Raw genomic sequence first — 72,089 nt, 5'->3', positions numbered from 1 at the left:
ATGTAATTCTAGACATGTATCATATATGGGGGTTGCAATTGGTATCAGAGCAGGTCGAATCCTCGACCTAGTCATGAAATATTATGAGTTATCTTTCTAGCTCGTATGTGTGTTGTCATCATTGTTCTTGATGTTATATTCTTAGTATTGAGCCTGATCAACTTAATTCTATTTGAATTTACGTTTATGATAATGGCTGAAAAGACACAGAGGTCGTGGTAAGCCTAGAACTCATAATTCAGATTCAGAATCACCAAGTGGCAGTGAAGGTGTTCAATGACCTTAGTTTGTGCAAGATATGTAGCAGCAACAAAACCAATTCATGCAGCAGATGATGCAACAGTTGAATGGTGATCTTCACCCTTAACTAGTTCGACAAGAAGCCGCGGGTGGTAATTTTAGGGATTTCTTTCGCATGAATCCTCCTGAATTTCATGGAGGATTAGATCCTATGAACGCTCGTGAGTGAGTGACTAGCATATAAAGGATTTTTCAGATAATGCATTATGGTGAGGAGAATAAGGTTGTGTTTTCTTCTCACATGATAAGGGGTTCTGTTGTGAGATGGTGGGAAAATGCTTTGACTCTTATGACTAATCAAGGAGTATCCAGGAACTGGGAGAATTTTAAGACTACTTTTAGGGATAAATATTTACCTAGCTCCTTGAGAACTCAAAAAGAGTTTGAGTTTCAGTAGCTTAGGTAGGGTGCTATGTCAATAGCTATGTATGCTGAAAAGTTTGAAGATGTGGCTGCTTACTCTAGGCAAGTTGCTTATGTACCAGATGAGAAGCGGAAGATTGATGAGTTTTTGTTTGGCTTAAGGGGTGAAATCTCTCACAATATGTCTCAGAGGAAATTCACCACTTATGCTGAATTACTAAGGTATTGATATGTGGATGAGAATAGTTTGAAGAAAGTTCAGGAAGAAAGGGAGCAATATAGGGTTGGTCAGAAGGACCAGGGAAGAACAAGTCATCAATTTAGGCCTAGACCTCAACCTTTTAAAGGGAAGCAAGTCCAGAATGTGAAAACTATCCCTCCACATATTTGTCGTGGGTGTAATAAGACTTACTTTAGAAGATGTAACCTAGGAGGATTTAGATGTTATCAGTGCCAGGGAGAAGGTCATATGGCTAAGGATTGTCCTCAGAATAAGACCCGGATGCAAGGAAAGAGTACCAGTCAGGTTTATACTTTAGATGCGAAGAAGGCTAGGGGTAACAATGCTTTGATTGCTGGTACGTGTTACATAATTGGTCATCCTTGTTTTGTATTATTTGATTGTGTAGCAACACACTCTTTTATGTCGATTCAATGTATGAAGCGTCTTGGTTTAAATGAAATTCCTTTGTTTTCTCCTATGGGGGTTACTACCGCCATGGATGACGTTGTAGAGACACCGTTGATTTGTGAAAATTGTTTCTGTTAGTGAATGGCAGAATTTTCCAGATTCAACTTATTTATTTACCATTTAAGAAAGTTGATGTAGTCTTGGGGATGGATTGAATTTCTTCCAATTCAGTGTTTATTGTGTGTGAAGAGAATTTAATCAGCATTCCATCTAGTGAAGCTACTCCAAAGGATGTATTAACTACTATTTTGGAAGGTACGATTGGCATGGTTAATTTCTTGTTCGAGAAGGAAAAAATTATTCTCTTGGTTCTCACCAAGGAATCAAGCGACGATATGAAACTTACACAAATTCCTATCGTTTGTGAATTTCCAGAAGTTTTTCCCGAGGATGTCACTTCTCTTCCACCTAAAAGGGAAATGGAAATTTATATTGACCTGATACCTGGGATGACCCCAATATCTGTCTCTCCGTATCGGATGGCACCACTCGAACTGAAAGAGCTGAAAAATCAATTAGAAGAGTTGTTAGCCAAGCATTTCGTTCGACCTAGTGTCTCACCATGGGGAGCTCCAATGTTACTAGTAAAGAGGAAGTATGGTGGTATGTGTATGTGTATTGACTATCGCCATATGAATAAAGTCACCATTATGAACAAGTATCCCATACCTAGGATAGACGATTTATTAGGGATTATCATGGGCATAAGTTACCCCATACAGGTTTAGGGATAGTGATAGATATAAGAATACCTTATTTATGAGGGCTCCCTATGATAGGTTTGTTCTAAGTCTTTACTACCCAATACCCTCATATGTATGCTCTAGGGTTTCATTTGGCTATTTTTAGAATAAACACATGGTCATGCACCCTAGGAGATATTTCATCATAATAGAGAATAACCCTACCATGATAAAATTTCAATAGGGTATCCCTTAGGGAGCCTTCGTATAAACAAAGTCTCGCGTTCGAGTTCTAGAAGAGGTCCCTAGAGTCATGGATCAAGCTCAAAGTTTCATCATAAAGAATGCTGGACAACTCATGATAAACTCTTTGAACTGATCTACTATAGGCGGAGTCATCATTAAAGACCTCATGGGATAAAAATACACATCAGAAAAACAAGATGGACCCTTACTTAACTTATGTTTCTCTTCGAGCTCGGGTATAGAGCTCTCTCTCAAACAAAAATTAAAACCCATGAATTTTAATGACAAAAAATATAAATAATAATAAGGAAAATATAAACAAATAAATAAAATAAGGAAAGATAATGATTAAATAATAATAAGTAAAAAAAACGAATAAACAAACAACCCTATAACTAAAGGGTAGGCTAGACTCACTTTAGGGACATTTTCCCAGCAGATTAGCCAGCTGTCGCGGCAGGGAAAATCACAGAGTCACCACCATATTTTATTCATTCTTAAGGAATATGGGAAATAATGATAAAACCCTAAAGGAAAGGAAAAGACAATCATCTCAACCGAATATGGTTCAGGAGTCAGTTGTGAGGGGAAGGTGTTAGACACCCCTCACCTCCGTTGTACTCAACGGGAACCTTCTCTAATTCCAGGGTTGATTATTTGCTAAAGGGTACATTTGTTTGCCTAATTTTTTTATTTCTTGCTTTTATTTACTTAAAAAGGTTCAAAAGGGTAAAATGGGAAAGAAGTTAGTTTTAGGTTAGGGGACTCGCCTTAGTTTTGCAACCTTGTGCCTAAGTATTTCTCATCGAGTAGTGAGAAAAATCAGAGTCAACGTAGTTCGTAGTTTTATTGGTTGGTTGATTTTAGTTTATGAAAATGATTTGTCTTGGTTTAAATTAAATGCACATGGGAAAAAATGTTGATTCGTCACACGGGGGCGAAAAGATTAATTTGATGAGTTGAGTTGATTTTATGGTGTTTTGATCTTATGTAATCGATTGATGCGACGAGCACTAATCAATTAATCACTTAAAAGTATAGTGGATTTGTACCCACTTTATTTTCAAAAAAAAAATGAGAGTTAATTTAATTTACAAAAGAATTTGATTTTTGTACATGATATGGAAAGTTATTTATACAAAAAAAAAAAGATTTATTTGTTAAAATTTTGGATTTAAAGAAAAGATAAACATAAAAATTTAAGTAGTCTAATTTTTTTTTGGGAATTTTGTTATATGAAATTAAGTATAAATGGATAGTTTTTATGTTTTTTCATTGCTTTTATGTATTTTTTATAATTGAACTATAAAATTGATAAGTTAGCTAAATTGATTAAATTAAATATTATGCTAGCAACTAAATTTAAGACCAAGTTAAAAAGATGATTGATATTAACTAAATAATCAAATCAATGAATAAAATTAAATCATAATTAAAACTAGGAGTATATTATCTAATATTCATTTATTAAAACAAAAAGTGTTCAAAATTCTTCTCTAAAAAAATTCAATGAAACAACTATTGTTGACCAAGATGGTTATCCCAAATATAGAAGAAGGTCAAACACCCACACCATTGTAAAAAGTGGGATTACTCTTGACAACAGGCATGTCGTGCCTTACAATACAAGGTTGTTGTTGAAGTTTCATGATCATATCAATATCGAATGGTGCAACCAAATTACTTTCATTAAATACTTATTCAAATACATACACAAGGTCTATGACATAATTACTACTTCAATTGTCCTATCCAATAGAGGAAACTCATCATCGACTTCAGCTATAGATGAAATTCAATATTATCTAGATTTTTGTTATGTATCACCGAGTGAGGCATGTTGGAGGATGTTTTATTTTAAGATTCATGCTCGAAAACTTTATGTGCAACGTATATTTTATCATCTCATTGGAGAAAATCCTGTATATTTTACCGATCATGAAACAATGGAAAATATTCTTGAAAAGGCCAGTGTTACCGAATCCATGTTTATAGCATGGTTGCTTGCAAATGAAAAGTATGAAGAGGAGAGATCTCTAACATAGAGATAGTTTGTAACAAAGTTTTTTATGAGAAGAAAAGTAGATCATGGAAACTAAGGAATAAATGTTTTACCATCGGGCGATTAATATGGGTTCCACCGATAACTAGTGAATTGCTCTATTTGAGAATGATATCAATTGTAGTGAAAGGTCCAACAACTTATGAGGACATTCGTAAAGTTGGTTAAACACATTACTTTAGCTTTAGAGATGCATGTTTTGCAATGGGCTTTCTTGAGGATGAAAAATCATTTATTTTGGCCATTAAAGAAGCAAGTTCATGGGGTTCAGGTCATTTTTTAAGGAAACCTTTTGTCATTATGTTGTTGTCCGATACAATAAATAGACAAGGTCATGTGTGGGAAGATACTTGGAAATGGCTATCGGATGGTATATTTTTTTCACAAATTATTGTCAAATAATTCAGGTACATACTACAACCATACAAAACTTATTATTTTTCAGGTTCCTTCCTATAAATTATCTGTTAATTTATATAACAACTTCACAAGATAATATGAATTTATTTTGCGTTTCGTAGATCTTATATTGAGTGATGAAGATATACAAAATATGACTTTAATGGAGATCGAAGAGATTTTGAAACCCAATAGACGTACTTTGAAGGATTTCCGTAGCATACCATATCCAGATGACTATGTTTTGGTACAACTTGGTTTTCGGTTGATCTACGAATAAAGAAGTTATGATGTTGAGGCACTTAAAAAAACCAACTCTTTTTACATCACCGACAGGTCGTTCCTTCATCTAATATTCAGAAACATTTGCTCGGTTGTAATGTTACGCATCTCTTTAATTCTATACATCCAACTGTCTAAATTTTTTTCATTACTATTTTGTAGATGAACAAAAAAGTATCTATACAAAAATCATAAATTCTCTTACCAAACAAAAAGGTGGTGTTTTCTTCCTACATGGCCATGACGAAATCAGAAAAACATTCATGTGGAAAACCCTTTCATGTTATTTGAGATCAAAGTATCAAATTGTTTTTACATTTACATCCAATGTAACTACATCTCTATTTCTCCCAGGTGGCATAACAATGCACTCTAAGTTCAAAATACATGTCCCTACTTTGGGTAACTCTCTCTGCAACATTGAACCTAAAGATGACCTTGCAGATTTGTTAATAGAAATGCAGTTGATAATTTAGGATGAGGCACCTATGATTCACAAGTATTATTTTGAGGCTCTTGATAGAACACTAAGAGACATTCTGAGTAATCAACTCAAATCCGATAACATCTTTGGTGGAAAATTTATTGTATTTGGCGGTGATTTTAGACAAATCTTTTGAGTTATATCCCTAGAGGAACCCATTCAAATATTGTACACAACTCATTAAATGTTTCTTATATTTGGAATTATTATGAAGTCCTAACATTGGAAAAGAACACGCGATTTCAACGTGGTTCAAACCAAAATGAATGTGTTGAAATTGAACAATTATCTAAATGGTTCTTGAAAATTGGGGGGGGGGGGGGGGGGGGGGAGGTAACCTATCAGAACCTAATGATGGATATGCCGAATTTGATATTCCTTATGATATTTTAATCACAACATTTTATGACCCAATTGAGGCCATTGTCCAAAGTACTTATTCAATTTTCTTTGAAAATTACCATTCATATGACTACTTAAGAAGTCGAGCTATTCTCGGTTCCACGATAGAAAGATTTGAGCAAATAAATGAACATGTTCTTGCAACAATGTCAGGTTATGATTAATATCCTCCATCTTCTTGACAATTTGACAATAGTCTCATTCAAAATTTTAACTAATTTTTGTTTCTTTTGGTGAGTCAAGAGACTACTATAACTCAAACTCGGCAGATAAATCTAAAATACATGACATAGACGTTATATAACTTCTAAGCCCATAATTTCTCATCTCTTTACGAAATTTAGGACTACCCGGACATCACATTATATTGAAGATTGGGACACCTGTGATGCTCATGAGGAACCTTGGTCATCCAGAGGGTTTATGTAACGGAACACATATAATTGTTACTAAGATGGAAAATCATGTACTAGAGGCACAAATCATGGGTGGTAAAGGACATGGAATATCATTTACATACCAGGTATGGATTTGTCTCCTTCCCAATCTTCATGACCCTTATGACCATCAACAAATCACAAGGTCAATATATTGATTAGGTTGGCCTATATTTTCCACGAGATGTTTTTAGTCATGGCTATATCTATGTTTCAATTCCAAGGGTTAAATCAAAGAGAGGGATCAAGATTTTGATACATGATGAAAAAAATAATGTCAAAGTTGTCACAACAACTTTTGTTTAAAAAGAGGTATTTGATAACCCTAAATTTGTGAGTTATTACAAACCTTAGTTTTTCTTTATTGCTAGTTTATTGCAACTTAGGTTGTTATTTTAGTTCATTTTGGTTATTTTATAGTATTTATCCCAGAGCATAATAGGTTCTCCCTTTTATTAGTTTACTGTGTTTCTTGTTTCTTGATGAAAGATTAACTCTGTCGAGCTAAGGCAAAACTGCAGTGGTCAGCAGCTAGGGGCGCAAGTTGAAACAAAAAGGTAAGCTCAACCAAAGAGGGAAAATGAAGAAAGCAGTTAAGTTCCTATGGAAAGCGTAGAAGGAATGATGTATTGGAGGGAATATATGCTCTGTATTGAAGAGAACTCATTGGAATCAAGTGGATAAGATCGAGGGGTGCTAGAAGACAAAATATGGTACAATAGTATAACCACTAATTTATGCGCTCTTCTAGAAAGGACAACACCTCCTGCACCCTGTTGTGGCAGTATGTCTCAAGACGCCTTGTCTCCCAAATTGTTCCTTTGTACCTGATTTCTTGCTTGCTAAGCAGATGGAATGTTGTTAAGGCGCAAATTCATGTAATGGGCTTATTTGATTTCCTATTTTTGGCCCATGATCCAAAACATCTCAAGAAACCCTAGTGAAAGCTTATTAATAGACCCTGCTGAAGATTGAAAAAGGAGTTCAGCATTATTTAACAATCCAATACAAAAGATAACAGTGTGAGGTTAATGGAGAGGAAAGAGAGAGTTTCTTCTTCTCACCATTTCCAGTACCAGTTGTTGAGCCCTGGCGTGAATGGATTCATCTCTTGCTGATTATCCCTCTCAAGAAGTGTTCAAGTTACTCTTAGATTTATATTTCTTCTTCAGTATTTGTTTAAGAATGTATATTTTGAGAACCATGCTTGTAGTTTGTACTCAGGTCATCATGAGCTAAACCTTTTGTATGTTGAGCAATGCGAAGTTAATGTTATGATCTTTTTATGTTAAGGGATGTGTTATTTAGTGCCTTTTTTTTATTATGTGGTAACTTGTTTATAAATCGGATTCTTTGAGTGATCAACTTAGAAAAAGATAATAGGTTGTTGTTGTGAGGATCCAACAACAAGTGGATTTCATAATAAAAGTAGTTGAAAAGAGTGGGATAGAGATATGCACTTGACTAGTTCACTAAACGATAAGGAACTACAACTATAGGGGATTACAGAATACAAACAGGCGTATTTTAGGGTTATAAGTGTGACTTAGAGATTCGTTCTCTTTCCTTAAAAATGAATGCTTTGATGTTGTAAAAATACACTTTCAGATTACTCTGACCTTTCTTGGCACGACACTGCACATCATGAACACATAATTACTTCTTTAACATTAATGGATCTTAGATCAACATATACTCTCTTGATATCTTTTCATTCTCACTTTGTACAAATTAGATCTAATTTAAAGAAGAAAAGCTGAACTTGTGACATTCATATATTATTTTTATCCTTACTTATGCTTAAGTTAAAAAGATAGTTTATTAAGTTAAAAAGATAATTTATTACAAAATAAATCTTAGTAACATTCACTCTTTGTGGATACAATATCCTTATTTTTTATCACCGGCTACTTTTAAACATGTATACTTGCCTGTGATAGTATTCCACAACATGTAACAAGTACTTCAAAGTTGTTATTGGGTAAATACATGCAGCTTCTATTATTATACACTAAATTAAATTTTCTCACTTTCATGTAATGAATGTTTAACATCACTGTTTTTTCATTTCAGATATGCAGTTTATGGAATGTTTGTTCCATTTTTCAACTTTGACTTCATAAATCTGCTGGATTGTTAATGATACATTGGTGAAACTATGACAACTACTTTTTTTTTTGTATTTAGACTTCCTACACCAATGTTATTTTGATTATGCCAACCACCTCAATATAATAACTACTCACATAATTTATGTAGAAAATACAGTTCCATCACTTAAGTTCTTTTGATTTTGACTCCTTTCATCTTCTATTAACTTCCATGAGACATAATACATTTGGATTGTTAACGATAAAGTTGAGTTAGGGTTTGGATCTTTACCAATTTTGTGGAAGCTGAAATTCGACCACTGATCATGAAGAATTCAATATACTCTAACAGGGTTTACATTGATTTGTCATCTTCCATAGATACCGGGTATTTTTACAGATTCTTCTTTTTCTCGAATTTTACAGTTTAATTTCTATTACTCAAACTGCAAGTTTTACAATCAACTTTTATCATTTGAAACATGTTTCGTTTACTATAAAATCTCTACTTTTTTTACCATCTTCATTCTTTTAAACTTAATGTGTTTGGAAACATTGCATGCAATCTCTAGATCTGTGTGGTTGTAGATATAATATAATGTTATGTTTATGTTTTATTTTCTCTTAACAACAAATCAATGTAACTGTAATGTTAATGATTTAAAGGGTTTATCTTTTTACAATTCATCTTATGATGATGTCGTAGCTGGCAAGGAGACGATGAAGATTTCATATGATGCTGATGTCGTAGCTGGAAAAAAGACAATGAAGAATTCATCTGATGCTAATATCATAGATGCCAAGGAGATGATGAAGATTTCATCTGATGCTGATGTAGTTGCTGCAAAGGAGACGATGAAGAGCTTTGCCATAAGGTGTGAAAAATGTTATTAGAGATATGAAGGAATGTTTACAAACCCAGGAAAGAAACAGAAAAAGATATGTTATCCTTATCTAACTTATTAGTGAACTATTCGTTTTGTTTTTTTTCTAACCTTGGACAACTTATCAATTATGTTATGGTTTATGTGGTTTACTATAAATCAATATCCTGTGTAAATTACGTATTACATATATTTGTTTTTTTATGGTATTTCAATTTTCCTATTTAACAAATAAAGGAATATGAAAAATAACCATGTATGGAGATAACCTAAATATATTGCTGGAACAATAATTTCCAGTTATTTGAATCTGAATAAAAATGCAAATTGCATCGGCATATTCCCTCGTATAGTCACTCCCTTGTGCGTACGCACGAGTTTCTTACTAATTTGATATAAAAAATTTGAAACTTAAATAAGTATTTATTTTATTTAAAAAAAAATCTCTAAAGTGGATTGCAAGAGGCGTAAAATTATTTGGGTTTAAGGTTTGTGTTCTTAAATAATCATATAATTGAATATTTATTTTATTTATCTAAATATTTTTATTTTATTTTATATCAAAAATAAATTAATGCAAAAGTCATAGAGAATATATTACATCCAACATTTGATATTTCTTAAGATTCAATGAAACAATGATCAATCATTTGTTCTTCCCCAAGATATCCAACATTTGTTCTTCACCAACAACGATGACGATGAATATGATTCAAAATTGGTTATATATTTTTACTTTAATATTCTGTGTAAACAATGTAATCTTATGTGTAGACAATGTATTTTGTAAAAAAAAAAATTATTAATATTCTGTGTAAACAATGTAATTAGTATTTTAAGAAAAACACGAATTTATCTTTCCCCTCGGTTTTGGTCATAAACCGAGAGATATGTGACACTAGTTTTGAAAATATAAAAAAAACTATTATTGGGGATCGAACCAATGACCATTTCAAATATCCCCAAGTTATTCTAAAACGGAGGTGTATAATTGAGATTTTTCATGACGTCCTTCGTTACCTTACATTTGTAACCGAGGTTAAATCAACTTCGCGTTCGAGATTAAATGTGCTTTTTTTTGTAGTAGGGAAAATCATTTCCTTAATACGGGGTAGTTAATTTATTTGGACTTCCTCAACTAAGTCTCATTAGGAAGACTCAACTAAACTTCTCCTAAGGTACTCAACTAAGTCTCACCAGGAAGACTCAACTATGTCTCTCCTAAGGGACTCAACTAACCTTATATATAAGGTTCATCTAAAGCTTCTAGAATTAAAGGTAGGAATAAAGCTTCGAATAGGCTAATGCGGAACCTAAGATGAGTAAGGGGTCAAAACAACTCAACATTTACAAATTCTCGTGCTTGAGGGACCTTTGAGGTGGGGTGTAGCCCATTGTTCTTCCCGAGTCGTCCTTTTATTGGTTTGAGCGCCACTTTTTTCGGGTAAGGTCGTCGAGACCTTGGTGTTTTCGTTCATAATGCGCTATCATGCATAAAACATTTATTAGGTCCGCAAAAGTTACATATGGATTGTGAAATTTAAATGCGCTCCCTGGATTTTAGGGAAACAACCACTAAATCCCAGAGTGATAGCAATATTCTAGAAAGACTGGGATTGAGGCCCTAAAAATTATAAATATCTCAATATCGTGATAGAATGAGAGAGAACACCCTTGAGAATACATATATAGAATAACTTTTCACTTCACGTGAGCTAGCTCTCAATACCACAACAATCTTAATGCCTCTGATATCCCTTATTCAATGTAAGTTATTATGTATTTGTAAGTTTATCAGTATAATATTTAAAAAACATTTAAATTATTTATCATTAATTTATTATTAATTATATAGAAGTAAAACAAATATTCATAATTAATATTTAAAAAACTTTTAAAATGATTATAGTAACAAAATAAAAAAATAAAAAATTACAATCTATGAAACAAATATTTATTTTTCATAATATAAAAAAAACATGAAACAATCTACTAGACAGATATCTATTAGAATTTAATTGATATACACCGAAAGTGTAAAGATTTTTTACACTATCAGTTAATCATAATGTTTGACTTTTATTTTAATCACTTAAAAAATAATACAAACGGATGATTGTGATGTATTGATAGTGTAAAACTTTTTACACTGAAGTACATAACAATTAATCTCTATTTATTATTAATAAATATAAAAAATCAATTATATAATATAACATAGAATACCCCTTGCTTCTTATATTATAAATAAATTTTATCTTTTTAAATTAATTGAACAATTAATTAATGTATATGATTTATATATAGGTTAAATACTAATTAATTAATAAATCTAAAATAAAATGTTTGCATGGAGTAAATGACGTATTTTTATTATGACATTAAGTAATACTTTTGACTAAATTTTTTTTAGATAGCTTTCGACCATATTTTTCTATAAAACTAATTGTTAGATTTATTAAATATTATATTTGTCATATTATATATTATATATATTTAAAGAAACTTTATTTATTTGGTCAAACAAATTATATTATATATTATATATATATATATAACCAGTCACTCCACCAAGTGTAACTCACCATCTTGATTTCTCTAGCTTGAAAAGATATACCAAACAAACATCATGAAATTTCAATCCATTGTTCTCCTCGTTATTTTGTTGGCTTCAGCTACCATGAATCAAGCTATAGCTGGCAGTTGGGAACCCATAGAGAACATTGGTGATATACGCTATATTCGAATGGCCCGTTTCGCAGTCACCATGTACGACAGGCAAGAAGGAGCAACATTGGAGTTTGAGAGAATTATCAAAGGTGAATACCAGGTTGTTGTTGAAAGGCAGTACTTCCGCCTCATTCTTTCTGCCAAAAACGGTTCATCTTCTGACAATTATGAAGCTGTTGTGTGGGTACCGTTATTGAGCTTGTTACTACACCTCGATTCCTTTAAACGTGTTTGAATTATTAAATATTGTTTATTTTGTTTTCTTATAGCATCGTTTATTATGCATGCCTTATTATCTTATCAATAAAAGTTTATCATAATAGATTTTTGATCTAGTTCTATGATACCATCGTTTAATTATCTCATTGCAAACTTTCTTGTTATGATTTTATGAAAAATTTCTTGAATAAATCACTTATTCACAATGTGTTAGGTAGTGTTAGTTTGAAGCAAATCAGTTGAGTCCCAACCCTTTCTTTAAACTCATTTGTTATTTAATGGAAAAGTTTCCTCATTTTACAATTAATAGTTAACTAGATGAATAATATTCGTCTAGAATAATAATATTCATAGAGACATATATTCTTAGAGACATTTGTCGTACTTAGTACAATTATAATGGCTAAATGACATTTATATACAATACAAATATTCAAAATACCGTACATGAACAAATTTCATATGTTAATTAAAAAATTAAGACAAAATATCCAAATATTGAATAGAGCAAATGCAGCGGAAAAAAAAGGCAACAAAGTCTTCAGAGTCTTTAAGACACATTTTCTTTACCTTTTCCTTGGTCCGAGTTACCTGAAAATAATCAATTTGAACATGGTGACATCTCGGTGGGATTTTAAGCTTCACCATAAATCCACTCGAAGGGTTATCTAGAACTAATATGACACTATAGTCCTAATTCTTCCGGGATAAAATCAAAGAAAGGATTCGATGTATTTTAACCTCAAACTATGCGAGAAAGTTAATGTAATTACCCTTACGTCCAATGTTAAACAATGAGAGATAATGACTTACGGAAAGAACATCTACCAACGAAGGCATACTATGTCAAGCCAACTTATGGGTTAGATGTTCTCTCTCTCTCTCTCTCTCTCTCTCTCTCTCTCTCTCTCTCTCTCTCTCTCTCTCTCTCTCTCTCTCTCTCTCTCTCTCTCTCTCTCTCTCTCTCTCTCTCTCTCTCTCTCTCTCTCTCTCTCTCTCTCTCTCTGGCTTACATTTACGGACTAGGAATACTACTGACCAATTTTTATGCGCATAACACATATCATCTCATTCGCATTATAGCCCATAAATAAGGGAGAATGGATGCATACTCAAATTATAAGATTAAATTTCCATTCCTAACATGCATGGCCTAATTGGTAGTACCCAAATTCAATCCTCTTAATTTAAAACCTGAATTTTGAAAGGATGAAGGTGATATAATGATCTCTTGATATTACAATCTTTTATTGGCTTGCATTCACTTCTAAGGACTCCTCGATTTGAGTGTGCAATAGGATTAGCTCCTGATCAAGATTTCATTCCATCTTCTTTTTCAATCTCTCTCTCTCTTCTCTCTCTCTCTCTCTCTCTCTCTCTCTCTCTCTCTCTCTCTCTCGCTCTCTCTCTCTCTCTCTCTCTCTCTCTCTCTCCTCTCTCTCTCTCTTCTCTCTCTCTCTCTCTCTCTCTCTCTATATATATATAATATATATATATAATAATATATATATATATTATATATATATATATATATATTATATATATATATATATATATATAATATATAATCATTTTGTCACCTTCTTCAATTTTTGGTTTGTAGAGAGAAGAAAAGTTGAGAAAATGAGCTCTTCAATTTTTGGTTTGTAGAGAGAAGAAAAGTTGAGAAAATGAGCTTTCCTTCCTAAAAAATTTCTTAAACACTTGGTCTTGAGTTTTACCTTATTGCCCTTGCTACTTAACCATATCTACTAATCATGTCACTCTTACTACTGATAGAACATAAGATTTACTAATCCAAGATACTTTAATGATAATCCACTTATTGAGAACTAGAAACATGATTAAGTAATAAGGGCATTAGATCTTTCCCCCTTAAATTGAAAATTGTCCTCAAATTTTAGGAATTTACATGAATAATTAAGGATAAGTTTCTTGGATCTCGGGCTCTAGCTCCTAAGTGGCTTCATCGAGATGCAATTCTTCCAATGGTATCTTCACAAGGGGTATCTCTTTACTCCTTTGTGTCTTGATTTTATAATATACAATACGGCTAGGTTGAGGTTGAAAGAAGAGATTAGTTGCGACTTCAACCATTTCTAGGAGGATATGTGTGAGTAAAACTTCTCGTTAGATATATTTTGTATGATATCAAAACTAGGATACTTTAGTGTTTATGTATATTGGACAATATCCTCTGAGTCTTAATGTGCATATTAGCATTAGGAAGCATAAAAACATTTTGGAAATGATTTAGAAAATGTTAGAAATGATTCTACATGGAAAAAATTTGTTTTTGTGCAAGACACATGCTTTTGTGTCGACACATACGTTGTATGAGTCGACACATGTTGTTAAGTTTTTAAGCCAGTAGGTTCTGTTTATGCATGTGTCGACACATTCGAGATATGATTCGACACATGTTGATGAGTTTTAAGGCATGTAGCGTCTATTTGATGTGCCTACTGTGGATGGGTTTCAGGTCGACATATAGAAGACATTTTTCTTCTATGAGTCGACACATGACCTATACAGGTTGACACATGCTCCGAATCTTTTACATTCCTTTTGCCTCAAACTTGCATACATATATATACCTCATACATGCATCATTTGAAAGACACGAAACTAGGAATATACAAAGAGTCATCTTCATCTTCAACCTATGTTCTATGCATTCACACAAACAAACTACACATAATCATTTTTTGCTTGGGTATCATCTGGAATCAGAGTTGATAACATCCAATTTAGGTTGTTGAATTGTAAATTGGGTTATGAATCTTGGAGGGTTTCAAATAAGAAAAACAAGATGGGGTTTTCCTTTAAGATCAATTTGTGATTTGAAGGTTTTGGACAAGATTACTCAAGTTGGATTCAGCCGAGTGAAATCTTCAAAGAACGGTGGGTTGGGTCGAAGGAGTAACGGTATCCCGAGGATCATCTTGGTAGATCTTGGGTGACAAAAATTCACAATTTGGATTCGATCGAGTGAAAGCTTTGAAGAACAGGGTTTCTTTCAAAGGAGTAGCGTGAGACGGTGGATCAAATTGGTATTGTTGGGTGACTTGATCAAGCTCAAATTAAAGGAAGATAACAAGTTAGGATCAACATCAAACATAGGGTTTGTAGGGTTGGATTCCTACTTTTCTCTTGTAAACAATCTTTTGCAAAATAAGATTGATATATCAATTCTATTTGGAATTGGAGGCAGACGTTACCATAGTGAGGACGATTAGTGAACTACCTAAACAAATCCTTGTGTAATCTCTCTCTCTCTCTCTCTCTGTGTGTGTGTGTCTCTCTCTCCTTGTGTAATCTATCAATAGAGCACCCATCTTTACCGGTGAAAACTATCGCTATTGGAAAGCTTGCATGTGTATCCATATCAACTCGGTTGATAAGGGTGTATATGAAGTCAACATCAATGGTCCTAGTCAAATTATAATGACCAATGGTGAATATATCGTTGGATCAAAACCTGTAGCACACTGGAATGAAAATGATAGGAAATTATGGTCACATGATTGGAAGGCCCAAAATATTCTCATACCCGCACTTGGTGTTGATGAACATTATCGTGTTTCCCATTGTGAAATCACTAAAGCTATCTTGGATGTATTAGAAGTTACCCATGAGGGAACTAATGAAGTCAAACAATCTAGGATCAATACCTTAACTTAAGAGTTTGAACTATTTTGCATGAAGCATGGTGAAACAATTGCCGACATGAAAAAGAGATTCACACATCTTATAAATCGTTTTAATGCTCTAAGTAAGCCTATTTCCAACTATATTGCTACTAATAAAGTTTTGAGGTGTCTTAATAGGGAATGGAAATCTAAGGTCACTGCAATCAAAGAAGGGAATCTAGAACACTTGATCTCATAACTTTATTAGGCAAGCTAGAAGAACATGAGTAGCAACTCACTTACTTGGAAAAACATGAGAAAAAGCATGAGAAGAAGGTAACGAAGGAGAAAGACAAGGACAAGGAGGTAGAAAATAAGTCTATTTATCTAAAGGTTTCAATTTCAAAGTCCTCAACCAATGAGTAAAGTTATTGTGAAATAAGTGATGACGAGAATTCCGATGATGAAGAAATGGGGTTGTTCATCAAAAGGTACCATAGGTACATAAGGAAAAATGGAGTCAAGCACTCCGACAAGAACCTAATCAACTTTAGAAGGCTATCAAAATCCTCAAAGGAAGATGATAATAAGAAGGTTAAACATAGAGGTTCGGTTGAGACAGTTTTTAAGTGTCGGGTTTTTGTTATCGTATCCACAGAGATTGTAAGATATCACCGCCGTTCAATGGTTGAATTAATTTTAACTTAATGTAACAATAGGGTTTTGGTTTTAATCAAGTTATCTTGCATACAAAGTAATTAATTGCGGAAAAAGTTATGTTTTGATTAATATGAGAAATATTGTCAAAGTTAGGTTTCAATGATTACATTTGCTTTGCATGTATTTGCTCGGTCAACAATCTTATAAACTCCTTTAGATGATAAATAATTTCACAAAGTCCTCTCAATGCGTTTCTCTCGAACACCCATTGTGAGTTTTGTCATTTTGATCCATTGTTTCTCTCGAACACAATCTATCAAAAAGACAACGTTTTGGTTCAACCTTATGGTGAACAAAATCATTCGTTACTATCTCTAGCTAACAAACAAGTTTGGATGAAAACCTAGGTCAAGAATCGGTAAACATCTCTCGATCAAATACCAACACAAAGAGTTTTAAATAGAAACAAAGTTTTCATCATATATTTACCGTTAAAGAGTTTACATATGAGGATCCTTACATTTACACACAAAGCTAGCAATCACCTACATCTATCCTTGACAAATGGAAGACTTAGCTACTCATTTTCATGGTAGCTTGGTTGGCAAGTAAGGAAAGAGGGTTGATCAACATCCAAGTCGAATAATCGAAGTTGGATGGGAATCCACCTTCTTTTTGTGGAAGATGGTTGTTAGATGAAGAGAAATGAAATTAGGGCATAAAATCTCCCACAAAGCAATGCTGTAAAATATCTAGGAGAAAGTGCAAAAAATGGAAAAGTTGGTAAAAATGAGGTATGGTGCCCAAAAGTGGCACCTGCTACTTATAGACAAGTGCAGAACTGTCATGTTCGCTAGGCGAGCAGAATGGCTCGCCTAGCGAAGGTCCAAAATGAGCACAGAAGGCTCCTGCGCCCAGAGAAAACAGGGCGTTGGTGAACTGTGATGTTCGCCTAGCGAACATACCTTCGCCTAGCGAAGGAAACGCCTCAAGCTCGCCCCAGCGAGGTTGAGAGGTTTTGCTACTGGAATGCTCGCTGGGGACTCGCTAGAGCCTCGCCTAGCGAGTGAGTGCTGGCTGCACTTTTTCACCAAAACAGAATGAATTCGCTGCAGACTTCGCCATGAGCTCGCCTAGCGAATTAATTAGCCAATTTACTGGAGCTGTTCGCCAGGAGCTCGCCTAGCGAACCCATTCTTCGCCACAGCCTCGCCTAGCGAGCAGGCAGATGAAATGCTCCTTTGCTTTGGTTCCCTTGCCAATTCTCTTGTGTCTTTATTATCAATTAATTCATGCCTTTCCTGCACAATAACAAACACATCAAAGGCACCAAGCTTGTTTATCAATGTAATGCATTCCATGTAAAACAAATGTGATTTTTACAATTTTAGCAAGGCAAAAGAGTGAAAGATGCCCACATATGATAGCTCAAATAAGCACTTTTGGGCATCTAACAACTCTCCCCAACTAGATTCTTGCTTGTCCTCAAGCAAAGTATGCCTCTTGAAAGATAAGAGGATTTGCATAAAGAAACGGTTTCTCCGAAGTTGGATAAACGGCTCAAACACAAGCGAAATTCGCATATACAAGTTCCCAACGGTTTGAATAAATTAATACCTAGGAACTTAAACTTAAATAGCAATGCAAAATATTTATCTATCTACAACAATACTATTCTGAATGAATCATCCTATCTCTCCTCTTCGAATAAGGAATGAAGATTTTGCGCGTTTGCAACCGCGGGACTAATCTCACTCTCTAACAAATAATGAAGAAATCAAACAGATTCATACAATGTCTAATCAATTAAAAATGGTACTGTGGAAGCATAAAGATCACTAAGGGCTTTTCGGTTGAAGCTTGGTTAGGTTAACAAACAAGGGTCATTTCTAAGGCCATTGAAACGAAAGTGCCGATGCAAAAGAGCCATTCACAGTATTATTCACACTACTCGACTTGTTTCATCTGTTTCTTATTTGTAACCTTCACAACACATATTCCACAACTCAACTCTTATTTTTCACTATTTTTCTTCCAAGCAAGCATTCATTTTCATTCTTTATATTTTTGTTCTTTTCTTTCACATCAAATGTACAAAACAGATGTTTCTTTTCTATATTTTCTATACATATATTTTTCTATGCTTGCTCGGTTTTTCTTTTCTTTTTCAAGAGTTGTGGTGCTTACCAATTCTTTTTCGTTCTCCCCAACTTATTTCTTCCACACCCTAAGTGAATGCTCTTACCTTTTTACGGCGCAATTGACTGGTATTAAGATTCCAATTCTCGCTTTGGGTTTAAAAAGATTTTTGAGATCTCGCTTTATTTCAAGCCGAGATTCAACTGTTTAGGCTCAAAGGGGTTAACAAATACTCTCTCTGCTCACAGGTAAGTTGTTTTTGGATGTAGTTGTGCTCGAAAGAAAACAAGTGCCTTGATCATTTCTAATTGCTTCCACAATTTCACAATAATAACAGACAAATAATGAATCACATGAATCAACAAAACTTATTAGAATCCAGCATTTAAGTGAACAATGGAGGTTTCCTCACACTTTGTGGTTTTAGGTTCTAGATGAAACATTCATTCAATTATGTTGCACAAAGACAATATTCAATTTACCAAAAAGAGTAAAGTTCCTAATGCATTCTAAAATTCTAGCCGACGGTAACCATGTACCTTAGCTTCATTCACTTGTTATTCTTATCATTACCATCCAAGCTCGGATGCACCTTCATTGGGTACTTCTTGAGGAGCAACCAATCTAGAAGGGTTTGCCACTCATTCAACCAAAAATTTATTAAACACACAAAATTAACAACAAACATAAATAACATTAACTGAAAAATAAAATTTTGTTCGTGGGGGACAAAACACCCCAATAGTACAACCCATGGTCAAAATACAAAATTCGAAAGTACAAATAAAAATGACATAATAAAAACTGAAATACAAATACTCAAAAACTTAACCCATAAAGGGCTCATGACTCCTCTTCGCTACCGGCCTCAGAACCGGTAGCCTCATCATCAACATCATCATCATCATCAGCTTCAGCTCCCTCCCCCTCACCATAGACTGGCCTGTCCACAGGCCAATTAGCGTTGAGCATAAACTGCTCACGCGCTAACAATGCTCGAGCACCGGAGGGGTCATTACCTTGCAGCTCCAACCTCTGCATACTGTTGTGCATGTCAATCATAGCTCTTTGGGATGCTGCCATCCACTCAAAACTGTAATCACAAACAGCCCTCAGGTACGGATCAAGTCCGGGAGAAGAAGCACTAGGACCATCAGCAGCCCGAGTACTTCCCGAGGCCGCACTGCCAGCGGTAGTCTTAGCTCTACAATACTTAGCTACATACCGATCATCAATTGGAGCCGGGATCCTAACCTGTCCACGAGACGGAAGTCTCACCCTAGCCTGCATACATAAGCTCATAATCAAACACGGGAAGGCCAGTGGGCAATTCACACGAGCCCCCGATTTCAGCCCACTCTCAACCACAGTCTTCAGCTCATTGGCGATTATCCTCGCCACATCAATCTCAACATTAGTGAGGATGGAATGGACTAAATGTGCCACTGGGATCGGCACAGTAGAGGTGTGTGATTTGGGTTGGATGTTGGTTAAAACCAGAAGTAGAATCAGCTGAGCCATGGGAGTCATGTCCTCCCGGTGATATCTCACAGGAACCCCAGATGGGTTCGGCTCAACCGATCTCCCAGCCAAAAGCAGGTCGGTGGTAATGGCAGCGACGTCTCGATGAAGTCTGAGGTCGGTGTGGTACTTGTCTCTCTGATCAGCTCCCAGCTGGAGCGGTTCCCCTAGGATCCGGTTGATAGCATCCCTACCAAAAGGAATTTCACGCCCGGCAACTCTAGAAACCCAAGTGAAGGGCTCGTCGTCGTCGGGCAGTGCTTTAGCGTAGAACTCCCGCACCGTACCAATGTCATAATGTTCCAAGGGACTTATCAACCTATCCCACTTCTTGGCGTCTATCAACCCGGCGAAAGTTCGGTAAGTGCCCTGCGGGTTGATAAGAAAACGCCTCTCAGGAAGGATTTTTCGCTTCTCCAAAGCGATGTAACGTGCCGCTTGTTTCGGACCTACAAACTTGTCGTGGTCGAATTGAATCGGCACGGTCCTGGAAGTAGTTGCTGCTCCCTTTCTTTTCTTACCAGCTCCAGATCTAGACTCCATTCTGCAAAATATACAAAGAAACAATACACACCAACAAACAGATTAGCCATTAAAACAAAATTCAAAATACTGTCATGTTCGCTGCTGCTTCGCCTAGCGAAGTTGCAGCGAACGTTCGCCCCAGGTCGCCTAGCGAGCTGCTAGCGAACCTTACGGGTTTTGGGATTTTCTGCATTTTCAAAGATGTTTCTCCCAATACCCGTACTCCATGGTTCCTACACAGAACCTAATGATTTCTAATGACAATGAGTCGTTCTATGCTATTGGGGATTGGCTAATTGCATGCAAAACCTAAAATAGATGAAATCCCCAATTTGAAAACCTAAACGACCTAACATTGCAAACTCCACAATATCTCATGCAACCTCCATGTTTCCCATACCAAATTTATCCTATTTGCTATGCATATTTGGAATTTAAGAGTAAACAAAAAGAAAAAGAAGTGGGGCAAACCTTTGGTAAACGGATTTGGAAAAGAGAAGTGGGGAGAGTTTGCAATTGGCGAAAGAAGCACGTGTCGGTGATAAAGATGCAACAGAGGGAGTTTGAGAAGCCACGCACGAAATCCTCAGCAGAGCCGTTCAGACAAATTTTTGAAGGTAGGGCAAAATGGCTCTGCTGAAGTGTTTAAATAGAAAACAGTACTGCAGCGCTCGCTGCTGCCTCGCCTAGCGAGCAGCTAGCGAGCATGCTCGCTTCTGCCTCGCCTAGCGAGCTGCAAGCGAGCATGACAGCAAGTGCATTGGCAAATGCTGCACTTGCAAGTCATCCAGCATGGGTTCAGCACAGTGTACTTACACAACAGAAAGCATAAAACAGGAAATACTTACAATGTTGGGGTGCCTCCCAACTAGCGCTTGTTTAACGTCGGCTAAGCTCGACGGTGCGATGCTCACAGAGGAGCATCGAGCGGCTGAGCACAACTCATGCGATCCACGTGACCGCCGAGATACACCTTCAATCGTTGGCCGTTCACGGTCCAACTGTCTTTCTCGTCCATGTCTTCAATGATAATGGCCCCGTACTCTTTTACTTCTTTCACCCGAAATGGCCCGGACCATTTCGATTTCAACTTCCCGGGAAACAACTTCAACCGGGAGTTGAACAATAAGACCAATTGTCCGGGCACGAATTCTTTGGTTCGGATCTTTTTGTCATGATACTTCTTAGCTTTTTCCTTGTACAACCAACTTGAGTGGTATGCGGCATTGCGCATCTCCTCCAACTCAAGTAGTTGTACTTTCCTTTTGTTACCGGCCAACTCATGTTCAAAATTTAAAAATTTTAGGGCCCACAAGGCCTTGTGCTCCAATTCAACCGGCAAATGGCAAGTTTTACCAAATACCAATTGAAACGGAGTTAGGCCAATTGGAGCTTTAAAGGCCGTACGGTAGGCCCATAATGCTTCGTCCAATTTTTGGGACCACTCTTTTTTAGAATTAGACACGGTTTTTTCTAGGATTCTCTTAATCTCTCGATTAGAGACCTCCGCTTGCCCGTTAGCCTGAGGGTGGTACGGAGTTGTCACCCTATGCGACACACCATAATGTTTTAGAATTGTTTCCAAAGGTGCATTGCAAAAGTGTGACCCTCCGTCACTTAGCAACGGCGCCATTTTGTTGAGACAGTTTTTAAGTGTCGGGTTTTTGTTATCGTATCCACAGAGATTGTAAGATATCACCGCCGTTCAATGGTTGAATTAATTTTAACTTAATGTAACAATAGGGTTTTGGTTTTAATCAAGTTATCTTGCATACAAAGTAATTAATTGCGGAAAAAGTTATGTTTTGATTAATATGAGAAATATTGTCAAAGTTAGGTTTCAATGATTACATTTGCTTTGCATGTATTTGCTCGGTCAACAATCTTATAAACTCCTTTAGATGATAAATAATTTCACAAAGTCCTCTCAATGCGTTTCTCTCGAACACCCATTGTGAGTTTTGTCATTTTGATCCATTGTTTCTCTCGAACACAATCTATCAAAAAGACAACGTTTTGGTTCAACCTTATGGTGAACAAAATCATTCGTTACTATCTCTAGCTAACAAACAAGTTTGGATGAAAACCTAGGTCAAGAATCGGTAAACATCTCTCGATCAAATACCAACACAAAGAGTTTTAAATAGAAACAAAGTTTTCATCATATATTTACCGTTAAAGAGTTTACATATGAGGATCCTTACATTTACACACAAAGCTAGCAATCACCTACATCTATCCTTGACAAATGGAAGACTTAGCTACTCATTTTCATGGTAGCTTGGTTGGCAAGTAAGGAAAGAGGGTTGATCAACATCCAAGTCGAATAATCGAAGTTGGATGGGAATCCACCTTCTTTTTGTGGAAGATGGTTGTTAGATGAAGAGAAATGAAATTAGGGCATAAAATCTCCCACAAAGCAATGTTGTAAAATATCTAGGAGAAAGTGCAAAAAATGGAAAAGTTGGTAAAAATGAGGTATGGTGCCCAAAAGTGGCACCTGCTACTTATAGACAAGTGCAGAACTGTCATGTTCGCTAGGCGAGCAGAATGGCTCGCCTAGCGAAGGTCCAAAATGAGCACAGAAGGCTCCTGCGCCCAGAGAAAACAGGGCGTTGGTGAACTGTGATGTTCGCCTAGCGAACATACCTTCGCCTAGCGAAGGAAACGCCTCAAGCTCGCCCCAGCGAGGTTGAGAGGTTTTGCTACTGGAATGCTCGCTGGGGACTCGCTAGAGCCTCGCCTAGCGAGTGAGTGCTGGCTGCACTTTTTCACCAAAACAGAATGAATTCGCTGCAGACTTCGCCATGAGCTCGCCTAGCGAATTAATTAGCCAATTTACTGGAGCTGTTCGCCAGGAGCTCGCCTAGCGAACCCATTCTTCGCCACAGCCTCGCCTAGCGAGCAGGCAGATGAAATGCTCCTTTGCTTTGGTTCCCTTGCCAATTCTCTTGTGTCTTTATTATCAATTAATTCATGCCTTTCCTGCACAATAACAAACACATCAAAGGCACCAAGCTTGTTTATCAATGTAATGCATTCCATGTAAAACAAATGTGATTTTTACAATTTTAGCAAGGCAAAAGAGTGAAAGATGCCCACATATGATAGCTCAAATAAGCACTTTTGGGCATCTAACAGGTTCATGCAAAAATTATGGAAAAGTCGGCCATTATAAGTCGGATTGGCCATAACAAGAAATCTAGCAAATTTAGAAGAGCTTATATTACTTGGGAGAGTGAAAATGATTCTTCAAGTGATGAAAGCTCAAGTTCAAGTTACAAATCGACCAAGCTTTGCTTCATGTCCAACAAAAATAATAATAATAATGTCAAATGTCTTGGATCTACGAAGAAAATGTGGTTTCTCGATAGTGGATGCTCAATACATATGACGGGTGACATCTCTCTATTCCTTGACTTTGTTCCAGATAAGAAGGGTTTTGTTACCTAAGGAGACAACAACTAGGAAGCAATACTTGGAAAATGTATTATAGGTAATCCCTCGTCTACTACTATCTTCGATGTTATTTTAGTTGAATGTCTTAAACATAATCTTCTTAGCATTAGTCAATTATGCGGCAATGGGTTTAAAGTAACTTTTACAAATACTTGTTGCATGTTTGAACACAATAAAAATAAATATTTTATGTTTAATGGCTTGAGGGTTAATAACTCTTATATGCTTAACCTAGATGACGTATCTTTAACATGAACTAAGTGTCACGTGACCATGAATGAAGACTCTTGGTTATGGCATAGACGCCTAGTTCATGTCAACTTTGATTTATTAATAAAAGTGAATATTTAGTAATAGGTAGGCCAAGAATAATGTTTTCAAAAGACCATATATATGATGCATGCCAAATGGGAAAGCTAGCAAAAGTCTCATTTAAATCGAAAAACATTGTTTCAACTTCGAGACCTCTTGAGCTTCTCCATATGGATCTCTTTGGTCCCTCAAGGACCAAATGCATAGGTGGTAATTACTATGATTTTGTGATAGTAGAGGATTACTCGAGATTTTGTTGGGTCATCTTTTTGCATAATAAAGATGAGACTTTTTCAACTTTCACACAATTTGCAAAGTTATTCCAAAATAAGATGAATTTAAAAATAGTTTCTATCTGAAGCGGTCATGGAGGTGAATTTGAAAATCACTTCTTTGAGAATTATTGTGATAAACATGGCATTGAGCATAATTTTTTTGCTCCAACAACTCCACAACAAAAAGGTGTTTTCGAGGAGTTGGTAAGACCTATGCTCAACGAGGTAATTTACCTAATTATTTATGGGCCTACGCCATTAGCATAACATGTTATGTCCTAAATAGGATATTAATACGTCCTATTTTAGGAAAAACTCCTTATGAACTACTAAAGGGTAGAAAACCAAATTTATCGCATTTTCATTTTTTTAGATGCAAATGCTTTGTCTTAACTAATGGAAAGGATAATCTTGAAAAGTTTGATGCAAAAGCCGATGAGGATATCTTTCTTAGATACTCTCAATCGAGCAAAGCTTATAGGGTTTATAACAAAAGGTTACTTATTTTTGAGGAGTCGGTACATGTCACTTTTGATGAATCTTATCCGGGAAATATTGGGAAATGTGTTTCTTTTCATGATGTAGGCGTATCTTCACAAGACATACTCAAAGAAATTGAAGAAGAAATTGATCAACCTAAATCATTGGAACGTGAGAATGAAGAAGATAATGATTGTGAAAAGGAAAAGGTTGAAGTTCCAACTGTAGTGGATGATCTACCTTTGGCTTGGAGGACCTCTAAGGATCATCCAATCTACAACATACTTGGAGACATCACCAAAGGCGTGACAACATGCTCCAAGAAAAGTAATTTTTGTTATCACTTGCATTCGTTTCACAAGTTAAACCTAAAAACGCAAAAGATGCTTTACTTGATGAGCATTGGCTTATGGCCATACAAGATTAATTAAACCAGTTTAAAATAAATGATGTATGGGACATTGTCCCTCATCCGCAAGATAATCATGTTATTGGCACTAAGTGGGTTTTTAGAAATAAACTCGACGAATATGGAGTGATAACTAGGAACAAAGACCAGATAGTTGCTCAAGGTTATAACCAAGAGGAAGGCATTGATTATGAGGAAACTTATGCTCCAATGCTCTCCTCGAGGATATACGCATTTTATTAGCTTATGATTGCTCCAAAGATTTCAAGTTATTTCAAATGGACGTGAAAAGTGTTTTCCTTAATGGATATATTAATGAGGAATTGTATGTTTCATAACCTCCCTGTTTTAAAAATCATGAGTATCCTAATCATGTTTATAAATTAAAACAAGCATTGTATGGTCTCAAACAAGCCCCTAGAGCTAGGTATGGATGACTTAGTAAGTTCTTAATCGATCAAGGATCCTCTAGAGGAAAGGTAGATACTAAATGAATTTGATTGAGGATCGTGAAGTGAAACACTTGAGAGGTAAAGAGATCGCTTTGGTGAAGGTAGTGTAGGGAGGACCTGCTAGAGGGAGCGTTACGTGGGAGCTAGAGAGTCGGATGCGAGAGTCGTATCTTGAGTTGTTTCCTTCAGGTAATTTTTTAGGGCGAAATTCTTTAACTGGGGGTGAATTATAGCACCCCAATTTTTAAATAAATCTATTTTATTGCGTTTTATATGCTTAAAAGATTTATAGAAATGTTATATGTATCTTGTGAGGTTGTATGAGGTTGGGTAGAATTTATACCATTTATCATAATTTTTGGATTAATTAAAATAATAGAATATTGGATAAAATAATAAAGTAATGAGTTATAGGGGAAAATAGAATAATAAAATAAGTGGTGGGACAAGAAAAGATAGATCCGAAAGTGGAGGGGAGAGTTATAAATAATAAAAAGATTGGTTTATGTTTTTCATTAAAAGAAAATAAGGGAAAAATAGTTTTTGTATTGTACGTGAACAAGCGGCGGGAATTAGGAGTGGGGAGGAAAGAGAAATCCTAGAGGGAAGAACTACCATTGCTGAAAGATTAAGGTTTTGGCTAGAAAATTCAGGTAAGGGGGGAGGGGGGAAGATTATTCATTTATGGGTGTGTTTTTTATAAAGGATAGAGAGGGATCCTAACCATCTTTCTAGTTGTTTCTCTATTCTTTATTGTTGAGGTTTTGAATCCTTGGGATAGTGTTTAATTTGTATGCAAATTATATGTGAAATTAAGATTGATGTTGTTCTTGTTGATGTATTTTGGTGGTGATTAACATAATGAGAAATTTCATGATAAAATAATGTTGATGTGTAATAGATGTTTATTTGGTGTGTTTTGTGTCTAATATATTATGTATGATGTTTCTTTGTTCGATTTGGGTGGATGGGGGTTGATATTGAGGCTTTGGAAGTGCTCCAATGGTGGAAATCACGGATTCTGCAATTTGTACAACAATGATAGGCGTCACCAGCGAGATGGTTATGAATGATATTAATATGTTGATGTTTGAGTGTGATATCCTTTATTTCTTTATATACCGCTAATATTTTTGAATGTATTCTCACCCTTGGTTATTTTATTTATGGTGTTGTGTACTCTCGCTGTACAGATACTTAAATAGAGGGGCATTAGCTAATGTTGAGATGGAGGACGGTGTTGAAGCCTCTTCATTTATTTTATTATTTTTTTAGTCTATTAGTTTTGGCATCGCTCTGATAAGTAACACTGAGGATAAACTATTTTGTTACATGTTATATTTTTCTTTGAGATGTTTTAAATTATTTTATTAATTATTGGTCTTGAGACAAATAAATACTTTCTTTGAGGTTTTGATGTTTTATTCTGCTGCTTTAATTTTATGTTTGTTGAGTAATAAGTTTGGTGACGAATGTGCAATGCCTTATTTGATAAATTTAATTAAATTATTTTATAAATAAAGAGGTCAGGGTTTTTGGGTGTTACAATCATCGTTCTTCGCTTCTGAGGTCCGCAACCTTGAGAACATTAACCATTAACAACTATAAACCACATAAATTAATCCCCTTACAATCGCGAATTCGAAACACCTTCTTTCCACCACCAAAACCACCTTTCCAGAAACGCAACCATTGTTGTTCGCCTCTCAGATCCGTAACCTTGAGAAACTGTCAGAAAACCATACAAAATACAACTCAACAGTACCAATAGATCCAAAAAAGAATGATAGAAAAGGTGAAGAAGAGAGAAAACGAACCGCACCAAAATCACCACCATTCATCCATCACCGCCGCAAGACATACTCTCCACTACAGCCGTCGCCGAAAAAAATTAAAACTTCCGATGTATTCATGATCGCCCATCCTTGATGTTTTTTTGTCCTCTTTGACTTTTGCATTTAAAAGAGAGTGGAGAGCTTTTTTGTGTTCAAATAAAGATGGAGGAATACAGTTTCTTTTCAGAGAGAGAGAGAGGTTTGTTTCCAATAGAGAGAGAAAGAGTCCCCCATTATATTCACGTTACCCTTCTTTTTCATTATTTTTTGTGTTTTCTTTATTTTTTTTTTTAAATCATAGTAATGGTATTTTTTATTTGTTTTGTTTAGTTAAATGACGGGCTTTTGAGCCCATTAATTATTTTTTCTTTTGTTTACTTCTTTTTCTCTTGTTTGTTTGGACCATTAGTGATGTTATTTTCTAATATAAAATTTATGTTGATCAAAATTATCTTTTAACAATGAAATAATTTATTAGAGAGGTATTTTTAATTTTTTTAATTTTTAATTTTTTGTTTGTTTTGTTTATTTTTTTAAAAATGATATTAATGGTCTTTTTTTATTTGTTTTGTTTAGTTATATGATGAGCTTTTGAGTCCATTAGTTATATTTTCTTTTGTTTACTTTTTTGTTTGTTTGTTTGGACCATTTTAATGATGTTATTTTTCTTGTTTGTTTGGATCATTTTATCCTCGAATAATCAAAAGCATTGTGTACACCTTGTTCAATTCGATTACTCGTCTTCCACCAATTTTTTTTAATAAAAACCTGTATTAAAATAGAAAATTGGATGCACATCCTTTTTATCCTCGAACAATCGAAAGCAAGGTTTACTTGTCTTCTTCTAAAACTTTTCTTAATAAAAACCCAGATTAAAAAGGAAAATTGGGTGCACACTCTTTTTATTCTCGAATAATCAATAGCAAGGTGTACACCTTGTTCAAATCAATTATTTCTCTTCCATATGAAATAACTACAAGCAATCAAACAATCCTTTTCCGCCTTAGCGCGACTAAAAAGTTTTTCATAAACGAACAATGTTTTATCCATTCTGACATGACAAACAAACAACACTTCATTCCGCTCATGTACGACCACTAAGCAACATTTAACCGTTCAAATGCAATCAAAACATATTTCACTAAAATCAACCAAGCAATAAACATTTGCTACCAAAAACTATGTAGCTTTGAGTTCTTCATCACATATGGGAATACGGGGGAGCGAGATTCAATGTCTCGTCAAGCACCCTAATAAAAAACTCTTTTTAGTAACTCTAAATGTGTAGGGTTATGTAAGGGTTTTAGGGTTGTTGGTGGTTTTAGATTAAGTTCATGTAGGGATGGTTAAAACATGTGTCTATGTGGATTTTGAATGAATTGAATCCATTCCCTTCTCAATTTTGTGGTTGAGGTGTCTATAGAGGTTTATTGGGGTTGGATCCTTGGGCTCAATTGGTGATTATTTTGCCCCTCTTAGGAGCGTGAGATTGTTATTCTCCCTTATTTTATAGTAGAATGTGACCTTTTTCCTTTAAATGAGCTTCCATACTGTAAGACCCCAATTTTGGCCCTAAGATCCCTCATGGCATCATAACATTGCATTTGCAAAGCCTTAAGGATCATGAGCATCTTGGTTCCCTTTGCCTTTGGATGGGACTTCTTGTGAGTGGTTTGAGATCACCAAGCATGCTTGAATTGCATATTATTGCTTTTCTTATTTTGTTTACTAACCAAAAGCACAAAAATATGTCACTAACATTTCTTATTTGTAGCTTGAGCAATCACAAGGTCAAGAGCTTCTAGGAGATCCTTTGTGCAAAGATATGGTCAAGAGAAGATGAAATCAAGCATGGTAATGGTTCCCAAAGCTGTCATCCATTAAATATGTCTCCCAAATGTCTCAATGCATCATTTTGATCAAAGCAAGTCAAAGGGTTTGAGGTTTGTTTCTCAAGGAAACCCTAATTCATATGTGTACCAAGTGTGCCTTGCTCATGAAGCAACCTCAACCCATGATCAAATACAATCAAGGGAAGTTCTTTAAATCATCATTTCATGCATATTTGAACTTATTTGAATGCCCTCAATCATCAATTCATTAAGATATGAGTGGTGGACTTGAGAAGTTGATCAGTCAATTCATCTAACTATTTTGAAATGCACTGAGACCTAACTTTTTATGTGTTGGTCAAATGGAGATGATCCCAAACGAAACAATGTTCTTAAGGACAATATGAAAAACTTTCATGTTCATCAAAAATTTATTTGAAGCTTGGAAGGTCATCATACATTCGAAGACATTATAGGTCATTTTGACTGAAACCCTAATTTTGGGTCAACTTCCCAAGAACATAACTCATTCATTTTGTATGATTTTGAGGTGGGATCAAAGGCATCGGAAATCTTATTGTGTCTACTTCAAATGTTATGTTTAACAAAATTTCATAATCTCAAAGGCAATACATGTGATAATGCAAAACATTATAGGTCACTTTGGACCAAATGCATTGAAAGGCAAAAAAGTCCAACTTCAAGTGCCCATAACTCCTTCATCAAAAATCCAAATGATGCAAAATTTAAGTCTATTTTTATTTTCTTGCGAAGATCTACAACTTTGATGTTGGAGGTTTTTTCATTTAAAGCTTTCATCATCAAAACAGAAGGGCTTGAAGTTGGTTCAATTTGACAAAATTCTCAAAGGCATGTTTTGCACTATGAACTTCATGGCCTGTTTTCATAAATTTCCACACTTCAAATGAGTTTTTGTCCAACATAACATTTGTTCCTTATGTCAGGACCTTTCCAACCATTACCCACATGCTTATGTTTGAATTTTCTAATTGGCATTTTCGAAGAGGTGAAGTTTTAGGCTCATTTATGCATAACATGTTGAAACTCATTACACAAACCAATTCAATCACATGTACACGTCCATTTCATCTTTCTTACATCTGAACACTCATTTTCCATTGCATTTGGGCCTCCCATGCGCCTGTACAGGCCCATGCATGGAGGCCCCCTCACTTCATGCACACAAATTCTACATGCCTTGCATCACTTTGTGCTATAAATAGAGCTGCTCAGATTCATTCTAAACCAACCTAAAGGCGCCTAAAGCTCTGCAAAAATCAATCCCCAACCATACCAAAGGAACTAAGTTTCATTTTTCTTCAAAATTTCAGATCTGAAATTCAATTGAATTTGGTTGAATCTTCAGATCTAAAGTTCCTAAACCTTCATCATCTAGTCCATTGAAGTTCTGTTTGGCAAAAGGAAGAAAGGAAAGTGACTCAAAGCTTCACAGTTCAAAGGTGTGCATCAATTGGTTTTTTCTTCGAAACTCCTTACTCCTTGATCTATTGGCCTTGATATTGTGTTGTCTGAAGTCCTCTCTATAGAGGCACCATTGTTGTATGCTCAATTTTTGAAATCCATGAAGTTCAGCATGAACACCATATTTTTCTCCTTCTAATTTCTCTTACTATGGGGATCTAGAAGAGAAACTAATGGTACAGGGGTGATGTACATCACCCTAGCTTTCCAATGATATGAGGATCGCTCGTTTTCATCAAGTTTTTTTGACCTGCAACTCTGGCCGGAATCTCCATGCTCGCCGGAGAAGACGGTGGTGTACACCACCGTCCATTTGCCAGTTTGAATCCCAACTGTTGATGATGATTTCCAGATTGAATCATGGCTCTTGGATCTTATGACTTTTTTTAATTCCACATGTTACTCAGTTGACTAAGGCTTACCATGAGCGCGCGCATGTGGAGCGTCTGATCAGCCACGTCAATTAATGAGGCTTGATCAGACGCCTCTCCTTTTTTCTGATTTTCTTAATTTCCATTTTATTTCTTTTATTTCATTAAACTTCAAAAAATCATAACTCTTTCATTTTAAATCCAAAAAATATGGGACCAATTGCATTCTTCTCCATTTAAATTCTAGTTTCTAAAAATGATTTTTAATATTTTTTATTTTGTCATTTGATATTTTTTGTGAATTTTCTCTCTTTTCTTGTTATTTTTAATTCATTTTAAATAGTTTTTGATATTCAAAAAATACAAAAATATTTTCTCAACCTCTTTGAATGATTATGGAATTATGAAAAATATTCTCATCAATGTTTTAATTGATTTGAGATTTATTTGAGATTTTAGTTCAATTAGGTCATTTTTATTCATTTTTAATTGGTTAAAAATAGTTTCTGACTTTTAAAAATGCTGAAATTCTTGGTCAAACTTTGTTTGACCTTGTTGAACTTAGGATAAATCACTTGGACTTTTCAAAGTTGATTTGAAGTGATTTTGAAGTTTGACCTTTCTTTAATATTTTAATTCAAGTTTATTTTAAATATTAAAAATGCCTAAAAATATTTTGTTCATTTCTTGACTTCCAATCTTCATCTCACTTCTGTTTTTGATTGTTTGACCATGATCCTCAATGTCATTGGTCAACACTTGTTGATTGGTACATTCCATTTCATTTAATGCACTTTATTCTTTCCTTTGTTATTATCCATTATTCATCTCCTTCTTCTTCTTCTTTTTCTTTTTGATCAATGAGTTAAGGGTTGATAAGTTAGCATTGATTAGGGAGGTTTAATCTTCCTTGATTCAAATCTAATTCATCTTTATCAAATGATTAAGTGAATGGCTTTGCATTAAGGATAGATTGCTTCTTAAAACATGCAAAGGACTTGAACCAATACAAGATCATTTCCCATTTTCTTTTTGGCATGACAAGTTGTTGGAACTTGGTTCACTAATCAAGACTTCTAACTTTTGTTGTTGCCTACATTATTATTGACCGGCCTCAGATAGTTGTGACTTCTACATAAGTCCAATTACGATTGCTTAACATAACGCTAAATTTGCCTTATGGCACACTAACTACTAACTATTAACCATTAACATTTACTTTTTGCACTTTACATTTATGCAATTTATTATTCTTGTACATATTATTCATTTGCTTTTTCCTTTGCTCATTGGAGCACATGTTTATGATAATGCAATTTGCCTTTTGCTCACTTGAGCATATAATTGTGTATATATCATCTGTGTTTGTGTTTTGTTTTGTTTGTTGTGAACCAAATGTAAAGAATTGGACAAAATGGACTTAGATATTAGGACCTTACCCAAGCTAATGGAGTGTGAAGAGCAACTAGGTCTCATGCCTTTAGAGTGCTTAAATGTCAAAGAGCAACTAGGCCTCATGCCTTTAGAATGCTTAATGTTGAAGATGACTTTGAAAGGACCAAATTCTAAACTCCTCTTGTTCATTCCTTGTTTGTTTCCATAGAACTTTTTGATGTGTGTGTTCTTGTGCTAGGGATTCCAATGTTGAGCCAAATTGAAGAACCATTACCATGAGCTTCTGAGAGGGATCCAAGATATATTGAGAAGCTTTCCAAGAGTTCATTTGATTGTTGATCACTTGAGTTTACCATTATTGTGATCGCTTATTCCAAAGGATGGGAGCTACTTGGATCATCAATATGATCTCAAGGGAGGAACTCCATGTGTGGTTTTACTTCTTGTCCCTTGCCTCTTGTCTTGTTTAGGACCTTAGCCATTCTTCTTCTTCTCTCCACTCTAACCCAAGCCAAAACTTTTTGTGCAAACATTTAACCTTTATTTTCAAACATTAGAAACCTAAGCCTTATGCTTTTGATTTTCAAATTCTCTTTTCATAATACTTATTTTGAATTGAATCTTTTAATCTACTTTGACCATATTTTGTAAATACTTTTCATTGGTAAATCCCACTCATCAAATACTTTTGTGGTTTCAATGGCCACTTTCTTAAACAAAATTTTTCATAACCTTTAGCTATTAGGTTTGAGTTATCCTTGAGGTTGATATAATACTCACCTATATCCTTAGTGATGGACCATAAGACTTCCATGCTTATTATAGGGTTAACCCCTCACTAGCATGTTGAAGTTGTCCTCACATGGTGGATTTGTGGTTTTTAGGTTGAGTTTTCTCCCTTGGATAACAAAAGACCTTAAGGCTTTTGGACCAATCAATTCACCAACTCATTTTGAGATTTTTACCCCGAACTACGAGGTTTTGATCCTAATCATTTTTTAAGATGGTACGTAGGCAATGGGTTTATCCATCCAAACACAAAATGTAAATAAACTTGTATATTCTTTTCTCACCTCTTCAATCATGTTTGCACAAATAAATTTTCACAAAATACCAACCTTACAACAAATATGAAAAGGGCTCCCTAGGAGTACCTAGGATGTTTTGGGTGCTTAAAACCTTCCCATTGCATAACCAACCCCCTTACCCAGATCTCTGACATTTTTACTAGTTTTTGATTCGATAAAACTTTTAGGTTTTTGTTCGCTTTCTAACCATTCCTTTGGATAAATAGAAGTGCGGTGACGACTCGACTTGTATGGTTTACCTTGGATTTAGTCAATATCTCTAATGGTAACGAATACCCCGCTACAGAAAAGTGGCGACTCTGCTGGGGACGAGTTTAAGTAGTGGGTTTTGCCTACTTTTCATATTTGTTGTATTGTATTGTATATTGTTTTGTGACATATTTTTGTGCAATTTGGGATTACTGTATTGTATGTAATGATTGAATTGCTTGAATATTAATTCCTTGTATGCTTGGTGATCTTTGTGAGATGAGTTCTATACCCGAACTCGAGTGCACTTAGCATAGGAGAATGGCATAGTCTTGTTGACTTGTGTGGAGTTATTCCTTAGCAAGTTGACTTACAAGTCCATTCACTTGGTGGAGGTTATGTTGGGATCAATAATGTCACACAAGTAGTTGTGGTTAGACATTACTCTTTCCAATATAGACCTTAGAAGCCAAGGACCTTAGTTTACCAAGCCCATCTTGGCCTATTCTTAGGATGTAGTGTGAAAGTCGTTCAAGTGTAAGATTTGATACGATTGTTACGCGATACTACACTAATAAGAGTCTCTCTTGAGAATATTTTTGGAATACGAGTAGTCGTTTCTCCGATAATATCCAAAAGATGGGATGATGACTATGGGAACCTCTTGTAGAACATGTTTGGCAGGTTTAAAACCTAGTACACTCCTTTTGGGTGGTTCTTAACCGAGACTCCATGCTCGTGACTTGCAACAAACCCTTGATTCATGGTTGATCTGCTCATGTATCCTTAATATCAATGGAATTTGGGTGTTGATAAGGTGTAGACCATAATCCACCAAAATGGATGATTGATATTAAGGATGCCATGATCCATCCCATGACCTTTGTTTGGTGTGCTTTGCTTGATCCTTGAGTGTGATTGTTACATTCATGCATTCATGCACCCATTTGCATCCATATCACCAAAACAATAAGAAAATTTTCAAGGAACTTAAGAGGTCTATTTGCAAATTTTCATGCATGGAAAGACAAAGAAGGAATACAAAGAAGTACAGCTTCAGACAACCGGATTTGAAAGAGCTAAGGAATTTGACATCCTATGTATTAGATCCTTTGGGTTACAAAGCTCGTTTTGGGAAGTTTCTTCCTCTTCTGACTACTCAGGTGGATGAAGGATTGATGAGTGTATTGGTGCAGTTTTATGATCCTTTGCACCACTGCTTCACTTTTCTGGACTTTCAGCTTTTGCCTACGCTTGAGGAGTATGCTTACCTTGTGGGTATACCTATTCTAGACCAATTGTCGTTCAGTGGCTTGGAGAGTATTCCTACTTCTCGAGAGATAGCTGATATGTTGCATATAGATGAGTCTCTGGTTGGTGCTCATATGACTACCAAAGGTGGAATTCAAGGTCTCCCTTCTGAGTTCCTCATTGCTCAAGCTACTGTGTATGGGAAGGCCATGAGTGAGGATGCCTTTGAGGCCATATTTGTACTTCTCATCTATGGGTTAGTGTTGTTCCCCAACATCGACAAGTTTGTGGATGTGAACGCAATTAGGATTTTCTCTACTCTTAATCCCGTCCCGACTCTGTTGGGTGACACTTATTTTTCTTTGCATATGAGGAATGCAAAGGGTGGTGGTGCCATTGTGTGATGTTTGCCTCTGTTGTATAAGTGGTTTATTTCTCACTTACCGCAGACGGTCGTCTTCAAGGAGAACAAAGGATGTCTACGGTGGTCCACGAGACTTATGTCTCTCACTAATGATGATATCTTTTGGTACAACCGTGTGTATGATGGTGTGCAGATTATCGACTCTTGTGGTGAATTCTCCAATGTGCCTCTTCTTGGTACATGTGGTGGGATTAACTACAACCCTATTTTGGCGCGTCGTCATCTTGGGTTCCCCCTAAAGGATAAACCCAATAACATTCTGTTAGAGGGTGTGTTCTTTCAGGAGTGTAAAGATCCCCAAGGCTTGAAAGCTAGGATGGTTCGCGCTTGGCGCAAGATTCATAGGAAAGGAAGGAAGGAGTTGGGTCCAAAGAATTGTGTCGCTATGGAGCCTTATACTGCTTGGGTTAGGAAGAGAGCTTCTGAGTATCTCATGCCTTACGAGTATCCGAGACCTACACCTATGGTTATGGTTGGGCCTTCAAACCTCCCTGATCAAGGAGTAGAGGAGTTGAGAGATGAAGACTGTTCACGTGCTTGGATCCGTGAACGAGAAGAGTTGCTTCAGCAGATCAAGGAGAAGGATGCTTTGATTGAGTTTCTCGAGCATCAGGTTATTGATGATCCTGATGATGCATGGACTTCTCTACTTCCTCAGTCTTCTAGGTTCTGGAAGAGGAAGTACGACTGACTCGCCAAGGAAAAGGCAGGTATGGAGGCAGCCTATGAGGAGGAGGTGAAGAGGCTTCGTGCATCTTACCTTCCTGTGTCCCGAGCTTTAATTGATTGTTTCTAGGGATCCATAGGATGATTAGTTTCCTTTTCTCTTGTATTTGGTTACCAATGTTGTACTTCTTTGGTGTAAAAAATATTTTCCAGATATTATTGATGAGATATTTCCATATGTGATACAAATGTAATATTTCCCAAAATTTGCAAATAGAATTCTAAAAGTTCCTCTGATATAAAAAAAAACAAATCATATGCACAAACATTGCATGCATCATGTGCATAAGCAGATTTTGTTCCAGGCTTCTTGTCCTATGGTCTAACTCTGTGTCCTTCATTTATTTCAAAGACAAGCTGACTCACCGGTACTACACCAGAGCCAACTCTTTGAGACTGATGGATCATCTAGAACAAGAAAACCACGAGTTGAAAGAGGAAGTAGCCAGGTTGACTGCCTTAATAGAGTCATTCTTGGCTGCCCAGAGCCAGTCTTCTCCAACGCCATCAACTCCTCCCCAGAGGACGGTCATTTCTGAGATCGTAACTTCTATTGTGCCTGCTGCAACAGCTCACTTTGCGCCATCTATGCCAGCCGGGTTCCCTTGGGGAATGCCCGCCAACTTTGTGCCAGAGGGTTTTCTTCATACTCTTGCTTCTTTGCCGGCATCTAGCCTGGTCCTTTCAGTGCCACCTCCCGTTGTGCACACGCTACCAAGGGTCGAAGATACCATCTACTATTCTGAGCCATCTGAGGGCCCAAACGTTTATGAGAAGATGGATGATATGAAGGATCAATTCCTTGAGCTTCGCAAGGAACTGAAAACTTTGAGGGGAAAAGACCTCTTTGGTAAGAGTGTTGTTGAGTTGTGCCTTGTGCCCAACGTGAAGATCCCTATTAAATTCAAAGCGCCTGACTTTGAGAAGTATAAGGGAAACACATGCCCACTCAGCCATCTTGTGATGTATGCTCGTAAGATGTCAACGCAAACTGATAACGATCAACTTCTCATCCATTATTTCCAGGACAGTCTGTCTGGTGCCTCTCTCCAGTGGTACATGGGTTTGGAGAGTTCGAACATCCGATCTTTCAACGATCTTGGCGAGGCTTTCGTCAAGCAATATAAATACAATGTGGATATGGCTCCGGATAGGGACCAATCGAGAGCAATGTCGCAGAAGGATAAGGAAACCTTCAAAGAGTACGCCCAGAGGTGGCGCGAATTGGCAACTCAGATAGTGCCTCTCCTTGAGGAAAAAGAGATGACCAAGATCTTCTTGAAGACCTTGAGCTCGTTTTACTACGAGAGAATGATAGCCAGTGCTCCCTCAGACTTCACCGAGATGGTGAATATGGGAATGAGACTGGAAGAGGGGGTCCGTGAAGGACGGTTAACTCGAGATGAAGGCTCTTCAGCAAAGAGATATGGAAGCTTTGTGAAGAAGAAGGAGGGAGAGGCACATGTTGTGTCTTCCCATATCAAGAGAAGACCCTCTATGAAGAGGAAGATTGCTCGCCCGGTCAACAATCAGCATCAGGTGGCTCACATAGCACCTATTTTCAGGGAAGCTCAACATTATCAACAACAACCACAAACTCAGCAATATCATCAACAACAACAGCGTCCACAACAGCAGGCCTACCAGCCTCGAAACAACAACAACAATGCCAGCACCAGCTATGAGAGGAAGAGGGTCACCTTCGATCCAATTCCAATGACTTACGCTGAACTCTATCCATCTCTGATTGATAGAAAATTAATCACTCCACGAGACCCTCCCGCTGTACCTGCTAACCCCCAGTGGTGGTACAAGCCTGAGCTTCACTATGTGTATCATTCCGGTGCTCCCGGACATGACGTGGAAAATTGCTATCCCCTGAAGACCAAGGTGCAAGACCTTGTGAGAAGTGGGATTTTGTTTTTCGAGGACGTAGGTCCAAACGTGAAAAAGAACCCATTGCCCGAGCATGGGAAATCTGTTAATATGGTCCAGGGTTGCCCTGGCAAGTACAAAGTTAAATATGTCAGTCATATCCGACAATCGCTGGTTGAGATGCATCGCTTGCTATGTGATTATAGTCATTATGAGCATGACCACGATGGATGCCGAGTATGTTCTGTCAATCAGAGGGGTTGTCGCCAGGTGCGCAAGGATGTTCAAGAGATGTTGGACGAAAGAGTCATTGAGATCCTTCAAAACAGAAATGTTGACGAAGATGCCCTCGAAGTCAATGTAATTTCTCCGGTATTCCGGATACCTGAGCCTGTTGTTATCAAGTATGATGGCAGCAAGAAGAAGGCTTCTCCTACTCTCGTCATCAAGTCGGTCGGACCTGTACCGTACTCTTCTGAGAAGGCGGTTCCCTATCACTACAATGCTGTAGCAGTGGAAAATGGGAAAGAGGTGTCCCTTCCCTCTTCGTCTGTTGTTAATATTGCTGACGTCAGCGGTTTGACCCGTAGTGGTCGTGTATTTTCAGCTCCGTCGAGACCTCAAGCTGATGCTCGAGGAAGTGTTGATACTGATTTTGCTGAACGCCCGATTGGGAATGCACTGAGCACCCCGAATCCGGCACTTGTTGCTAAGCCCTCCTCTATATTGAAAAATCCTGCTTCTGTTGGCCCAAGTGGCAATACGAAAGAAGATTGTGATGAGATGCTGAGGCTCATCAAAAGGAGCGAGTACAACGTTGTAGACCAGCTTCTATAAACGCCATCCAAAATATATGTGTTATCACTACTTTTGAATTCAGAACCACACCGAGAAGCTTTGCAAAAGGTGTTGGATGTGGCGTATGTGGATCACGACGTCACGATAGAACAATTTGATAGCACTGTTGCAAACATCACCGCTTGTAACAACCTGAGTTTTTGTGACGCTGACCTCCCCGAGGAGGGAAGAGACCGCAACTTGGCATTACACATATATATGAGCTGCAAAGACGACGCCCTGTCCAATATGTTGGTGGACACTGGTTCATCGTTGAATGTATTGCCGAAAATCACTCTCTCGAAGTTGTCATATCAAGGGCCTCCCATGTGGCAGAGTGGAGTAGTTGTGAAGGCTTTCGATGGGTCTCGCAAAATTTTGATTGGAGAGGTTGACCTCCCAGTCAAAATTGGACCAAGTAATTTCCAGATTACCTTCCAGGTTATGGACATACACTCATCGTATAGATGTCTCCTAGGTAGACCATGGATTAACGAGGCTGGCGCCGTGACATCCACCCTACACCAGAAATTAAAATTTGTAAAGAATAAAAAGTTGGTGGTGGTAGGGGAGAAAAGGCTCTCCTGGTTAGCCATTTGTCTTCCTTCTCATATATAGACGTTGAGGATGAAGTTGGAACTCCGTTCCAAGCTTTATCTATTGTTGAACCTGTTGAGAAGAGAACTCATTCATTCGCTTCTTACAAAGACACAAAATTGGCCATTGAGCATGGTGCAACTGCTGGATTGGGGCAAATGATCAAGCTAGAAGACAATAAGTCCCGGGCTGGCATAGACTATTCTTCTGGGGTTTTCAATAAGCAAGGTTTGTTTAAGAGTGGAGGTTTCATCCACACCGGTCAAGATGAAGAGGCTACTGCCATTGTGGAAGAGAACGAAGAGGATTCTGGCAATTTCATCATCCCTGGAGGGGTCTGCAATAATTGGGTCGCTGTGGATATTCCGACAGTTATCCATAAGTCAAAGTAATGTTCATTGTATTTAAAAACCCTTCTCCCATGCCCAAAGGAGGAGTGATGACATTGTTGACGCATAAATTCAATGATGTTTCCATTCAATAAATTCATGTTAAATGTTTGTTTTTCCAATTATTTTCCCTTTTCGCTTTTTGCATGAAATTGGTGATCACATAAAACCTTAAAAAATAAAAATAAAATCAGTCTTTTCATCTGCATAATGATTTGCTTTGTTTTGAGTTCTAAAGTTTCTTTATATCTGTCGCATCCGCGAAAAAACAACCGGCGGGCTGAAACAAAAACACAACACAGAGCCGCCACTGCGCGTTATTTATCCCAAGATAGGGAAAGGAAACGCTCAGAGAAACCTGGAAAGGAAATGGTCTCGCGACCAAAGAGAAAGGGTAAGGGAGTCGGTTACGCAAGGGGAAGGTATTAGCACCCCTCACGTTCGTCGTACTCGACGGGATCCACGCTCTAAGAAAAGAAAAGGTTGCTAAAACATCACACACACACACAAGGAACGCAGGTGGGGTTAAGAGAAGGGAGCTCGATAGGACATCGCATCCTATGCCTACGTATCTCGTCTGGAACGAGAATCAGAGTTGCCGTAGTTCGGCTCACGCACGCCAAACAACACACATACACCCACAGGCAAACCTGGAACCCGACAACCACTCGATGGAATTACGTCAGCTTCCGAACCAAACAAACACAATCAGGATACGTACAGCCAATCGCTGGGCTTACGTCCATATCCTGACACACAAGCAGATAACAAGTAAACACACACAAAAAGAAAAAAGTGCCCGGAGAGACCTCGCACGGTCTCCTGCCTACATACCTCGTCTGGAACGAGGATCAGGGCGATGTAGTTCCCCCTAAAGGGAAAGAAAATCTAGCCAGAAACCAAGGGAAGACACACTACGAGGGAGTTGTACTCGAGCCTAGTGTTGTCATGCATCATTGCCCTACGTTGAGGTTTCTACCTACTTGCACAACTGCAAGCTAATCCTATCCAGGAAGAAAGCAAGCATACAAGCATACAAGCAAACAGAGCAAACAAATATTCACAAAGCACACACTATAACCAGTCAAGTGAGGCTCAAACAATGGGTTTGACTGCCGAAGCAAGTCATCTGTACATGTGTAGTGTTCGCTCTTAACCTTGCCATTGCGAGGCTAAGGTGAAGCAGATGAAAGGTGAGTGAAGATTAGACTTCACAGCTCTTATCCCTGTCCAGGGAGAGCTCCAGACAAAGGAGCGTGGGTCCAGAATGGAGGGACCCTTCTACGCTCAAGACTCTGACTCGATTGTGCAACAGCACAAGATCTTGGGTTTGTGTCCCAATGCATCAACACACAGCCATGTGAGCAGAGGGACGACTCACAGAATAGCGGGGGATAGATTGCATATCCCTTGGATTCCGCCAATTGCCTCATAGAGGTCTTCACCTGCTTGGCACAAAAGTAAACAATCACAAACATCGCCTCTTAAGGAGGACTTCAGACAGTTGCCTGGCCAGGTAACAGGCCAGGTCTTCCAGACTACATGAAGTATAGAGATTCTACCTCCACTGGTTAAAAAACCAAGCAGCAGCAAGCAAGTTCTTAAAGAACTGTAAGCGACTAAATGTACCTGAAATCAATCAAGTATCATCAGTACTCAGACAAACCAACAGTAAACAACAAAAGTCAATCTATACAGACAACACAAGTTAATGCACATAAGTGCAAGCTATGAGCTCAAACTCAAGCTTCAAACCTACAACACAAAGCCAATGTTAGTTCACAACATCCAACAATCTCAATTTACAACTTGAGTTTTTTTCTCCTTAAGCCTTTTGAATTTCAACCTGAAAATCCAAACCAAATGTGAGAAACTAGACCACTAGGCCAAGCCTAGGGTCCAAAAAGAATAAAAAAATCTAAACAGCAAGTGAATTTCAATTATCATCAAATTAAAGCACATTAGAAGCAGATGCAATTGGTCCCATGCTCATATCATTCACCAATATCAATTCATGCACAATATACCACAAACTAGGTCAAATACAACACCAAAAGTCCAAACAGAATGACTTCAATCAAAGGCATACCAAAACAATTCCAAAAATCCTCAAATAATTCACACCTAAACAGGACACAATCAACAAGTAGCATGTCAATTTTCAGCTCAATTGGACAAAAGAAAGTAGGTCAATGAAAATCAAGAAGTCCAGACACAATTATACAAGCCAATTCAAGATATCCAAACAAGCATCCATTTCAATAATTCATAAAACAGTGACAACAATCAAGAAATGAATGGGACCAAAAGCATGATGTCCCACAATGTGTCTACAATCAACATATCAAATTTCATCTTCATCCAGTACACTATGAGAATTTCACAATCAAAATGCCAACATGTATCACACAATGTTACCAAATGAGCATACAGAGAAGAAAATCATCAATCAATTAGAAAATGACATCAAAAATTCAGCAAAATTCACATGTTACCTTGACATATCAATGATCATTCATGCAAAAAATTGGAGCAATCAAACATTTCTAGGCCATGCAAATAAAATCAGAAAGTTGACCTAGCTAGGTGTGACACAAATTGTCACACCTTACTCCAAAAATTCATATCTAATCAACCAAGTATCCAAAATTCACAAACTCTACATGGAAATCACCATCAACATGTCCAGATTAAGCATAAAAATTTTCATCCATTTCTTTACAAGTATGAGCATTTCATGATAGATATGGCAAAGTGTACCAAAATGTAACACATCAAACAATCCCTAAGCATTTTATTTTTCTACATGTGCAAAAAATCCACAAAAAATATCATTAAATTCTACACATTCTCATGAGCATGGCACAAAAAATCTCACAAAATTTGGATGAATTATGAGTGAGATATCAATTTTCTAAGTTGTGGTAACAAAATTGAAATTGAAATAAGAAAAAGAAAATGAAATAACAAAATAAATTGAAGGAATGGCATTGTTGTAATATTAACGTGCCAGGCAAAAACGACGTCGTATGGCTTAATGGCAACGAAATGTTCCTATTGGCTCCTGAGCGCGGCAAACAAAGATTCAAACAGCCAAGGCAATTACATGGATCAAACGCAACAGTTCAGCATCTTCTTCGCGCGCTCACACAGGTTCATCGCCTTCCAATTCGGTTTCGATCATTCCTCAACCAAAATTCACAAACTCTATATGGTTGGAAAGGTCTAAGCATGAGGATTTCTAATATGCAACTAATTCATCCTAATTCTAACTGTAGCTCACGGATCGAGCGATTTAGGTTTTGCATTCAAATCTTAAAATCAACATATCTCGACCTATAGTTCACTAAATCAAAAACTACCTACATCATGATCATCTACATGGAAGGCACTACAGAACGCATGTAACAATTGAAGCAAACATTGAGGTCGAGTTTTGGTACCTTGGATGAAGCAGTTGATGTTCTTGGAGCTTTGGCGCGTGATTCCTTAAAACAGATGAAGGAGAAGCTATAGGAAAGTGAATGCAATGCTTAGCTTGGTCCAACGTTGATCCAAGTGCAAGAAATTTCAATTCACCATGGATGAGCTAAAGATGAACAGTCACGATTTGGCCACTTTCTTGCTCCAATTCTTCAAAACAGTCCAAGCCAATGATCCATGGAAGATGAAGCAAAAGGAATTTCGTGAATTGGTGAAGAAATGAGGAAGTTCCAATGAATTTTGTTGATGAAGCTTCTTGATGAATTTTGCAATTTGGAGGGAAAAACAGTTAGAAATTCTTGTGATTTGTGATTGTGATCCAAATTCAGTTATGATTAAGCTCTTATACTTCCACTTAATCCATTCTTTAAGCACTAATTAACCAAAATGCAATGGATTAGCTTAATGTGAATTTTCAATGCAAGGGCAAAATGGACATTTCCCCCTAAGCCTTGTGACAGCTGTATGACAGCTCACACACTCTCCAATTATCAGTTGTGATGTGTTGGCATTGGTCCCACATCAATTGGCCTTGTAATTTTCATTTTCACTATGCAATGCCAAATTGTGTACTTTCAAGTGAAGTTCCAAAATGGCCTATCCAAATATTGAACTTTGAGCACTTGTGACAGTTGAAACAATTTCTAATTTGCATTTGTGAGGTGTTGCAAAAACTCCCATGCCAAAATTCCCATTATTTCTCAACTTGGACCATTTTGCCCTTGGACTTTTAATTATGCACTTGAAAAATGACCTTTTGCATTGACCACTTTTGATGAATTCCAATTATGCACCATGAAAGTACATGTCAAATGGAGTTTGCACATAAAAAGATCATCCCATTTGGACACTCCATGTGGAAGTTATGCCACTTTGATTATGGGTCATTTTTGAAATTGAATGGACCATAACTTGTCAACCATACATGGGATTTTCAAGTTATTGGACTTTTTGGAAAGGTGAGAACAAGATCTACAACTTTCATGTTGAACAAATTTTCATTTGAAGCTTCCTTGGACATGTAATTTTGAGGTCAAAAACTTTCCATTTTTGGAAACTTCCATTACAAGTCACTTTCTATTTTTGGCAATTTTTGTCCTGACTTGATTTTCTTCATTCTTAAGCTTTGAAATGTCAAATAACACTTGTTCCAACATGAATGAAGTATATCCAACTCATTTCCACCTCCAAATCCATTAAATCATGCACAGTTGACCACAGTTGTCTTTTTCAACTGATAGATGAATTTGGCAATGCATAGATCAAACTGAGTACCAATCCTCTGATGAAATGGCTCAAGGGTGAAACCCTAGCCTTAATAATCTCCATAAAACCAAATAATGATCCCCATATCCATCATAGACCCCATCTCCTTGCCATGCCCTGATTGGCCCAATGCAACTGATTAGGGTTGACCAGTGGTCAAAACCCTAATCCCAAGGCATCTGATCCAACACTTGATGATGACAAACCATGATGATGATGATGTATCATTTCAAACAAGATGAAGACCAATCTCCTTGAGAACCACAAAACCCTAATTTGGACCTCCACATCCTCAGATGATTAATGACCAGTCCAATAAAACCCTAGCTTGCACATGACCTCCCATCTTCTGATCAAGACTTGTGAGGATGATTTGCACAATGTAACCACATGATATGCAATATGCAATGCCTAATGACCTAAAAATGATTTGTAATATGTTATGCTAGTCCCAAGAGAGGAGGGCAAATTTTGAGGTGTTACAGTTGCCCCTATTCAATCCACTGTGAACCTGTCGATATGAATAGCCTCGGCTTTCAGATGATCAGGATGAAGAGTGATTGAATACCAAGAACAGACGAACAATTTGCACTCTGATGGGAAAATAATTAACAATGCCTGTCAGGATCGGCGAAGAAGCAAACTCGAAACCAAAATCCGTCTGGTACGGAGAAAGTTGGCCCGAATACCGAAGCAATCAACATCGACCTGACCACCAAAATAAATGGTAATGCAGGGATAACCATGGCCTGAACACCACTCATCCACTCGGGATTATTATTCCTTTCCTTTTTTATGCTTTTCTCGAACCCCAAAATCTTCTTTTTCGCGAATGATCCCCGATCACTGCATTTGAACCCCGTTCTCCTGTTTGCCAAAATAATGAACCCCATTCTCCAGTTTGAACCCCAGAATCGCGCTGATCGCGTAACGCCCTCTGATTTTATTTCCATCTCTGCTCGATAGAAAAATTTCCTCCAATATCGCACTATTGGGGAACATTGCTGATCTGACGCCATGATGCTAAACTCCTCAGAGTAACATCTTCACCATCTGGTGAAACCAAACCTTCAAGCGGTAACCACGGCTTGAGTCGCGCTGATCGCGTCATGACGTTGAACTTATCCAAGTAACATCTTCACCATCCGGCGAAACCAAATATCAAGCGGTATCCACGGCTTGAATCGCGCTGAACGCGTCATGATGTTGAACTTATCCAAGTAACATCTTCACCATCCGGCGAAACCAAATATCAAGCGGTATCCACGGCTTGAATCGCGCTGAACGCGTCATGATGTTGAACTTATCCAAGTAACATCTTCACCATCCGGTGAAACCAAATATCAAGCGGTATCCACGGCTTGAGTCGCGCTGATCGCGTCATGACGTTGAACTTATCCAAGTAACATCTTCACCATCCGGCGAAACCAAAAATCAAGCGGTATCCACGGCTTGAATCGCGCTGAACGCGTCATGATGTTGAACTTATCCAAGTAACATCTTCACCATCCGGTGAAACCAAATATCAAGCGGTATCCACGGCTTGAATCGCGCTGAACGCGTCACATCTCCATCTCTGTCCGACGGAAAAAATCTCCTCCAGTATCGCACTACTGGAGAACATCAAATCTCAAGCGGTAATCACGGCCCGAGTAACTGATACTTGCAATACTGATGATTTTCCAACTAGTGAAACCACTCCTCAAACGGTAATCACGGCTCGAGTAGCATCTTCACCCACTGGCAGAACCATATCTCAAACGGTAACCACGGCTTGAGACTAGCCTATGCTTGCAATGATGCATGATTGATTTTTCTGCGTAATGCTCCATAATTATGGAAATGCTACGCGATTATTTATTTTTTCTATGCAATATGCTATGCTTATTTACATGATGAATGCATAAAAAATATTCCCCTCAAGGGACTCTTCTGGGAAGCACGAGACACTCTGCTGAGGAACTCGCCATTGCTCCAACTCCACCCTGCTGGGGAATAGCACTGCTGCTGGGAAAAGGCAACCCTTGCTGAGGAAACCTCCTTTGCACCCAATCCGCTCGGGAATTTGCTGGGGATAAGAACCACCAATGCACTCTGTGGGGATACAACAATCTTTGACTTGCTGAGGATATAAATCTCGACTCTGCTTCGAGAAAACCTCACAGATACCTGACGACTTCACTGGGGAAATGCTCACAGATACTCTGCTGGGAAAACAGCCACCTCCAGGCCTGGCAACTGGGGAAGCATCGATCTGACACCTGCTGGGGATAACCATCCAAACCCTGCTAGGGAAAACGAATGCTACTCCGCTGGGGACAACCCATGCAATCCACACGTAGGATACACTCAGCTGGGGATGCAGATATCGGACTGCTACGGAAACTCATCCGATCCACTGGTAGGATGAACACTGCTGGAGATATATTTCATTGAAACCCGCTCCACTCGGGGAATAGCAACCTTCAGGCCTGGTTGCTGAGGAAACACCGTTTTGAACCTGCCGGGGATAACCATCCCGACTCGGCCAAGGGATCCATAGACTTTGGATCTGCTAGAGATTTGGTCCTCTAATTCTGCTTGGGGACTTAGCTGGGAAATGAGAAAAGTTGGTACAGAACACCCGTCGACTCGTCGAACCACGGTATCCCCCTCCCAATCTCCTATCAGCTTTCCACTTTTGAGAATTCCCAGACTCGTCTGGACCTTTTCTGCTCCATCATCTTGTATTCCCAACCGCTCCGCACTCGACGGAGAGCGCACTCCTGGGGATTATACAGACTTTTCAATCTTCCGACTTTGAAGAGTCTTCTTGATTAATTCCAAAGGTCGTCGTACGCCTCGACGTCTCTCATCGCTTCTCTACCCATTCATTCGTCCCTGATTGGACCCTGCGGGGAATTTCTACAGACTTTCCAATCTTCCGATTTTGAAGAGTCTTCTTGATTAAAATCAAGGATCGTCGTACGTCTCAACGTCTTCTCGTCATCCCTTCATATTCTTTCGTCCGTCCCTCGTCCCTGATTGGACTCCATAGGGATTTGTTTTACAACAGCTTCCACACCACATCCTGCAAGCGAGTGAAAATATCTAACAGTACCTGCAAAACAGATCGTCAGATAAAACCGTGCCCCAGGCGTGTCAAGATTTCAACACTTGGGTCACCCAACCTTCCAAATAAGATTTCAAGCTTTCAATCTTATAAACATGCATTGGAAGGGACCTGTATGTCTTAAAATACAAGATTCTTTATCAAAAATAATTGGATGTTTTTGCAATCAAAGCGGTAATGAAAAACAAAAACAAGATTATTTGACTGAATATGCACTTTATTGATTGGAAAAGAATGTGGCTCAAATTGAGCAATACAACGGAAGCAATTCCTGAAAAGAGGTAATTGCGCACAAAAGGAAAAATCTATCCTGATGGCAATGTGAAACCCGTGATCTCATCGAGTTCCAACTCAGTTACACCCCATATGTCCTCAGACTCTCCGTGCTTTCGGCCTTCTGAACAAGACGTTTCTGATTGATCCCTACCGGGTATTATCCATGATGCTTTAACCAAAGCGCAAACGATCATGCCAGACGCAGTTGTTCGTTTCAATCCCTCTTTTGCCTGGACCGCCCTTTCGGGTTTTCAGTCCACCAGGATACCCATTTTTGCCCAAGTCGCCTTTTCAGGTTTTCGACTTGCCGGGTGTACATTTTTCATTCTATCCCTAATTTTTGCCCGAACCTTTTTCATTCTGTTTTTTGGTTCGCCGGGATGCCCATTTTTGCCTGGACTATTTTATTCTTTTCGTCCAGCGGGTCTCTTTATACGAAGTATTTTTTAACTGCGTCCGCATTCCCAGGGGATGGAAAATCCTCACCATCCATGGTCGTTAACAACAAGGCTCCGCCAGAGAAAACCTTCTTGACCACGAATGGACCTTCATAATTCGGTGTCCATTTGCCCCTTCGATCGTTTTGAGGAGGAAGGATCCTTTTCAGCACCATATCACCCACGTGATACACCCGAGGTCGTACCTTTCTGTCAAAAGCACGCTTCATCCTTTACTGGTACAACTGCCCATGACAGATGGCTGCTAGCCTCTTTTCCTCCATCAGGCTCAACTCTTCGTACCGGGTCCTTACCCATTCTGCCTCTTGCAATTTCACGTCCATCAGGACTCTCAAAGAGGGAATCTGAACCTCAACCGGTAACACGGCTTCATTCCATACACCAACGAGAAAGGCATTGCCCCAGTAGGCGCACCGAGGTTCGATACCCGGAATACAAGCTTCGTATTCAGCCACCCTTGCTGGTGCATTCAAATGTTATCCGGACAACCAAAGCTTATTCACCTTCCTCCCCATCAGACATCAGAATCCGTTCGAATTCAGGGTCAGGCCCCTCCTCCGGGATCGGTTACTCTCAATCTTTCTATTAGAGCACCTCGAGATGTCCTCATCAGGGAACTCAAACTTCCTCGGTTGATAATCCTCAATGGGTTGCGGGCGATGTAATCAGACAATACCCCTTGATTGCTCTCTGAGAGTATCACAAACCAGTCAGCATTCTTTCGTACTCTCACAACCCGTCCGGTCGATGCTGGATTCTCACACCCATACTTGATCGGATCCATCTCGGAAATCCACAAAGTGTTATGAACCAGCATACACTGTCTCAGTCGGCGAGCAGCCTATGCCAAAGTACAGCAAGTTTTCTCGAACAGTGAATGTATTGTTTCACAGTCGGTAAACTTTTTGCTAAGGTAAATTGCATGCTCTTTTCGACAAGACGCGTCATGCTGACCCAATACACCTCGTAGACCCCTCGAAGGCCGTCAAGCACAGATTAACAATCGCTCCTTCCACGGAAGGTATCAGAATCAGAGGTTCCTGCAACTTATTCTTTATTCTTTCAATACCCTTTTGGCAATCATTATTTCACCTGACCGTTTGATCTTTCTTTTCAACATCCTGAATATGGGTTCACACGTGGCTATCAGATGAGATGTGAACCATGACATGTAGTTCCATCTGCCTAAGAGACCACGAACCTCTTTCCATCCTCGGTTCAGGTATTTCTTATTTATTTATTTATTTTTTTTTTATTTTTTTTTAACAGGATCAACCTCGGATTCCTCTCTTACAATGAACCCCAGCATCTTACCGGACCGCACTCTGATAGTGCACTTGTCTGAATTCAACCTCAGTTTGAATTATCTCAACCAGATGCCCCTCTTCTGTTTGGGACTTTGCTATCATGTCATAGCATTCGATTTCATGATGAATCATATCACGAAACAAAGTCACCATGGCTCTCTGATACAGGCACTGGCGTTCTACTTCTCTAGAGGACAGTCTTCTCTCCATGGTAGCTCGTGCACAACGACACCAGTGTCCAACCCTGGCATATCCTGGCATGACCAGGTGAAGGTATCCACATACTCCTTCAACAAGGCTACCATTCTGCTCTCGACTTGCCTCTGAAGCGGCCCTAATTTCACTTCCTTCCTGACCTCGGCGGTGCTTGGAATAACAATCTCAATCCGCTCCGCATGCGGCTGAATCACCCTCTCCTCTTGTTTCAACAACCTGGCTAATTCCAGCAGATCACAATCTTCTTCGCCTTCTTCTTCGGCATGATAGATCGGTTTGTCGAAGTCATATGAGGTGTAACCAAATTGTTATCAACGAGATCCGGAGAATTATTTTTCGACTTTGGGACGAGACAAATCAAAAAAGAAAAATGAAAACAAACATTGCCATTTTTATTTGTTTTTAAACTGCAAAAATAAATGAAAAACAGGGAACACCGCTTTTTGACTGAAAAACATCCATTTATTAATGATGCAGAAAATGCAAATTTAAACATGAGGTGGCCCTTACAATGGACCATTACGTGTCGGGCAACACGTATGGCTTTCATGCAAATAAAACTGAAAACAAGAAAGTACTACTCTTCAGGATGAGTAACAGTGCTGATCTTTTTAAGCCTTCCAGCTTCCTGGTACGCACGGCTTTATCCAACCATCAAACTTGCAGTTACTGTCATTCTCTTCACCCATCACACAGACGTGATCTGAATCTTCAGTAATTGCACTCACCACTGCCTGACCATGCGCCGGCATTGGATTAGCATTAACATTTGGTGATGGTGCAAAATTGATGGCCTTGGAGTCTACCAGATCCTGGACAATATGCTTAAAAGCTTTGCAATCCTCAATGTGATGTCCGGGTGCCCCAGCATGGAACTCACACCTGACATTCTCATCATAGCTGGCAGGCCTCTGATCAGGTTTCAACGGAGTCAACACCCTTGGCCGTACCAATCCAAGATCCATCAACTTTTTAACAGAGAAGCGTAAGTCACGGGCGTTTATCGAACTGACGATCAATCCCTTTTCCCCTTACTTGATACCCGGCTCTCTGCTGAGGTGGCTGACGTTGCTGTCGTACTGACTGATTACCAGCAGGGATGGTTACAGCAGCAGTGTGCTGGTAGTAACAATCCCTACCATTTCCTCTCTGGGCATACACAGCACTCGATTCACCCTCATTCTTGCGCTGACCATTCCCAAATGGCTTCTTCGATGCTGATGACGAAGCATTACCTTGAATCTTCCCCATTTTCAGCCAACTTTCAATTCTTTCTCCGGCCACCACAATATCAGCAAAGTTGGTAACCGGGCATCCAACCATTCTTTCAGCAAAAACCCCTTGCAAGGTACCCATAAAGAGATCAGACATCTCTCTATCAACCAATGGAGGTTGAACTCTGGCAGCCAACTCCCTCCACCTTTGGGCATATTCTTTAAACCCTTCACTTGACTTCTGAGACATACCCTGCAGCTGGGTACGACTAGGAGCCATGTCAGCATTGAACTGGTACTGTTTAAAGAATGCATCTCCCAAATCCTGCCAGCTCTTGATGTCAGCAGATTTCAGCTTGGTGTACCACTCCAGGGACCCTCCGGACAGACTGTCCTGGAAAAAGTACATCCACAGCTTTTGATCCATTGTGTACGCAGAGATCTTGCGGACGAATGCTTGAAGGTGAGTCTCCGGGCAGGAACTCCCATTATATTTATCAAATGCGGGCGCCTTGAACTTCTGTGGAATCACAATCCCCTCAACCAGCCCCATGTTGGACATGTTGACAAATCCCGGAGTAGCGTGGCTTTCCAGAGCCCTTACCTTCTCTGCCAGTAACTGAATTTCTTTGCTTTGTGGCTGAGCACCATATTGACCGAATGGCTCATTGTGCATGGAGAATTGATCAGCTTCTCGGTCTTCCTCTCTGTCATCATCGACCCCAAAGAAAGGCGGGAACAGACTATCCTTCAGATTATGCCCCAGACCGGGCCCACCTGTAGCAGCACCAAACCCAGCAGCATTGTTCACTATACCCACGGTCGCTCTTTTACCACCATCCCTGGATCCACCCAGCCCTTGGTTGGAGACACCATCCAGGTTAACAACACTGTTAGCAGCTGAAGCTCGCTCGAGCTTCTCGACCTTATCAGCCAGAGCTTTCTGACCAACTGCAAAACCCTGCATGATGTTGATCAGCTCAGTCATCTTGTCCTTCAGCTCGAGGATATCAGTATTCGGGAGATCCATCAGTCTCGGAGTATTGCGTCGCGTGAAGTATCTGTGAGGACGTGTTGAGTGCAAAGGTACAACTCTGCGCGCTCGAGCAATGGTTCCTGAAACAGGCAAGCACGTTAGCAACCCGACCCCTGCAAAACAGCAAACAGGTTAATATGCATGAACGCAACGTCTATCCATATGAGGAATATTCTATCTTTTGATCCTGGTTTCATCGAGACAGATAATATTTTGACATCCACATTCTGAAATTCAAGATGTCTCTCAACCCGATTCTCAATCAATAATACTCCCCATATGGCTAGACATAGGTTCGATGCAGATGAATGCAAAATGAGAATGATGCAGATGTATGCAATGCATTGTGCCATCCTCCAAGTCATCTGAACATCTGTTGCTCTGAACTACAGCCCGGATCTCTGGACTGATCACAACCATCTGAAGGAAAACGTAACCACAAATCCATCTCAAGGGTTCCGAAATAAACGGAAGACAGATACATCATCATCATCATCATCAGACAATCTCTGAGCAGATACCCATCTGAATCGGCCCGGGGAATCCTGAAATAAACGGATCCCCACTGATAAAATCGGCCCGGGGAATTCTGAAATAAACAGATCCCCACTGATAAATACCACGGACAGCACTCCGGCGTCACGACAATAAATGGCCATAAATCCGACTTATAAATAGGACTCTGATCCACGGAACCATTAGTCACCATCAAAGTCACCATCTGATCATGCATCTGAAAGAATCACCCTCCCCTCACAGGTAAATTCTAATCAGGTCATCCTAAGGCGGATAATAGTCTCGACAATCGGGCAAAGATACTCAATGGGTTTGCCCTTTCGGGTGTGCCATTGTAGCTCTCCTGAGATCATCTAAACCAAAGATCCGGGAAACGATCGGTCACCAGAGTCAATAATTCAGATGAAGTAACTCAACCAAAGTGAAATATTCCACAATGGAAAGCACTATCAAATGAACCTCGTCCGGCTTGTGGTATGTCACGTTGCAACATCGTACTGATATAGCAAATGAGGAACGTGAGACCATACTAATCCTAGGTGTACACTCGGGCCTGGGTTTTAGCCCCACTCAGAACACCCACCCCCAAACAGAGGAACCACCTGCACAGAGGACGGCAACATGATAGTATGATGCATGCAAATATTTATGCAAATATATACACTGGTTAGAATAATAAATGCAATAAATAACACAACACAAGCAACCTAAACTAATCCTAGCACGCTAGGAAGGACTCGCTTAGGGACGATGGACCAGCACAGGTCAACATCCGAGTGTCCCCAGCAGAGTCGCCAGCTGTCGCATCCGCGAAAAAACAACCGGCGGACTGAAACAAAAACACAACACAGAGCCGCCACTGCGCGTTATTTATCCCAAGATAGGGAAAGGAAACGCTCAGAGAAACCTGGAAAGGAAATGGTCTCGCGACCAAAGAGAAAGGGTAAGGGAGTCGGTTACGCAAGGGGAAGGTATTAGCACCCCTCACGTCCGTCGTACTCGACGGGATCCACGCTCTAAGAAAAGAAAAGGTTGCTAAAACATCACACACACACACAAGGAACGCAGGTGGGGTTAAGAGAAGGGAGCTCGATAGGACATCGCATCCTATGCCTACGTATCTCGTCTGGAACGAGAATCAGAGCTGCCGTAGTTCGGCTCACGCACGCCAAACAACACACATACACCCACAGGCAAACCTGGAACCCGACAACCACTCGATGGAATTACGTCAGCTTCCGAACCAAACAAACACAATCAGGATACGTACAGCCAATCGCTGGGCTTACGTCCATATCCTGACACACAAGCAGATAACAAGTAAACACACACAAAAAAAAAGTGCCCGGAGAGACCTCGCACGGTCTCCTGCCTACATACCTCGTCTGGAACGAGGATCAGGGCGATGTAGTTCCCCCTAAAGGGAAAGAAAATCTAGCCAGAAACCAAGGGAAGACACACTACCAGGGAGCTGTACTCGAGCCTAGTGTTGTCATGCATCATTGCCCTACGTTGAGGTTTCTACCTACTTGCACAACTGCAAGCTAATCCTATCCAGGAAGAAAGCAAGCATACAAGCATACAAGCAAACAGAGCAAACAAATATTCACAAAGCACACACTATAACCAGTCAAGTGAGGCTCAAACAATGGGTTTGACTGCCGAAGCAAGTCATCTGTACATGTGTAGTGTTCGCTCTTAACCTTGCCATTGCGAGGCTAAGGTGAAGCAGATGAAAGGTGAGTGAAGATTAGACTTCACAGCTCTTATCCCTGTCCAGGGAGAGCTCCAGACAAAGGAGCGTGGGTCCAGAATGGAGGGACCCTTCTACGCTCAAGACTCTGACTCGATTGTGCAACAGCACAAGATCTTGGGTTTGTGTCCCAATGCATCAACACACAGCCATGTGAGCAGAGGGACGACTCACAGAATAGCGGGGGATAGATTGCATATCCCTTGGATTCCGCCAATTGCCTCATAGAGGTCTTCACCTGCTTGGCACAAAAGTAAACAATCACAAACATCGCCTCTTAAGGAGGACTTCAGACAGTTGCCTGGCCAGGTAACAGGCCAGGTCTTCCAGACTACATGAAGTATAGAGATTCTACCTCCACTGGTTAAAAAACCAAGCAGCAGCAAGCAAGTTCTTAAAGAACTGTAAGCGACTAAATGTACCTGAAATCAATCAAGTATCATCAGTACTCAGACAAACCAACAGTAAACAACAAAAGTCAATCTATACAGACAACACAAGTTAATGCACATAAGTGCAAGCTATGAGCTCAAACTCAAGCTTCAAACCTACAACACAAAGCCAATGTTAGTTCACAACATCCAACAATCTCAATTTACAACTTGAGTTTTTTTCTCCTTAAGCCTTTTGAATTTCAACCTGAAAATCCAAACCAAATGTGAGAAACTAGACCACTAGGCCAAGCCTAGGGTCCAAAAAGAATAAAAAAATCTAAACAGCAAGTGAATTTCAATTATCATCAAATTAAAGCACATTAGAAGCAGATGCAATTGGTCCCATGCTCATATCATTCACCAATATCAATTCATGCACAATATACCACAAACTAGGTCAAATACAACACCAAAAGTCCAAACAGAATGACTTCAATCAAAGGCATACCAAAACAATTCCAAAAATCCTCAAATAATTCACACCTAAACAGGACACAATCAACAAGTAGCATGTCAATTTTCAGCTCAATTGGACAAAAGAAAGTAGGTCAATGAAAATCAAGAAGTCCAGACACAATTATACAAGCCAATTCAAGATATCCAAACAAGCATCCATTTCAATAATTCATAAAACAGTGACAACAATCAAGAAATGAATGGGACCAAAAGCATGATGTCCCACAATGTGTCTACAATCAACATATCAAATTTCATCTTCATCCAGTACACTATGAGAATTTCACAATCAAAATGCCAACATGTATCACACAATGTTACCAAATGAGCATACAGAGAAGAAAATCATCAATCAATTAGAAAATGACATCAAAAATTCAGCAAAATTCACATGTTACCTTGACATATCAATGATCATTCATGCAAAAAATTGGAGCAATCAAACATTTCTAGGCCATGCAAATAAAATCAGAAAGTTGACCTAGCTAGGTGTGACACAAATTGTCACACCTTACTCCAAAAATTCATATCTAATCAACCAAGTATCCAAAATTCACAAACTCTACATGGAAATCACCATCAACATGTCCAGATTAAGCATAAAAATTTTCATCCATTTCTTTACAAGTATGAGCATTTCATGATAGATATGGCAAAGTGTACCAAAATGTAACACATCAAACAATCCCTAAGCATTTTATTTTTCTACATGTGCAAAAAATCCACAAAAAATATCATTAAATTCTACACATTCTCATGAGCATGGCACAAAAAATCTCACAAAATTTGGATGAATTATGAGTGAGATATCAATTTTCTAAGTTGTGGTAACAAAATTGAAATTGAAATAAGAAAAAGAAAATGAAATAACAAAATAAATTGAAGGAATGGCATTGTTGTAATATTAACGTGCCAGGCAAAAACGACGTCATATGGCTTAATGGCAACGAAATGTTCCTATTGGCTCCTGAGCGCGGCAAACAAAGATTCAAACAGCCAAGGCAATTACATGGATCAAACGCAACAGTTCAGCATCTTCTTCGCGCGCTCACACATGTTCATCGCCTTCCAATTCGGTTTCGATCATTCCTCAACCAAAATTCACAAACTCTATATGGTTGGAAAGGTCTAAGCATGAGGATTTCTAATATGCAACTAATTCATCCTAATTCTAACTGTAGCTCACGGATCGAGCGATTTAGGTTTTGCATTCAAATCTTAAAATCAACATATCTCGACCTATAGTTCACTAAATCAAAAACTACCTACATCACGATCATCTACATGGAAGGCACTACAGAACGCATGTAACAATTGAAGCAAACATTGAGGTCGAGTTTTGGTACCTTGGATGAAGCAGTTGATGTTCTTGGAGCTTTGGCGCGTGATTCCTTAAAACAGATGAAGGAGAAGCTATAGGAAAGTGAATGCAATGCTTAGCTTGGTCCAACGTTGATCCAAGTGCAAGAAATTTCAATTCACCATGGATGAGCTAAAGATGAACAGTCACGATTTGGCCACTTTCTTGCTCCAATTCTTCAAAACAGTCCAAGCCAATGATCCATGGAAGATGAAGCAAAAGGAATTTCGTGAATTGGTGAAGAAATGAGGAAGTTCCAATGAATTTTGTTGATGAAGCTTCTTGATGAATTTTGCAATTTGGAGGAAAAACAGTTAGAAATTCTTGTGATTTGTGATTGTGATCCAAATTCAGTTATGATTAAGCTCTTATACTTCCACTTAATCCATTCTTTAAGCACTAATTAACCAAAATGCAATGGATTAGCTTAATGTGAATTTTCAATGCAAGGGCAAAATGGACATTTCCCCCTAAGCCTTGTGACAGCTGTATGACAGCTCACACACTCTCCAATTATCAGTTGTGATGTGTTGGCATTGGTCCCACATCAATTGGCCTTGTAATTTTCATTTTCACTATGCAATGCCAAATTGTGTACTTTCAAGTGAAGTTCCAAAATGGCCTATCCAAATATTGAACTTTGAGCACTTGTGACAGTTGAAACAATTTCTAATTTGCATTTGTGAGGTGTTGCAAAAACTCCCATGCCAAAATTCCCATTATTTCTCAACTTGGACCATTTTGCCCTTGGACTTTTAATTATGCACTTGAAAAATGACCTTTTGCATTGACCACTTTTGATGAATTCCAATTATGCACCATGAAAGTACATGTCAAATGGAGTTTGCACATAAAAAGATCATCCCATTTGGACACTCCATGTGGAAGTTATGCCACTTTGATTATGGGTCATTTTTGAAATTGAATGGACCATAACTTGTCAACCATACATGGGATTTTCAAGTTCTTGGACTTTTTGGAAAGGTGAGAACAAGATCTACAACTTTCATGTTGAACAAATTTTCATTTGAAGCTTCCTTGGACATGTAATTTTGAGGTCAAAAACTTTCCATTTTTGGAAACTTCCATTACAAGTCACTTTCTATTTTTGGCAATTTTTGTCCTGACTTGATTTTCTTCATTCTTAAGCTTTGAAATGTCAAATAACACTTGTTCCAACATGAATGAAGTATATCCAACTCATTTCCACCTCCAAATCCATTAAATCATGCACAGTTGACCACAGTTGTCTTTTTCAACTGATAGATGAATTTGGCAATGCATAGATCAAACTGAGTACCAATCCTCTGATGAAATGGCTCAAGGGTGAAACCCTAGCCTTAATAATCTCCATAAAACCAAATAATGATCCCCATATCCATCATAGACCCCATCTCCTTGCCATGCCCTGATTGGCCCAATGCAACTGATTAGGGTTGACCAGTGATCAAAACCCTAATCCCAAGGCATCTGATCCAACACTTGATGATGACAAACCATGATGATGATGTATCATTTCAAACAAGATGAAGACCAATCTCCTTGAGAACCACAAAACCCTAATTTGGACCTCCACATCCTCAGATGATTAATGACCAGTCCAATAAAACCCTAGCTTGCACATGACCTCCCATCTTCTGATCAAGACTTGTGAGGATGATTTGCACAATGTAACCACATGATATGCAATATGCAATGCCTAATGACCTAAAAATGATTTGTAATATGTTATGCTAGTCCCAAGAGAGGAGGGCAAATTTTGAGGTGTTACAATATCCAAAATCATTATGCAGGTTAATCAAACTCATTGAACATAATGATCCAACACCATCTCCCAACTTTGAATTCCCTGTATTTGAGGCGGAAGAAGATGATGTTGAAGAGATACCTGACGAGATTACCCGTCTAGTTGAGCATGAAGAGAAAATCATTCAGTCGCATCTTGAGAATCTGGAAACAGTCAACTTGGGGTCTGAGGATTGTGTGCGAGAAGTGAAGATTGGGGCACTTCTGGAAGAGTCTGTTAAGAAGGGGTTGATTGAGTTGCTACGAGAATATGTTGACGTCTTTGCCTGGTCATATGAAGACATGACTGGTCTAGATACTGATATCGTGCAACATTTCTTGCCTTTGAAGCCTGAGTGCGTGCCTGTGAAGCAGAAGCTCAGAAGAACTCATCCCGATATGGCAGTAAAGATCAAGGAGGAAGTTCAGAAGCAAATTGATGCGGGGTTTCTGGTGACTTCTACATACCCTCAATGGGTGGCCAATATTGTGCCCATGCCTAAGAAAGATGGAAAAGTCCGAATGTGCGTGGACTATAGAGACTTGAATAAAGCTAGTCCGAAAGATGATTTCCCTCTACCACACATAGATATGTTGGTAGATAATACAGCTAAGTTCAAGGTCTTCTCGTTTATGGACGGATTTTCCGGATATAATCAGATCAAAATGGCACCCGAGGATATGGAGAAGACAACATTCATCACACCATAGGGAACATTCTGTTATCGAGTGATGCCCTTCGATTTGAAGAACGCCGGAGCCACGTATCAACGTGCTATATCTACCTTGTTTCATGATATAATGCATAAGGAGATCGAGGTATATGTTGATGATATGATTGTTAAGTCAAGAACGGAAGTTGAGTATGTAAAGCACCTGTTGAAGCTTTTTCAGCGTTTGCGGAAGTAAAAGCTTCGTCTGAATCCCAACAAGTGTACATTTGGAGTCCGTTTTGGCAAGTTATTGGGCTTCATTGTCAGCGAAAGAGGTTTTGAGGTTGATCCTGCAAAGGTCAAAGCAATACAAGAGATGCCTGCGCCCAAAACTAAGAAGCAAGTCCGAGGTTTTCTTGGCCGCTTGAATTATATTTCTAGATTCATATCCCACATGACTGCCACATGTGCGCCGATATTCAAGCTCCTCCGGAAAGATCAGTCTCATGATTGGACCGAGGATTGCTAAAAAGCTTTTGACCGAATTAAAGAGTATTTGTTTGAACCTCTGATTCTGTCTCCGCCTGTGGAAGGGAGACCATTGATTATGTATCTGACTGTTCTTGAAGACTCGATGGGTTGTGTCCTTGGTCAGCAGGACGAATCAGGAAAGAAAGAGTATGATACCTACTACCTGAGTAAGAAATTCACTGATTGTGAGTCTCGATACTCAATGCTTGAGAAGACATGATGTGCTTTGGCTTGGGCTGCTAAGCGCTTACACTAGTATATGTTGAACCATACGACTTGGTTGATATCCAAAATGGATCCAATCAAGTATATCTTTGAGAAGCCTGCTTTAACTGGGAGGATTGCCCGTTGGCAGATGTTGTTGTCTGAGTATGATATTGAGTATCGAGCTCAGAAGGCTATTAAAGGTAGTATCTTGGCTGATCATTTGGCACATCAACCAATTGAGGATTATCAGTCTGTTCAGTATGACTTCCCATATGAGGAGATTTTGTATTTGAAAATGAAAGATTGTGATGAACCTACGCTCGATGAAGGGCCAGAGCCTGGTTCCAGATGAAGTATGGTGTTTGATGGCGCTGTAAATCAATATGGAAATGGTATTGGGGTAGTGATTATTACTCCTCAGGGCACACATATTCCTTTTACAGCAAGGCTAACTTTCAAATGCACGAATCATATGGCAGAGTATGAGGCCTGTATTATGGGATTGGAGGAATGCATTGATCTTAGGGTCAAGCATCTTGATGTTTATGGTGATTCGGCCCTCGTTGTTAATCAGATTAAGGGTGAATGGGAAACGAATCAGCCTGGCCTCATTCCATATAGGGATTATGCGAGGAGGATTTCAACGTTCTTTACTGAGGTTGACTTCCATCATATTCCTTGAGATGAGAATCGGATGGCAGACGCTCTCGCTACACTTGCTTCGATGATTGTGGTAAGACTTTGGAATGAAGTTCCCAATATCACCATGATGCGCTTGGATAGACCAGCCCAAGTATTTGCAGTTGAGGAGGTGCAACATGATAAGCCATGGTATTATGATATCAAGTGTTTCCTTCAGAGCCAGATTTATCCACCTGGGGCATCTGTGAAAGATAGGAAGACTTTGAGGAGATTGTCAGGCAGTTTCTACCTCAATGGCGATGTTATTTATAAGAGAAATTTTGATATGGTGATGCTCAGATGCATGGATAGACACGAAGCAGACCTGTTAATGGCTGAAGTCCATGAGGGTTCATTTGGTACACATTCCAATGGACATGCCATGGCTAGAAAGATGTTGAGAACAGGCTATTATTGGCTGACAATGGAGTCTGACTGCTGCAAATATGTGAAGAAATGCCATAAGTGTCAAATTTATGCGGATAAGATTCATATTCCCCCGACACTTCTGAATGTGATTTCATCACCATGGCCCTTCTCCATGTGGGGAATCGACATGATTGGCATGATAGAGCCAAAAGCGTCTAATGGTCACAGATTTATTCTCGTAGCAATTGATTACTTCACCAAATGGGTTGAAGCGGCGTCATATGCAAATGTGACCAGGCAAGTGGTGGTAAGGTTTATCAAGAATCAACTCATATGTTGGTATGGTGTGCCAGATAAGATCATTACTGATAATGGATCTAACTTGAACAATAAAATGATGAAAGAGTTGTGCAGCGAGTTCAAGATCGCACATCATAATTCTTCTCCTTATAGACCCAAGATGAATGGGACTGTTGAAGCTGCTAATAAGAACATCAAGAAAATTATCCAGAAGATGGTTGTTACATACAAAGATTGGCATGAGATGCTGCCATTTGCTTTACATGGATATCGTACTTCTGTCCGCACTTCAACAGGGGCAACCCCTTTCTCTCTTGTTTATGGCATGGAGGTTGTGCTTCCAGTAGAGGTGGAGAACCCATCAATGAGAGTCTTGATGGAAGCCAAGTTGACTGATGCTGAATGGGTTCAGAGCCGTTATGACCAGTTGAATTTGATAGAAGAGAAGAGATTGACTGCCATGTGCCATGGTCAGTTATATCAGCAAAGAATGAAGAAAGCCTTTGATAAGAAGGTCAAGCCTCGTGTGTTCGGAGTAGGTGACCTTGTGCTCAAGAAAGTCTTGTCTTTTGCGCCTGATTCTAGGGGCAAGTGGACTCCAAACTACGAAGGTCCATATGTTGTTAAGAGAGCCTTTTCAGGCGGTGCTTTGATACTTACAACTATGGATGGGGAGGACTACACTCGTCCTGTGAATTCAAATGCAGTCAAGAAGTACTTCGCCTAAAAATAAAAACAGAATAGCTCGCTAAGTTGAAAACCGAAAGGGCGGCTTAGGCAAAAAATGAGCGTCTTCGTGGATTGAAAACTCGAAAGGGCGATCCAGGCAAAAGTTAGAGACATAAAAAATGATGAATTTATGTATCCCGCTAGATTGAGTACCTCACCCTGGGGCAATCTAGGCAAAAAATAGGGATTTGGCAAGTAACTGCATCCTGACAAGACTTTGCTCTACAATTGTCATCCGTCAGATATTCTTGCTCAGTCATCATCAACCAAAGCTTCAAATACATCGGATTCAGAATTGGTGGAGAAATGGTCATTATGTTCAATGTAGCCCTTTTCCAATATATATCACCAATTTCAAATTTGAAAATATCTATGGAGTCTTGCCATTTGCAGACTACCATTCCATCAAATAAATTTGAGTCTTTATCCAATTATTTGCACTCTTATTTGTTTCTATTTCAACAAATGTTTTGCATGTTTTAATTGAAAAATATCATTGTTTTATTCAAATCTTTCATAATTTGTTTTTAAACAAAGTGAACATTCACAAAGATGAGGGGATACTGAGGATGTCTTCAGTGCTCTCCCAAGGATGGTAAGATTCTTGACAGGGTAAGACATTTGTTCGTGTGCCTGGTATGCTTGTGTCCTCTTCCTCCGGAGCCTTTTGTGGTTTCTCTCCCAAGCGGAGTGTTGGGAAAGATTATTCATCCCTCTTTCCTTCAGCAGAATAGTGGTTCTTCCTCCTAAGCAGATGTGATCTCATTATTTGGGACAGTATTTGATGACCCTTGCAAACTTCTGGTTTGTGGTTCCTCCACCCCCCCCCCCCCCCCCCCCCCGCGTAGGTCCATCCTCCTCTTTGATGACTTCCCCGGTAGAATTGCTTCTACATCGGAGTTCATCTGTGCAACGACTTTGCCCCAGTTGGGATGACTGATGCTCATTCCCCTGCAGAGGTCTTTGTTAGTCCTGGCTTTCTCTCTTGAGATGTAGTACCGGATGTTTGTGTACTTGTTTGTTGGACTTGTTTGTTGGACTTGTTTGTGTTAGAAATGTCTGTTTGTCAGCATTCATCATACATAAACCATGCATATGCGCATATTGATAACATCCATGTCACATTTGTTTGGCATATATCTTTGTTTGTTATCTCTTGTTTGAGGGTATTATGTTCCCCAAGCAGATGTTGCTGATTGATCTCTCCATATAGAGTCAGCCCCATAAGCAGGAAATATTTATCTTTCCTTCTATATTCCCCATCGAGTTATGTCCTCATGGATGATGGTTGTTTTTGTTCCCTCCCAACACATATATTGGGATGGAGTTCCCCATTGAGTTATCTCCTCATAGGGACAAGTTTTATTTCAGCGTGCCTATCTAGTTTGATCCTAGATTGGCCGCTTATGGTTGTTTCTTGCACTCCCCTGTGGTGTAAACAAACAATTGCTCAGTAACCAGTAATCGTTCATCTCATCCCCGGCGGAGTCTGGGGTTTTCTACCTTCATACCGGTAGTTGTAAACCCTATGTTATCCCCTGGTGTCGCTCCCCGGGATTTCCCGAATCCAGGTACAAACGCGAAAAGAGTGGCGCTGAAAAAAGAAGTAGAGTCTCCAGCTATGTACTTTTATCCCAAGAGGAGGGAAAGGTAGTACTGCATAACCAATAGGGAACGGATAAAACAAAGTCTCGAACCAAAGAAAACTGAGTAAGGGGGCCGATTACGTGAAGGGAAGGTTATCGCACCCCTTCACGTCTGTGGTACTCCACAGGATCCACGTTTGCTATTTATGTCTAAAGTGCGTGTATAAGAAGTCCTATATGCGATGCGAAAGAGAAAAAATCAAAGTAGGGAAAAGAAAGAGTTATTGCTCGCACAAGCCCTACCCTGCTGCATATGTATCTCAAGAAGGATTGAGAATCAGAGCACCGTAGCTCGGCTAACCTAATTTTGTTTGTTTTTGTGTTTTTTAGACGAACGACATTACTACGCAATCTACCGGATGCTCGACCTTTGGAGACTTACTCGCCTGTAGTAGAAGGAGTTAACGTGTTCTTAGGAGAAGAAAAATTAAAGAGTTTGTTTGTGTTTTAGGAATGCTCATGCAAAAAGGAAGTCTTAGACGAAGGAACCGTGCTACCTTAATTGACATGCAAACGAGAGACTATACGAAGTCTAGCAATCCTAAGGGGAGACGATCACACCACAAAAAAAAACATATAGCATAAAGTAAACACACCAACAAGGGGGCTCAAACATACATGGGTAGGGCTTTAGTCAAGAGGGGTCATATCAACCTCGACAAACAAGCCATGGAAAGGTAATCAAATGGGCTTTTAACCACTGACATTGAACGTCAGGGTGAGCAGATCAAAAGGGTAATGAGGATAAGACCTCATAGCTCTTAACCCTGGACAGGGTGAGCTCATGACAAAGCGTGGGGATTTAGAAAGATCGTACCCTCTCCACTGACTGACCGGACAAAAGATCTTGGGCTTTTGTTCTGAAGCATTGACACGTAGTGCGAGCATATAGAACGACACACTGAATAACGGGGGATTGACTACTAATCCCTTTTATCCGCCAATTGCCTCTTCATGGAGGTCTTTAGCACTGGTGCCTCCTCTTGGAGGTCTTTGGGCACATAAGTAAACACACAAAAACATTGCCTTCTATCGAGGTCTTCCAGCTAAGAAAGCGGTAAAATGCTGGAAAGATGTAAAAGGGATAAAGAGATCTACCACACGGATAAAGATCTGAAGTAACAACAACTAAAGAAACAAGAAACCCAGAGATCTCTCAAGCTAGCACCATCAAAGAAAAGCAAGTCAACAAAGCAATCAGAATAAATCTCTGAATGGTATCCCACAAATAAAGTGGAATACCAAGCAAACTATCTCTTCAAGAGTCATGTGAGCCCTCACAAAAACTCAACAAACAAGTTAGAATAACAAGATGGGGTGCAATCAAGAGTTGCACCAAACAAGAATCATAGCAACAACAGCGTCAGGTAAACAGTGCACGGATGCAATAGAAAACATGTCACAACAAACACAAAACAGATTAGAGAGCAAACAGAAAAAACCAACTACTGTCATGATCGCTACTGCTTCGCTTAGCGAAGACTTAGCGAAACTCCGCTATAGGTTCGCTTAGCGAGGTGCTAGCGAATGCCTACGGGTTCTGGGTTCTTCCTTGATAACAATCCAATTTCATAAAACCCTAAATCCTATGGTACCCATTTCAGCCACTAAGTGATTAAACATTCAAGGCATTGTTCTACACATTCATACACATCTAAACCCACATGCAAAACCTAATGATACCCACTCTCCCAAATTCAACCATAATGTCTCATACTTTAGAAATTTCAAATTGAAAGCATAAGGTAATGGAAATGGGGAAAACCTGATTGGAGAGATCGATTGAAATTGAATTGCACGGTTGGGTTTGCAAAGCAATGTTAGGGTTTCTGGGAGATGGAATTGGTAGAGGTGATTTTGTGCAAGTGAACTTTTTTAGTGTGTATGGAGGCTGCCTGGATTCTGGGTTTTGTTCCAATGAATTTCTGGAGTTTATACTCTGATTTTCGTGGCTTGGTGGGCTCAAAAATGAAGGCAATTTAAGCCCATGACCTTTGTTATTATTTTTATTTTATTTTTAAAAGTGTGGGCTTCTCCTAGCGAGCATGACAGCTCAGGAAGTTCTTCTGGGCGCAGGTGACTTTGGTGGCCTTTCTTGGGACTCGCTGGGCGAACCAATCTGCTTGCCTAGCGAGCATGACAGCTCAAGTCATCTTTCCAAATTTGGTAACCTGTGCACTGGGCCTTTGTTCCTTTAAGATTAATATTTTGAATGATGAATAGACCCCATTTGAACATGCTCGAAGTATCTCAAGTCATTCCCTAGCTCTTTGACCCTCAGTTGACCAACAGTTGACTTTTGATTTCACAATTGAATTTTGAACTGTACTGAGCCCATTAAGCTTGATCCTTTAACGAAAACCTCTGAAAATGAAACCCTAGCTCCACAGAGCTCTACACAACGTCTTCAAACCAAGAATGCATCTCAATCCTTGAGGAACCCTACTTTGACTGCTTCAGTAGACCAATGTTGACCAGAGGTAATTCAGATGAACTTTGCTGGAATGCAATATGAAATGTTAAATGACCTAAAATGGATGCATGAATGAGGAGAGCAAATTTGAGGTGCTACACCTGGCAGAGGTAACTGTTTTGCTCATCCTAATTGATGACGATTACTTTTCCGTGGTTTTCTATCCAGTATCCGGTAGATGTAATCCCCTCCTTGACGGTTATCTTTATCCAATATTCGATGTTGATATTCCCTCATCTTTTGGATAATTGCTCTGATCAAGCAATTTATCCCTAGCAAGTCATCTCTCGTCTACCCTTTGTTGTTGGTGACGATTGTTTCTCCCCTGGATTGGTCATCATTATATACCCAGTATTCGGTATCCCGATGCCTTTTCTTTATCGGTCGATTTATCCTTTATTAACCTAGTAGCCGGTTGTGGATAATCTTCCATGCGAGTATGTTATCTATATTCTGACGGTAATAGATAATATATCTCATGCACTCTTCAGTTGAAGTCTATTGCTTCCCCAGTTGAGTAAGATTCGTATTCCCTTCCATTTGGAATCGAATGTCCATCCTATAATCGAGTTTGCTTTTAGCCCTCTTTTGGATGATGAGTGTCTTGGTAATATTCCCCCATTCACGCTTTGGTTGGTCACCTATTATATACCCAGTAACCGGTATCCCTGGTGTTCCTTCTTCCCTGCTCCCTATTATGACTTTTTGTCCCTTTGCGGAGTCAGATTTTCTTGAGCTAAAGTATACCTTTTTAGGTCTTCCTCAGATGATTTCGGATGTTTGATATCTCTCACCCTTATACCGGTCTTAGATATTCATTCTTCCCGAGCATGTTGTTCTCTCACCCTTATACCGGTGTTCAGATCATATGTCTCTTTGAGCTTATTACCCAGTAACCAGTAATACCTCATCCCGTTGCTTCCCCAGAGGAGTCTTGTTTGGGTGTTTCCCTAGCAAAGTCCCTTAGTGGATTCTCCCAACCTGAGTCCGGATTTTTATCCGAAGTATCCGTTATGGATAATTTTTGCTATATTGGCATATTCCCCAATACATGCATCTTTGAGTCAGCTCGGGTCCTTCCAGTGATTTATTTCATGGATTTCCTTTGTGTCTCTCCGCAAGTTTCGAGTCGCGACCTGCTCACGCATTTTTATCCCTTTACTCTCCAGTATAATCCCTAGAGTCTCTGTCCCATTTGTGAGTATGTTGCTCCAGTGGATTTTCGGTTATTCCTAGTTTCTTTCTTCCTTTGTGGACACATATCTCCACAGAGTGTTACCTTTTGCATACATACATTTGCATCATGAGGTCTCTTAGGGACCAAAATTCGTCTCTCTGTTATTATTTAAGCCCATTCTACCTCGTCGAGACGAAGATTTTAACCTTCACTTCTCCGGTTAGAATGACCTTAAATAGGGGCATCTGTAAGACCCCAATTTTGGCCCTAAGATCCCTCATGGCATCATAACATTGCATTTGCAAAGCCTCAAGGATCATGAGCATCTTGGTTCCCTTTGCCTTTGGGTGGGACTTCTTGTGAGTGGTTTGAGATCACCAAGCATGCTTGAATTGCATATTATTGCTTTTCTTATTTTTTTTACTAACCAAAATCACAAAAATATGTCACTAACATTTCTTGTTTGTAGCTTGAGCAATCACAAGGTCAAGAGCTTCTAGGAGATCCTTTGTGCAAAGATATGGTCAAGAGAAGATGAAAGCAAGCATGGTAATGGTTCCCAAAGCTGTCATCCATCAAATATGTCTCCCAAATGTCTCAATGCATCATTTTGATCAAAGCAAGTCAAAGGGTTTGAGGTTTGTTTCTCAAGAAAACCCTAATTCATTTGTGTACCAAGTGTGCCTTGCTCATGAAGCAACCTCAACCCATGATCAAATACAATCAAGGGAAGTTCTTTAACTCATCATTTCATGCATATTTGAACTTATTTGAATTCCCTCAATCATCAATTCATTAAGATATGAGTGGTGGACTTGAGAAGTTGATCAGTCAATTCATCTGACTATTTTGAAATGCACTGAGATCTAACTTTTTATGTGTTGGTCAAATGGAGATGATCCCAAACGCAAACATGTTCTTAAGGACAATATGAACAACTTTCATGTTCATCAAAAATTTATTTGAAGCATGTAAGGTCATCATCCATTCCAAGAAATTATAGGTCATTTTGACTGAAACCCTAATTTTGGGTCAACTTCCCAAGAACATAACTCATTCATTTTTTATGATTTTGAGGTGGGATCAAAGGTATTGGAAATCTTATTGTGTCTAATTCAAATATTATGTTTAACAAAATTTCATAATCTCAAAGAAAATACATGTGATAATGCAAAACATTATAGGTCACTTTGGACCAAATGCATTGAAAGGCAAAAAGTCCAACTTCAAGTGCCCATAACTCCTTCATCAAAAATCCAAATGATGCAAAATTTAAGTCCATTTTTATTTTATAGCGAAGATATACAGCTTTGATGTTGGAGGTTTTTTCATTTAAAGCTTTAATCATCAAAACATAAGGGCTTGAAGTTGGTTCAATTTGACAAAATTCTCAAAGGCATGTTTTGCACTATGAACTTCATGGCCTATTTTTATAAATTTCCACACTTCAAATGAGTTTTTGTCCAACATAACATTTGTTCCTTATGTCAAGACCTTTCCAACCATTACCCACATGCTTATGTTTGGATTTTCTAATTGGCATTTTCGAAGAGGTGAAGTTTTAGGCTCATTTATGCATAACATGTTGAAACTCATTACACAAGCCAATTCAATCACATGTACACATCCATTTCATATTTCTTACATCTGAACACTCATTTGCCATTGCATTTGGGCCTCCCATGCGCCTGTACAGGCCCATGCATGGAGGCCCCCTCACTTCATGCACACGAATTCTACATGCCTTGCATCACTTTGTGCTATAAATAGAGTTGCTCAGATTCATTCTAAACCAACCTAAAGGCACCTAAAGCTCTGCAGAAATCAATCCCCAACCATACCAAAGGAACTAAGTTTCATTTTTCTTCAAAATTTCAGATCTGAAATTCAATTGAATTTGGTTGAATCTTCAGATCTAAAGTTCCTAAACCTTCATCATCTAGTCCATTGAAGTTCTGTTTGGCAAAAGGGAGCAAGGAAAGTGACTCAAAGCTTCACAGTTCAAAGGTGTGCATCAACTGGTTTTTTCTTCGAAACTCCTTACTCCTTGATCTATTGGCCTTGATATTGTGTTGTCTGAAGTCCTCCCTATAGAGGCACAATTGCTGTATGCTCAATTTTTGAAATCCTTGAAGTTCAGCATGAACACCATATTTTTCTCCTTCTGATTTCTCTTACTATGGGGATCTATAAGAGAAACTAATGGTACATGGGTGATGTACATCACCCCAGCTTTCCAATGATATGAGGATCGCTCGTTTTCATCAAGTTTTTTTGACCTGCAACTCTGGCCGGAATCTCCATGCTCGCCGGAGAAGACGGTGGTGTACACCACCGTCCGTTTGCCAGTTTGAATCCCAGCCGTTGATGATGATTTCCAGATTGAATTATGGCTCTTGGATCTTATGACTTTTTTTAATTCCACATGTTACTCAGTTGACTAAGGCTTACCATGAGCGTGCGCATGTGGAGCGTCTGATCAGCCACGTCAATTAATGAGGCTTGATCAGACGCCTCTCCTTTTTTCTGATTTTCTTAATTTCCATTTTATTTCTTTTATTTCATTAAACTTCAAAAAATCATAATTCTTTCATTTTAAATCCAAAAAATATGGGACCAATTGCATTCTTCTCCATTTAAATTCTAGTTTCTAAAAATGATTTTTAATATTTTTTATTTTGTCATTTGATATTTTTTGTGAATTTTCTCTTTTCTTGTTATTTTTAATTCATTTTAAATAGTTTTTGATATTCAAAAAATACAAAAATATTTTCTCAACCTCTTTGAATGATGATGGATCTATGAAAAATATTCTCATCAATGTTTTAATTGATTTGAGATTTATTTGAGATTTTAGTTCAATTAGGTCATTTTTATTCATTTTTAATTGGTTAAAAATAGTTTCTGACTTTTAAAAATGCTGAAATTTTTTGTCAAACTTTGTTTGACCTTGTTGAACTTAGGATAAATCACTTGGACTTTTCAAAGTTGATTTGAAGTGATTTTGAAGTTTGACCTTTCTTTAATATTTTAATTCAAGTTTATTTTAAATATGAAAAATGCCTAAAAATATTTTGTTCATTTCTTGACTTCCAATCTTCATCTCACTTCTGTTTTTGATTGTTTGACCATGATCCTCAATGTCATTGGTCAACACTTGTTGATTGGTACATTCCATTTCATTTAATGCACTTTATTCTTTTCTTTGTTATTATCCATTATTCATCTCCTTCTTCTTCTTCTTTTTCTTTTTGATCAATGAGTTAAGGGTTGTTAAGTTAGCATTGATTAGGGAGGTTTAATCTTCCTTGATTCAAATCTAATTCATCTTGATCAAATGATCAAGTGAATGGCTTTGCATTAAGGATAGATTGCTTCTTAAATCATGCAAAAGACTTAAACCAATACAAGATCATTTCCCATTTTCTTTTTGGCATGGCAAGTTGTTGGAACTTGGTTCACTAATCAAGACTTCTAACTTGTGTTGTTGCCTACATTATTATTGACCGGCCTCAGATAGTTGTGACTTCTACATAAGTCCAATTACGATTGTTTAACATAGCGCTAAATTCGCCTTATGGCACACTAACTACTAACTATTAACCATTAACATTTACTTTTTGCACTTTACATTTATGCAATTTATTATTCTTGTACATATTATTCATTTACTTTTTCCTTTGCTCATTGGAGCACATGTTTATGATAATGCAATTTGCCTTTTGCTCACTTGAGCATATAATTGTGTATATATCATTTGTGTTTGTGTTTTATTTTGTTTGTTGTGAACCAAATGCAAAGAATTGGACAAAATGGACTTAGATATTAGGACCTTACCCAAGCTAATGGAGTGTGAAGAGCAACTAGGTCTCATGCCTTTAGAGTGCTTAAATGTCAAAGAGCAACTAGGCCTCATGCCTTTAGAATGCTTAATGTTAAAGATGACTTTGAAAGGACCAAATTCTAAACTCCTCTTGTTCATTCCTTGTTTGTTTCCATAGAACTTTTTGATGTGTGTGTTCTTGTGCTAGGGATTCCAATGTTAAGCTAAATTGAAGAACCATTACCATGAGCTTCTAAGAGAGAGGGATCCAAGATATATTGAGGAGCTTTCCAAGAGTTCATTTGATTGTTGATCGCTTGAGTTTACCATTATTGTGATCGCTTATTCCAAAGGATGGGAGCTACTTGGATCATCAATAT

Source organism: Lathyrus oleraceus, chromosome 7, assembly GCF_024323335.1.
Source record: "Lathyrus oleraceus cultivar Zhongwan6 chromosome 7, CAAS_Psat_ZW6_1.0, whole genome shotgun sequence".
NCBI classification, from domain to species: Eukaryota; Viridiplantae; Streptophyta; class Magnoliopsida; order Fabales; family Fabaceae; genus Lathyrus; species Lathyrus oleraceus.
This window is presented reverse-complemented; position numbering follows the sequence as displayed.